Source organism: Triticum aestivum, chromosome 6A (genome assembly GCF_018294505.1).
Source record: "Triticum aestivum cultivar Chinese Spring chromosome 6A, IWGSC CS RefSeq v2.1, whole genome shotgun sequence".
NCBI lineage: Eukaryota > Viridiplantae > Streptophyta > Magnoliopsida > Poales > Poaceae > Triticum > Triticum aestivum.
The window spans coordinates 244,980,535-245,052,623 of NC_057809.1; positions in this window are offsets into that span (position 1 = coordinate 244,980,535).

The following is a 72,089-nucleotide window of genomic DNA, read 5'->3' on the forward strand; positions in this document are numbered from 1 at the left end:
TGTCATTGAAGCCAGGTTTAGGGACTACTAAGGGAGTCCTGGACTAAGGGGTCCTCGGGCGTCCGGCCTGTTATCTGTGAGACAGACTGATGGGCTGTGAAGATACGAAGACCGAAGACTACACCCGTGTCCGGATGGGACTCTCCTTGGCATGGAAGGCAAGCTTGGCGACGGAATATGTATATTCCCTTCTTTGTAAGCGACCTTGTGTAACCCTAGATGCTACCGGTGTTTATATAAACCGGAGGACATAGTCCATATAGGAGATACTCAATACCATAGTCATACAGGCTAGACTTCGAGGGCATAGCTATTATGATCTCGTGGTAGATCAACTCTTGTAATACTCATATTCATCAAGATCAATCAAGCAGGAAGTAGGGTATTACCTCCATAGAGAGGGCCCGAACCTGGGTAAACATAGTGTCCCCTATCTCCTGTTACCATCAACCTTAGACACACAGTTCAGGACCCCCTACCCGAGATCCGCCGGTTTTGACACCGACACCCGCCTGCGGCCCGACCTCAGGAGCGCGCTGATGTCTACTACAAAACCTTCTTCTTGTAGACGTTGTTGGGCCTACAAGTGCAGAGGTTTGTAGGAGAGTAGCAAATTTCCCTCAAGTGGATGACCTAAGGTTTATCAATATGTAGGAGGCATAGTATGAAGATGGTCTCTCTCAAGCAACCCTGCAACCAAATAACAAAGAGTCTCTTGTGTCCCCAACACACCCAATACAATGGTAAATTGTATAGGTGCACTAGTTCGGTGAAGAGATGGTGATACAAGTGCAATATGGATAGTAGATAAAGGTTTTGCAATCTGAAAAAATATAAAAACAGCAAGGTAACTAATGACAAAAGTGAGCACAAACGGTATTGAAATGCTAGGAAACAAGGCCTAGGGTTCATACTTTCACTAGTGCAAGTCCTCTCAACAATAATAACATAATTAGATCACATAACTATCCCTCAACATGCAACAAAGAGTCACTCCAAAGTCACTAATAGCAGAGAACGAACGAAGACATTATGGTAGGGTACGAAACCACCTCCAAGTTATTCTTTCCAATCAATCCGTTGGGCTATTCCTATAAGTATCACAAACAGCCCTAGAGTTCGTACTAGAATAACACCTTAAGACACATATCAACCAAAACCCTAAGGTCACCTAGATACTCCAATGTCACCTCAAGTATCCGTGGGCATGATTATACGATATGCATCACACAATCTCAGATTCATCTATTCAACCAACACATAGGACCTCAAAGAGTGCCCCAAAGTTTCTACCGGAGAATCACGACGAAAACGTGTGCCAATCCCTATGCATAGGTTCATGGGCTGAACCCGCAAGTTGATCACAAAAACATACATCAAGTGAATCACGTGGTATCCCATTGTCACAACAGATACGCATGGCAAGACATACATCAAGGGTTCTGAAATCTTTGAAGACTCAATCCGATAAGATAACTTCAAGGGGGAAACTCAATTCATTACAAGATAGTAGAGGGGGAGAAACATCATATGATCCAACTACAATATCAAAGCTCGCGATACATCAAGATCGTATCACCTCAAGAACACGAGAGAGAGAGAGAGATCAAACACATAACTACTGTTACATTCCCTCAGCCCCGAGGGAGAACTACTCCCTCCTCATCATGGAGAGCACCGGGATGATGAAGATGGCCATCGGAGAAGGATTCCCCCTCTGGCAGGGTGCCGTAACGGGTCTAGATTGGCTTTCGGTGGCTACAGAGGCTTCTGGCGGCGGAACTCCCGATCTATTGTGCTCCTCGATAGTTTTAGGGTACGTGGGTATAAATGGGTGAAAGAGATATGTCAAGGGAGCCATGAGGGGCCCACGAGGGTGGAGGGTGCGCCCTAGGGGGGTGTGCGTGCCCCCTACCTCATGGCTCCCTCGTTCCTTTCCTGACGTGCACTCCAAGTTTTTCTGGTAGCTTTCCTTCCAAAAATAACTTCTCCAGTTGGTTTCATTCTGTTTCGACTCTGTTTGATATTCCTTTTCTTCGAAGCACTGAAATAGGCAAAAAACAACAATTCTGGGCTGGGCCTCCGGTTAATAGTTTAGTCCCCAAAATAATATAAAAGTGGATAATAAAGCCCAATATTGTCCAAAACAGTAGATAATATAGCATGGAGCAATCAAAAATTATAGATACGTTGGAGACATATCAAGCATCCCCAAGCTTAATTCCTGCTCGTCCTCGAGTAGGTAAATGATAAAAACACAATTTTTGATGCGGAGTGCTACTTGGAATAATTTCAAAGTAATTCTTCTTAATTGTGGCATGAATATTCAGATCCATAAGATTCAAGACAAAAGTTCATATTGACATAAAAATAATAATACTTCAAGCATACTAACTAAGAAATTATGTCCTCTCAAAATAACATGGCCAAAGAAAGTTCATCCCTACAGAATCATATAGTTTAGTCATGCTCCATTTTCATCACACAAGAAAGCTCTCATCATGCACAACCCCGATGACAAGCCAAACAATTGTTTCACACTTTAGTAATCTCAAACCTATAAACTTTCACGCAATATATGAGCACGAGCCATGGACATAGCACTATGGGTAGAATAGAATATAATGAGGGGGGTTATGTGGAGAAGACAAAAAAGGAGAAAGTCTCACATCATCAAGGCTAATCAATGGGCTATGGAGATGCCCACCGATTGATGTTAATGCAAGGAGTAGGGATTGCCATGCAACGGATGCACTAGAGCTATAAATGTATGAAAGCTCAGCAAAAGAAACTAAGTGGGTGTGCATCCAAACTTGCTTGCTCACGAAGACCTAGGGCACTTGAGGAGGCCCATTGTTGGAATATACAAGCCAAGTTCTATAATGAAAATTCCTACTAGTATATGAAAGTGACAAAACAAAAGATTCTCTATCATGAAGATTATGGTGCTACTTTGAAGCACAAGTGTGGCAAAGGATAGTAGCATTATCCCTTCTCTCTTTTTCTCTCATTTTTGGGCCTTCTCTTTTTTATGGCCTTTCTCTATTTTTTGGGCCTTCTCTTTTTTTATGGCCTTTCTCTTCCTTTTTCTTTCTTTTTTATTCCTCACTTGGGACAATGCTCTAGAAAATGATGATCATCACACTTCTATTTATTTATAACTCAATGATTACAACTCGTTACTAGAACAAAAGATGACTCTATATGAATGCCTCCGGCGGTGTACCGGGATATGCATTGACTCATGAGTGATATGTATGAAAGAATTATGAACGGTGGCTTTGCCACAAATACGATGTCAACTACATGATCATGCAAAGCAATATGACAATGATGATGTGTCATAATAAACGGAACGGAGGAAAGTTGCATGGCAATATATCTCGGAATCGCTATGGAAATGCCATAATAGGTAGGTATAGTGGCTATCTTGAGGAAGATATAAGGATGTTTATGTGTGATAGAGTGTATCATATCACGGGGATTGGATGCACCGGCGAAGTTTGCACCAACTCTCAATATGAGAAAGGGCAATGCACGGTACCGAAGAGGCTAGCAATGATGGAAGGGTAAGAGTGCGTATAATCCATGGACTCAACATTAGTCATAAAGAACTCACATACTCATTGCAAAAATCTACAAGTCATCAAAAACCTCGGCACTACGCGCATGCTCCTTGGGGGATAGATTGGTAGGAAAAGACCATCGCTCGTCCCCGACCGCCACTCATAATGAGGACAATCAAATAACACCTCATGTTTCAAATTTTTTACACAACGTTTACCATACGTGCATGCTACGGGACATGCAAACTTCAACACAAGCATTTCTCAAATTCACAACTACTCACTAGCACGACTTTGATATTATTACCTCCATATCTCAAAACAATCATCAAGCATCAAACTTCTCTTAGTATTCAAAACACTCATAAGAATTTTTTTACTAATCTTGAATACCTAGGATATTAGGATTATTTAAGAAAATTACCATGCTATTTAAGACCCTCAAAATAATATAAGTTAATCATGAGAGTTCATCTATTTCTATAAAATAAAACCACCACCGTGCTCTAAAAAGATATAAGTGAAGCAGTAGAGCAAATGACAAACTACTCCAAATGATATAATTATGCAACTATGTGAAGACTCTCCAACGTTTAATAATTTCAGATCTTGGTATTTTATTCAAACAGCAAGCAAAACATAACAAAATAAAATGATGCTCCGTGCAAAACACATATCATGTGGCGAATAAAAATATAGCTCCAAGTAAAGTTATCGATGAACGAAGACGAAAAAGGGGATGCCTTCCGGGGCATCCCCAAGCTTAGGCTTCTAGTTGTCCTTGAATATTACCTTGGGGTGCCTTGGGCATCCCTAAGCTTAGGCTCTTGCCACTCCTCATTCCATAGTCCATCGAATCTTTTAACCAAAACTTGAAAACTTCACAACACAAAACTTAAGGTAGAAAAACTTGTGAGCTCTATTAGTGAAAGAAAATAAAAGACCACTTCAAGGTACTGTAATTAACTCAGTCTTTATTTATATTGGTGTTATAACTACTGTATTCCAACTTCTATATGGTTTATAAACTATTTTACTAGCCATAGATTCATCAAAATAAGCAAACAACACACGAAAAACAGAATCTGTCAAAAACAGAACAGTCTGTAGTAATCTGTATATAGCGCAAGATCTGGAACCCCAAAAATTCTAAAATAAATTTATGGACGTGAGGAATTTATCTATTAATCATCTTAAAAAAGAATTAACTAAATATCACTCCCCAAATAAAAATGTCAGCAATTCTCGTGAGCGCTAAAGTTTCTGTTTTTTACAGCATGATCAACAAGACTTTCCCCAAGTCTTCCCAAAGGTTCTACTTGGCACAAACAGTAATTAAAACATAAAAACTCAATCATATCAGAGTCTAGAAATTTTACTACTCTCCACATAAGCAAAATTCTTCTCATTCGGAATAGTGGGAGTATCATAAGAGACTCGAATACTATAAATTGTTTCCATATTCAAAGAGTAATGTTCAGAAAAGGGGTAATCATAATCATGACAAGTTTTTTAAATATAATCACTACTTTTTATAGCAAAAGTATCATCACAATAATCATCATAGGTAGGAGGCATGTTATCATCATTATAAATTTGCATATCAAAACTTCGGAGACTAAAAATATCATCTTCATTAAGCGTAGCATCCCCAAGCTTGGGACAAACATTAATTGCAGCAAATATATTCTCAAAAAAATCATCTTCATCAAACATAGCATCCCTAAGCTTGGGCCTTTTCAAATCATAACAATAATCCCTCTCATCATTAATAGTATAGATAGCACCAATAGTATAGCAATTATCATATTCTTCCAAGCAAGTGCCAAAAAGATTTTCAAGATCATAAGAAGTATCATTATCTTCCACAATTATATTTTCATGAGGCACAATAGTAATAGGAGCACCATTATTTGGGAGGGATACCTTTTTACCTCTCTTCCTTTTTCTTTTCTTCTTCTCCACCACATCATGTGTGGGTTCAATCCTCTTTTTGGAGCTCCTTATTAATGAGATTGGTTGAATAGGAGGATCCTCCTCGTTACCTGATTCATCATAAGAAATAATAGGAGGGTATTGGGAAGTCTCTTCCCTTTCATTAGTATTCTCTTCATCTTCTATTTTTTTTCTTTTCTTTATGTAGTTGGCAATATAAGGATTTTCAATACAATTCACCGCACAATACATATAAATTTCCTCTAGATAAAAATGGAGAACTCTATCAAGGGCAAATTTTGGAATATCCTTAGTTATACATTTCATTTCTTCGTAGCCCATAAGCAAACCAAGTTCATTATAATGTGCAAGGGAAACCAAGTCATCACAATTTTTGGACACGATTAGATCATGAAACAATTTGCATCGGATAGTTAAATGACCACGTTCATTACAAAGCTCACAAGTATGGCCAAGAAAATTTAAATCTTCAGCACAAACATCTAGCCTTTCTTGCAACAATTTAGATTCCAAGTACTTATGCCTCTTGCAATATCTATCTTCCCCATTTGGTGCGTACTTGCAAACCCAATGCACTCCACAAAAATTGAGATGTTTATAGGAGACATTTTCATCATAACTAGTGCAGTCATCATTAGTATCATGGATATTCAAAGAATTCATACTAACAACATTGCAATCATGCTGATCATTCACATATTTTATGCCAAGCATTCTATGTAATTCTTCTTCTAGCATTTGAGCACAATTTTCCTTTCCATCATACTCACGAAAGATATTAAAAAGGTGAAGAGTATGAGGTAGACTCAATTCCATTTTTATATAATTTTCTTTTATAGACTAACTAGTGATAAAACATGACACTAAAAGACTCGATTGCAAGATCTAAAGATATACCTTCAAGCGCTAACCTCCCCGGCAACGGCGCCAGAAAAGAGCTTGATGTCTACTACACAACCTTCTTCTTGTAGACGTTGTTGGGCCTCCAAGTGCAGAGGTTTGTAGGATAGTAGAAAACTTCCCTCAAGTGGATGACCTAAAGTTTATCAATCCGTAGGAGGCATAGGATGAATATGGTCTCTCTCAAGCAACCCTACAACCAAATAACAAAGAGTCTCTTGTGTCCCCAACACACCCAATACGTTGGTAAATTGTATAGGTGCACTAGTTCGGCGAAGAGATGGTGATACAAGTGCAATATGAATAGTAGATAAATGTTTTTGTAATCTGAAAATATAAAAACAGCAAGGTAACTAATGATAAAAGTGAGAACAAATGGTATTGCAATGCTAGGAAACAAGGCCTAGGGTTCATACTTTCACTAGTGCAAGTCCTCTCAACAATAATAACATAATTGGATCACATAACTATCCCTCAACATGCAACAAAGAGTTACTCCAAAGTCACTAATAGTGGAGAACGAACGAAGAGATTATGGTAGGGTATGAAACCACCTCAAAGTTATTATTTCCAATCAATCCGTTGGGCTATTCCTATAAGTGTCACAAACAGCCCTAGAATTTGTACTAGAATAACACCTTAAGACACAAATCAACCAAAACCCTAATGTCACCTAGATACTCCAATGTCACCTCAAGTATCCATGGGCATGATTATACGATATGCATCACACAATCTCAGATTCATCTATTCAACCAACACATAGAACCTCAAAGAGTGCCCCAAAGTTTCTACCGGAGAATCACGATGAAAACGTGTGCCAGCCCCTATGCATAGGTTCATGGGCGGAACCCGCAAGTTGATCACCAAAACATACATCAAGCGAATCACGTGGTATCCCATTGTCACCACAGATACGCAAGGCAAGACATACATCAAATGTTCTCAAATCTTTAAAGACTCAATCCAATAAGATAACTTCAAAGGGGAAACTCAATTCATTACAAGAGAGTAGAGGGGGGAGAAACATCATAAGATCCAACTATAATAGCAAAGCTCGCGATACATCAAGATCGTATCACCTCAAGAACACGAGAGAGAGAGATCAAACACGTAGCTACTGGTACATACCCTCGGCCCCGAGGGAGGACTACTCCCTCCTCGTCATGGAGAGCATCGGGATGATGAAGATGGCCACCGGAGAAGGATTCCCCCTATGGAAGGGTGCCGGAACAGGTCTAGATTGGCTTTCGGTGGCTACGGAGGCTTCTGGCGGCGGAACTCCTGATCTATTGTGCTCCTCGATAGTTTTATGGTATGTGGGTATATATGGGTGAAAGAGATACGTAAGAGGAGCCATGAGGGGCCCACGAGGGTGGAGGGCGCGCCCCCTGCCTTGTGTCTCCCTTGTTCCTTTCCTGACGTGCACTCCAAGTTTTTCCGGTAGCTTTCCTTCCAAAAATAACTTCTCCAGTTGGTTTCATTCCGTTTCGACTCTGTTTGATATTCCTTTTCTTCGAAACACTGAAATAGGCAAAAAACAGCAATTCTGGGCTGGGCCTCCGGTTAATAGGTTAGTCCCAAAAATAATACAAAAGTGGATAATAAAGCCCAATATTGTCAAAAATAGTAGATAATATAGCATGGAGCAATCAAAAAGTATAGATACGTTGGAGACGTATCACGCGCCTCCTCTTAGCACTCGCGCCTCAGGAGGGGAGCTGGATCGAAGAGTTCAAGGCATACCTGACACAAGGCACGCTGCCGGAGAAGGAGGAAGGCACGGAACGTGTGGCCCGACAGGCTATGGTGTACTGCATTCAGGACTGTTTGCCATATAGGAAGCGGCCAAATGATGTTTTCTCTATGATGCATTTCCAGCGAACATGGGAAGGAGTTGTTGGATGACATACATGGCGGAAACTGTGGGCACCACTCGTCGTCACGCACCCTGGTCGGCAAGGATTTCCGCAGCGGGTTCTACTGGCCCACAGTCGCTCAACGACGCAGCCGAGCTAGTGAAGTCCTGTGAGGCTTGCCAATTCCACGCCAAGCTGTAGGATCGAAAGTATGTCTAGGGGGGTGATTAGACTACTTGACCAAATAAAAATCTAGCCTTTTCCCAATTTTAAGTCTTGGCAGATTTTAGCAACTTAACACAATTCAAGTAATCAGCCTACACATGCAATTCTAAGAGTATAGCAGCGGAATGTAAAACAATTGCATATGAAGGTAAAGGGAGGAGTTTGGAGGGAGTGAACGCAATGTAGACACGGAGATTTTTGGCGTGGGTCCAATAGGTGGTGCTATCGTACATCCACGTTGATGGAGACTTTAACCCACAAAGGGTAACGGTTGCGCGAGTCCACGGAGGGATCCGCCCATGAAGGGTCCACGAAGAAGCAACCTTGTCTATCCCACCATGGCCATCGCCCACGAAGAACTTGCCTCACTAGGGTAGATCGTCATGAAGTAGGCGATCTCCTTGCCCACACAAACTCCTTGGTACAACTCCACAATCTTCATGGAGGCTCCCAAGTGACACCTAACCAATCTAGGAGAAACCACTCTCCAAAAGGTAATAGATGGTGTGTTGATGATGAACTCCTAGCTCTTGTGCTTCAAATGATACTCTCCCCAACACTCAACTCTCTCTGATAGGATTGCATTTGGTAAAAAGCTGATTTGAGTGGAAAGCAACTAGGGAAAGCTAGAGATCAAGATTTATGTGGTTGGAATGGAATATCTTGACCTCAACACAAGTGTATGTGGTTCTTTTTTAGAAAATGTATGTTGGAAGTGTAGGCATGTTATAATGGCTCTCTCCATGAATGAAGAGTGGGCGGAGGGGTATATATAGCCTCCACACAAAATCTATCTGTTACACACAAATCACCAAACTCAGTGGGACCGAATTATAAAACTCGGTCAAGCCGATTTAGTTCAAAATGTGAACGTTAGGATTTTTGGTGGGACCGGCATGTCAACTCGGTGGGACCGATTCCATTAGGGTTAGGGCATAACGTAATCTCGGTGAGACCGATTACACAAACTCGGTGGGACCGATTTTGGTAATAGACAAACACAGAGTTGGTCAGGCAAACTCGGTGGGACCGATTCGCTCATCTCGGTTAGACCGAAATGTTACGAAGGGGAAACAGAGAGTTTGCATTGCAATCTCGGTGGGACCGATCGCTCATCTCGGTTGGACAAAAATGTTACAAAGGGAAACAGAGAGGTTGCAATCCCATCTCAGTGAGACCGAGATCCCTATCGGTCAGACCGAAGTGACTAGGGTTTGTGATAGTGGCTATGTCAAGTGAACTCGGTGGCGCCGGATAGAAGATTTTGGTGGGGCCGAGTTTGACTTTTGGTTTGGGACATATGCGGATATGAGAAAGTAGTTGAGGGTTTTTGGAGCATGTCACTAAGCATTTTGAGCAACTAACTCATTAAGCAACACCTCACCCCCTTTTAATAGTATTGACTTTTCCAATGGATTCAATGTGATCTTGGATAACTAAAAGTAAAATGTAGAGTCTTGTGCTTTGAGCTTGAGCCAATCTTTTGTCCTTGGCATTTTGAGGGGTCCACTTTCTAATCCATGACATGCCAATCATTGAGCTTTCCTGAAATATTTATCTTAAAATGGCATTAGCTCAATGAGCTATATGTTGTTAGGAATTACCAAAACCACCGAGGGATAGTTGGACTTTCACAAGCAGATCCACCAGCCGGCTCACGGCCTCCAGACTATCCCGCTCTCATGGCTGTTCGCGGTCTAGGGGCTGGATATCCTGGGTCCATTCCCTCGAGCGCCTAGAGGTTACTTCGGTGTCAAAACCTATGGATCTCAGGTAGGGGGTCCCGAACTGTGCGTCTAAGGTCGATGGTAACATGAGACAAGGGAGACGATGTTTACCCAGGTTCGGGCCCTGCTTGATTGATATTGATGAATATGAGTATTACAAGAGTTGATCTACCTCGAGGTCGTAAAGGCTAAAACCTAGAGGTCTAGCTTGTATGGCTATGATAATGAAAATCCTATCCGGACTAAGTCCTCCGGTTTATATAGATACCGGGAGGATCTAGGGTTACACAAGGCCGGTTACAAAGAAGGGAATCTACATATCCAGTCGCCAAGCTTGCCTTCCATGCCAAGGAGAGTCCTATCCGTAAACGGGTGTAGTCTTTGGTCTTCGTATCTTCATAGACCATCTGTCCGGCCCATGGCTAGTAGGCCGGACGCCCGAGGACCCCTTATTCCAGGACTCCCTCAGTAGCCCCTGAACCTGGCTTCAATGACAAGGTATCCGGGGTGTAGTGCTGTCTTCGGCATTGCAATGTGGGTTCCTCCTTCTGAACTCCAAAATAGTCTTCGGATGTATTGATCGTGTCCGAACCTGTAACACACACCACACACAACCGTAGAGAGAATATCATAATACACGAGTCCAATCTGCTGACAACTTTCACAACATGACATCACGTCCATCCGGTCATAATTTCGAACCATTTTTTCCTTGCCGCTCCATGTTTCAAGATGCGGTTGCCATTGACACGTCTTGTCAAAGCAGAGATCATGTCCCCTTATCGTGGGATTCTCATCAATACGAGAGTGGGTAACCCAACCGTGCTGTTTATACAGCCCTTGGGAGCAGGCGAATTTTGAGGTGAGTGGGGTGGCGTTCAATATTACTTCCCTTATAAGTAGATAAGATTCCTCCTTCTTCCCCCATGCCTTCTTCCTGCCTTTCCACTCTTGAGTTCCAGCGCCCAAGTTCTCATCTATTCCCCACTCGAGAAAGCACTCAACCATGTCCGGATCCAGAGGTCAAGGCAAGTGGATGGCTTCCTCCGTCAAGGAGGAGGACAAAGCCGAGCTTCGCGTGGCTGGGTACCTGGCGAAGGAAATCGCCTACCATCTTCCAGCTCAAGGGAAAATCATTCCCACACCAAAGCCCGGCGAGAGGGTAGTGTTCCTCCCCCATTTCCTCTGTGGGCTAGGGTTTCCTCTCCACCCCTTCGTTCGCGGGATAGTGTTCTACTACGCGATAGACTTCCATGATCTATCCCCGAACTCCTTCCTCAATATCTTGGCGTTCATCGTCGTGTGCGAGGCCTTCCTATGCATCCAACCTCACTTCGGGTTGTGGCTCAAAACCTTTAACATGAAGCCCAAGGTGGTGGATGGACAGCACATAAAGTGCAGGGGCGCCATGGTGAGCAAGATCACCAATGTCCCTTGGCCAAAAGGCACATTCGTGGAGTCTGTCAAGGAATGGCAGAAACAATGGTTCTACATCACTGAACCCCGCGGCGCCACCTGGGCCACGGCCACCACATTCAACTCCAGCGCTCTCGTGCGACTCACCTCCTGGGTCGAGAAGAGCCCGAACTGGTGTTCGTCAGATGAGCTGATTGCGCTGCAAACACACATTCAAATCATGCTTGATAGGGACATCAAGCTTGTCGACGTAATCCAAGTGATGCAGGTGCGCCGGATCCTCCCCTGCCAGAGCCGAAGCTACCCCCTATGGGATTTCAACCCGAAAAAGCACCACACCTTGGAGAGGCTCTTCGAAATAACTCACGAAGATGCCTGGAAGTTGCTCTTCAAGGGCAACGAGATACTGCCAACCACAGATTCGGACCGTGGTCATGACATAAATCACCTACCCAATGAGGTATATTATTTTCAACACATCCCCTACTTGCTTGTTCCAAGGGTGATATCTAGGCTTTTATTATCATTGCTTTTTCAGTACTGGTTGAAGAAGGCGAAGCAGATCCAGTGTCCGGCTCCCCTGCCCAAAGAACTAGTCATCCCGCACTTAGCAAAGATGCTGGAGCCGGCGCCTTATAAGGTACCAGAAAAGAGGGCCATAGGAAAGGCCAAGGGGGTCCGGAATGGCCCCCGCCGCAAGGGCACTTTGGACGTGATGTCTGAAGACAAGACCCGTTCCCCTGCCGCCGAAGATGACGAGGATGAGGAGGAGGAGGAAAACGACCCTCCCCTGATGGGGGGAGGAAGAAGAGGGCAGCCTCGATAACTCTGGAGGCGAAGGCGCCCAAGAAGGGGAAGGGCTCCCTAGCGGATAACTCTGCATGGAACATCGACAATAGTCCACAGAGACGTCCCGACGCTAAGCCTCGGGTTGCATCATAAGTATTAAGACCTGCATCTACCCATAATGTTTCTCCTCCTCACTGTATTGACATGATTGGTTATGTTTATTGTAGTCCGGTCCACAGCAGCTCCCTGCGATCCTCGCCAGGAGGCTCGCTGGACTCCAAGGCGATGGCCAGCGATTCACCGCCAGCCGCTCACTCCCCCAAGCCCAAGGATGATGCGGAGGTGCTGTCCTGAAGGACTGTTCCAGGCGGGGGAGAGGCTCAAGGGGTGCCAGAAGGCGAAATCCCCGTCGCCGGACACCAGGGGGAATCAATCCCCGTGGAGACTGGTGGGGAGGGCCGGACTCAGTTCGACCCTCAGCCGGACTAAGTTCCGGAGACTGAGGCTGCTCCGGAATCCGGCATGCAACCTCCTACAGGAGAAGGGGGATGCCTGTTCCGCTGGTGACCCCTGTCCAACAAGGGGCACCGGATAATCTGCTAGAAGCACTGCGAGGCGCTTACATTGTGGATGAGCACCGTGTCCTTATGGGCACGGTAATTGAAAGGGTTCAGTCCACCAAGAGCGGACTAACCGAAGCCTGCAACAGCCTGTTAACAGGTTTTGAGGTAAGCAGCGCAAAAAGGAGATAATCCCAATATAGACAGTAGCCCCTGAGACACTGTCCGGTGTTCGAAAAGAGAACACCGGGCAGCGGATCAATCTCCTTTTGCAGGAAACTAACTAAATTTGTCTGAAAATGTATGCACAAGAGTCGCTGTTGGCCGTGGCCTCACATACTACTAAAGTCTCAGGACTGAAGCAGAAACTGGCGGAGGCCGAGGAGGAGCTAGGCCAGGTGAAGAGGCAGCTCCAATAAAAACAAGGTAAGTAATATCCTTTAATGGATTCGAAAAAGGGAAAATGATATGCAATGACCGAAGTATCAGGATGTAAACAGAGGCGACGACTGAGGTTGAGGCTCTGAAAGCGGCCCTGGTCAAAGCCGAGGGGAGGGCTGTCAAGGAGTAGGCCGCCCGTTAGAGGCTCAAGGCCCGGGTCAACTAAGTCCAACAAGAGATCCAAGACGCGGTGAAGAAGTGCGAGACCTTGGAGCACAATGTGTCGGCTCAGGAGGCCGAACTTGCCGATGATCGTAAGAGTGCGGAGGTGGCACGGATTGAAGCCCAGGGCGCCCTCCATGAGATCCAGGAGGCCAGGAAAATCGCGGCGGGTAAGGCATACAACATGCAAAGTAGGAGTGTGAAGAGGAAATTTCTTTTACTAACTCGGATTCGGAGTTCTCCAGGGGCCTTTGCTGATCTGCCACGCAGTGTGACCGACGCTGCGGAGTTCTTCCGAGCCGAAGAAGGGAGCTCTGCAGAGAAGCTGTTCTGGTCGCAATATTGCGCGCCAGAACAACCGGTGCCCTTCAATGATCAGCTGAAACAACTGGTCGAGCTGCACAGGGTGGCTGAACTGGCCATGAAGGATATGATAGTCCGATTGTGGCCAGCCGAAGCTATTCCCATCAGCTACTTCGGCCTCATGAAGAAGCTGGTGGATGCCTGTCCTCGGCTGGATGTCATCAAGCCGTCCGTCTGCATAGAGGGCGCACATCTGGCCTTCTCTTATTGCATAGTCTGGTGGGTGAAGTTGGACGCTGTCAAGCTAGCGACCGGGGGCTGCCGGAGGGCAAGGAGTACCGCACACCTGAGCGATACTTCGATGATGTCTCAGAGGGGTCCCGCATTGTTGCGGTTCATTGTGGGAAGGACACCATCTTTGAATGAATGTATTCGAGCTCCCTCTGACTTGTATGATGAAACAAAATGTTTATGCAATATAATGCTTGTTATGTTTTTAAATTTTTACTTCATGTGCGGCCGTGTTGTATAAAATCTGAGGGTTAACCAGTCATCGGCTTCTGCCCCCATGTAGGTAGTATGGGGGTGTTCGGGATGGAATCTAAACAATCTTGATCCAATTAGATGGTCCTTGAAGGAGTTGTTTAGGTGCAATGAACCAGGCAACCAGACTATGCGGCTGTAATGCCCTCACTTAGCCATAGGAGTGGGACAATAAAAACATGGGCGCAGCCCCTAGTATCCGAACTAGAGTGCTATAGGTGTCTGACCGGGAAGTACCAACCCCTCGCGTAATGCGGAAGAAATCTCCAACATTTTGCATCCTCCAAACAGCTGACGAGCTCTAGCCGCATCATGACGGTTAGTTTTCGGCTTTCTCTACTGAGGTTCTCCTTCGGATAAACCAAGGCACAGTCGCAATAGTTCTCCCTTTACTACCTTAGCCGATGTAGCGGAACGTAAGGTAGCAAGCACAAGAGCCGGGCAACCCAACTATTGACCAAAGACAAGATTCGGCGCCAATGCATATAATGCTAAATTTGGGGTGCCGAACTATACTTATAAAAGTGTTCGGACTTTTGTTGCCGTGATGTGGGGTGCTATGAAGCCCCTGGCAAGCATCGAGCATACCAAAGTGTACGGGTGCTACCTGATAGGATTATCCATAGGGGAGCTGAAAAAAAAGAAAACAGACAAGGTACAAAAAAGCTAGAGTCCTACAGCTCCTGCCGGAAACTGTTCTCATTGTATTTTAATTAGTACATCAAGATGCATTGATACAGGTAGTGCGATAAGCAAAAGGCTATTTGACATGCCAAAACCAGGGGAGAGCTACATGTGGGTCCTGAAAAACAGCTAAAGTTATCGTTAAAGGAATCACCTAAAAAGTCCCCCATATGTCTGCGTTTCTCGCCGTCTTGGTGTGTTTATCCTTCAAGAGGACCGCTGACCAGGCCATCAGATGGTGCCTGTGGGATTGAGACCTGAAAAGGAAACAAGTAAAAATAAACGTATATGTGTATCTGACGTCGGTTGAGCTGTACTATGGACCACAAGCTAGCTATGCCTCTGTCGATGCCCATGGGATTTTCAGCGCATAGTTATGTACGTGCGGCACGAATGCCACCACTTAATCGGAACTACGATGGAGGCCGAATTGCTAGTCGAGCTCCTGACGAGCCGAGCTCTCCTGCTGGAGAGTAGTTCGGACCCTCTTAACAGTGTCTGTGGGCTCGACAGCCGAGTTAAGGTTCTGCTTGAGAAGGCCGCTCTGTACTTCTGTTGCTAAGGTAGCTATGTGCTCTTCTGTACGGAGGGAGCGTTCTGTATTTCCGTTGACTTTTATGACGCTGCGTGGACCGGGCATCTTGAGCTTGAGATAAGCATAGTGTGGTACTACGTTGAATCGAGCGAACGCAGTTCGTCCAAGCAGTGCGTGATAGCCGCTGTGGAATGGGACGATATCAAAGATTAACTCCTCGCTTCGGAAGTTGTCCGGAGATCCGAAGATAACCTCGAGTGTGATTGAGCCTATATAACGGGCCTCTACGCCTGGTACGACTCCTTTAACGGTAGTCCTTGTAGGCTTGATCCTTGATGGGTTAATGTCCATTTTTCATACTGTATCCTGATAGAGCAGATTAAGGCTGCTACCTCCGTCCATAAGGACGTGAGTCAGGTGGAACCCATCAATTATTAGGTCTAAGACCAGTGCGGCCGAGGCACCGTGCCAGATACTGGTCGGATGATCCCGGCGATCAAAAGTGATCGGGCATGAAGATCATGGATTAAATTTTCGGGCGACTGGCTCTATCGAGTAGACGTCCTTGAGCGCACGCTTGCGCTCCCTCTTGGGGATGTGGGTAGCATATATCAAGTTCACCATTTTGACCTGAGGGGGAAACTTCTTCTGTCCCCTTGTGTTCGGTTGTTGGGGCTCTTCGTCATCATCCTCTCTTTGCAATCCCTTCTCCCTAATCTCGGCGTTTAATTTGCCGGCATGTTTAAAAACCCAGCAATCTCTATTTGTATGATTGGGTGGCTTGTCTAGGGTGCCATGAATCTGGCACAGACGATCGAGTATCCGGTCCAAGCTGGATGGGACAGAATTGTTCTTTTGGAACAACTTCTTCCGCTGTCCGGACTTAGGGCCCCTAAATCCGGCATTGACTGTCATGTCCTCGGTGTTATCACTGTTGTTTTGACGCTTGTATCTGTTGCGTCGAGACTTGTCTTTGCTAGTTTTAGCTTCAGGGGTGCCGACGTCGCTTGCATTGTTTTTGCTACGGGCCAACCAACTGTCCTCGCCCACACAAAAGAAGGTAATGAGTACCATGAGGGCTGCCATGGATTTTGGCTTTTCTTGGCCGAGGTGGTGAGCGAGCCATTCGTCGCGGTTGCTGTGTTTGACGGCTGCTAGGGCTTCGGCATCCGGACAATCGACGATTTGGTTAATTTTAGTTAAGAACCTAGTCCAGAATTTCCTGGCGGACTCTCCGGGTTGTTGAACTATATGGCTTAAGCCATCAGCATCCGGATGTCGAACATATGTACCTTGGAAGTTATCGAGGAAGGCCCCTTCCAAGTCCTCCCAGCTGCCAATAGAATTTGCAGGCAGATTGTTGAGCCAGTGCAGAGCTGGCCCTTTGAGTTTTAAAGGGAGGTATTTGATGGCGTGGAGGTCATCGCTGCAGGCCATATGAATGTGGAGAATGAAGTCATCGATCCACACCGCGGGGTATGTGGTTCCATCGTATGATTCTTTATTCACGGTTTGAACCCTTTTGGGAATTCGTGATCTAGGACCTAATCAGTGAAGCAATGAGGGTGTGCGGCGCCTCTATATCGGGCTGTATCGCGACGTAGCTCTGATGGAGTCCGTCTGCGGTTTTCGGCCCGCGCATGAGTAAGTTTGTCACGTCCGAATAGGTGGCCGTCGTCGCGTGTCGATGCACGCCCTCGCAATCCATGGAATTATCTAATATGTCTTGCTTTATTGTTCAGGTTTTGCCGTGGGTCATATGTATGACCGTGGGCTAATTTGCCTCTACCTATGCGCTGAGGCGGGGCTGGCTGGTGTTCGGCGTGAGTTGTCGTTTTGTCTCGACCACGTGGTGGTCGTTCGGCCGCATTGTACGATGGCGGTATGTAGTTCGGCGCCTCCTCGTCAAACTGAGGTAGCAATTTGCGCTTTGGGTAGCTTTTGTTTGGGCACTTGAGGCCGTACTCTTCGGCTGCTAGGAGATCAGTCCATTTATCATTGAGAAGATCTTGGTCAGCTTAAAGCTGCTGCTGTTTCTTTTTCAGGATCCTTGCAGTGGCAATTAGCTGGCACTTGAGCGCTCGTGCTCAAGATGTTCCTCAGGCACGATGAAATCCTCGGTGCCGAGGCTCACCTCATCCTCGGAGGGTGGAAGGTAGTTATCGTCCTCCGAATCTTCGTGCGTGGCATGTTTACCGGGGCTAACCTGCCCACCTTCCCGTTCATCTTGTTCATTTGCTGTATCGACGGGGTCTTCGTTGTCTTCGGCCCCATCTGGAGTGTTGTATTCTCCTGTGCCGGTGTTGCTGTCTTTGCTACAGCGTGACTTAGAGTGGCGCTGACGCCGGCGCTTGGACTGTATTTCAGAATGTTTATCCTCTGCTGGATCTTCCTTGTCCTCGCCGCTGTTCTCCTTTGGTGCATCCACCATTTATACATCATACGAGGAAGTGGCCGTCCAGCGTCTGGTGAACGGCGGGTTCTGGACCTCTTATTCTCCGGCATCGTCATCCATACCATCGATGTCCTCAGAGTTGTAGTCTAGTTCGTCGGTCAAATCCTCGACCATGGCTATGAAGTGGGTGGCGGATGGGGAGCAAAATTCTCCACCGTCAGCCCCTAGTTCGAGCCGGATATTGTTCGGCTATGAGTCCTCTATCAAGGACAAGTTCTTTAATGAGTTTAGCACATCTCCCAAAGGCGAGTGCTGGAAGATGTCCGTGGCGCTGAATTCGAAGATCGATAAACGATCAGGCTCGGCGTCCGCGGGCTCATGTGGTTCGGAACTTACGGCCGGACACGAGTCCGGACTTCCATTGACAGAGACATCGTGAGAGGTTAAGTCTATATGCGCCTCCAACGCCGTGGAATCTGTGGCCTCCGTGGTGGGGTTGATCCTCCCGTCCTTGGGTGGCACAGCTTGCTCCGGATCTAGGGCCAGAGTGGTTACAGGAGCAATCTCCTATATACAACCTGATGACACATTTAGGTCATGATCTTCGGGGCAACCGGGAGCAGCTACCGCGGTCTCGAATCCGATGAAGATCAAGTCTCCACGGGTGTCCGCAACGTAGTTCAAGCTCCCAAATCTGACCTGATGGCCAGGGGGCGTAGCTTTTGATCTGCTCCAGATGGCCAAGCGAATTGGCCCGTAATGCAAAGCCGCCGAACAGAAGATCTGTCCACGGAGGAAATTTTTTCCTTGGACAGCGTTATTATGGACAATTGAAGGGACCATCAAACCTTTTGGCGACAGTACAGTGGAACTCTCGATGAAAGCACCAATGTCGGTGTCAAAACTGGCGGATCTCGGGTAGGGGGTCTCGAACTATGCGGCTAAGGTCGATGGTAACAGGAGACAAGGGACACGATGTTTACCCAGGTTTGGGCCCTCTCTATGGAGGTAATACCCTACATCCTGCTTGATTGATATTGATGAATATGAGTACTACAAGAGTTGATCTACCTCGAGATCGTAATGGCTAAACACTAGAGGTCTATCTTGTATGTCTATAATAATGAAAATCCTATTCGGACTAAGTCCTCTGGTTTATATAGATACCGGGAGGATCTAGGGTTACACAAGGTCGGTTACAAAGAAGGGAATCTACATATCCAGTCGCCAAGCTTGCCTTCCATGCCAAGGAGAGTGCTATCCGGACAAGGTTGAAGTCTTCGGTCTTCGTATCTTCATAGCCCATCAGTCCGGCCCATGGCTAGCAGGCCGGACGCCCGAGGACCCCTTAGTCCAGGACTCCTCAATTAACGCTACCTCTATGTCGCCATCGACAAGTTCACCAAGTGGGCGGAAGTGGAACCCGTCCAGCCCCATCCCAGCCGGATCAGTAGTCAAGTTCATCAAGGGCATTGTGAGCCGATTTGGGGTCCCTAACCGCATCATCACCGACAACTGTTCGTAGTTCACTAACAATCTCTTCAAAACATATTGTTCTAACCTTGGAACACAGATCTGCTACGCCTCCGTGGCACACCCCAAGAGCAATGGTCAAGCCGAGCACGCCAACGCGGAAGTCCTGAGGGGTCTCGAGACTAGGACCTTTAAGAAAAATCTCGAGGCCCGCGGCAGGGACTAGCACGATGAGCTCCAGTCCGTGTTGTGGTCCATCCACACCATCACCACCAGGCCCACAGGCGAAACCCCGTTCTTCCTGGTCTATGGAGCAGAAGCGGTTCTCCCACACGAGGTCAAGCTTCGCTCCACGCGGGTCCTGGCGTTTGATGAAACGCGCCAGGACGCCATGCAGGGGATGGATCTCGTGCTGGGGGAGGAAAGCCACCGTGAAGCCTCGCTCCGAGCTATGAGGTACCAGCAGGCGCTGCTGCGGTACCACTGCCGAGGCGTCCGCTCCAGGACGCTCGAGGTGGGTGACCTTGTCCTGAGGCAGGTGCTCTCCAGGGATGGGCTACACAAGCTCTAACCCATGTGGGAGAGCTCGTTTCGGGTCGCCCACGTCTCCAGGCCTGGCCCCGCGCCCCTGGAGATGCAGGGCGGGGTCCCCATCCAGAACGCCTGGAACATCCAGCACCTCAGGAAGTTCTACCCATGAAGCAAGGCCCGGTGCCTATGAAGCAAGGCCCAGTGCCTGTGAAGAATCTCCGCTCGTGACACTCTCACCTAATAATGAGTGGGGTTGTACATGCCTTGGACTCTCAGGAGTGCCGCCCTCGATCCTCGGGGGCTCCCTCCCATGACTAGTGGCAGCACTTAGCTCTGCGCTGGTGAGAAGACAAGGAGATTAGACTGGGTGCCGGGCGCGGCTTTTCATTTGCTTTCTGCAGTTGGCTTGCCCCTCTTTAATCGAAATTTGCTTTCCGGTGTTGCTTGCCGATCTTGTTCGTTCGATTATGCCCTTGTTTCTGCCTTTGGTTCTTCGTTTGTCCTGTACCCTCTCTCGCATCCCTCGCGAGGGGGATGGACAGGTGCCCCTCTGGCCCTCATGAGCGTTTTGTCTATTTTTCGCGAGGCACCCTCGTTCGATCTGCAAGCTAGTGCATCCCCCTCGACCCGTGCCCCTTGGGTACCGCGACACGAGGCACTGGGTCGTGGCCATACGCGGGTGACGCATGCTAGCCAGTAGGTTACAACAACGTGGAGCAGGTACGGATCTCCTAGCAAATTTTCGCAGTTCTTCATCGTTAGGTGTAACACCCTCGATGCGGCTATATCTCCTACATATCGAAGCACGAGTTAGAGGCATAACCACATTGAAAGCAATGTCGCAAGTAAGGCAATCTTCACAACATTCCAAGTAATATAAATAATAAAAGGGGAAGGTACATAGTTGGCTTACACTCGCCACGTCAAACAAAGTACATAAATAGCATTACATCATCCAATCACTCATGGCCCGACTACGGTGCAAAAATAAAAGATCAACCCAACATGCGACACGGTCCCGATCGCCCCAACTTGGAACCACTACTGATCATCAGGGAAGGACACATAGTAACAGCGTGAGTCCTTGTCGAACTCCCACTTGAGCTCAAGCGCATCATCTGGAACGGAGTTGTCTGGCCCTGCATCTGGTTTGGAAGTAATCTGTGAGCCAGAGGGACTCAGCAATCTCGCACCCTCGCGATCAAGACTATTTAAGCTTATAGGTGAGGTAAGGTAAAAATGTGGAGCTGCAGCAAGCGACTAGCATATATGGTGGCTAACATGTTCGCAAAAGAGAGCGAGAAGAGAAGGCAAAGTGCGAATGAATAACTAGAGAACAACCTGCGGCAAGCATTACTCCAACACCGTGTTCACTTCCTGGACTCCGCCGAGAAGAGACCATCACGGTTACTCACACAGTTGATTCATTTTAATTAAGTTAAGGTTCAAGTTATCTACAACCGGACATTAACAAATTCCCATCTGCCCATAACCGCGGGCATGACTTTCGAAAGTTCAAATCCCTGCAGGGGAGTCCCAACTTAGTCCATGACAAGCTCTCACGGTCAACGAAGGATATACCTTGTCCCGAGACATTCCGATGAGACTCGGCATCCCGGTTCTACAAGACAACTCTGACAATGGTAAAACAAGTCCAGCAACACCACCCGCTGTGCCGACAAATCCCGATAGGAGCTGCACATATCTCGTTCTCAGGGCACACCAGATAAGCTAAGCGTACGGGAGCCAACGTAACCCAAGTTGCCAAGGGACGACCCCGCATGGTGCTCTAGGTTGGACCAACGCTCAGAGGAGCACTGGCCCAGGGGTTTAAAATAAAGATGACCCTTGAGTCCGCGAAACCCAAGGGAAAAGGCTAGGTGGCAAAAGGTAAAACCAAGGTTGGGCATTGCTGGAGGAGTTTTATTCAAGGCGGACTATCAAGGGGTTCCCATTATCACCCAACCACGTAAGGAACGCAAAATCCGGGAACATAACACCGATATGACGGAAACTAGGGCGGCAAGAGTGGAACAAAACACTAGGCGAGAGGGTGAGCCTTCCACCCTTTACCAAGTATATAGATGCATTAAGATAACAAGATAATATAATGATATCCCAATAAGAAAATAATGTTCCAACAAGGAACGGTCTCCAATATTCACCTGCAACTAGCAACGCTATAAGAGGGGCTGAGCAAAGCGGTAACATAGCCAATCAACGGTTTGCTAGGACATGGTGGGCTAGAGGTTTGACATGGTAATTTGGGAGGCATGATAAGCAATTGGTAGGCATCATAGCATAGGCATAGAAAAAGAGCGAGCATCTAGCAAAGCAAAGATAGAAGTGATTTCGAGGGTATGATCATCTTGCCTGCAAAGTTGTCACAGTTGGCTGGATCCTTGAAAGCAAACTCAACGGGCTCCTCGTTAGCGAACTCGTCTCCCGGCTCTAACCAAACAAGACAAAGAAGCAACAAGGACACAATCAACCACGTGCAAAGCTCAAACAACATGATGCAAACATGGTATGCTATGCGGGATGCGATATGTGATGCATATGAAAGATTTGACAAGGGATGAATGAACCTGGCCTCAACATGGAAATCCAAGTGTGCCACTGGAAAGGTGAGGTGATTCCGCTTGAAAACAATATAAATACTGACGGAATCGGAGACACGGTTTGGAAATGGCAAGCAATTCAAATATGGCACCGGTCTGCGATAAACAGCAAGTAGCCATCTAAATGCAACAAGATAATCATGCTACAGCACCCAAACATGGAAACAAAATACATGGCAGGGATCCGTTCATGAAGCTTAACAAAAGATGAACACTAGGCTACGGCCAATTCATCCATTAACAGGTTCAAACAAGCATGGCAAAAATGCAATTGGTAAACAGGTTTCAGACTTAGTGAAATTAACACCTGTCTGGAATTTCAGATCAGGTAGCACACTTTCGAGCAATAAAATAATATGCTACAGCATTTCGGGCATCAAGATGAACTCAAATAAAAATAATGCAATGAGATGAAATGATGTGCTCTCTGAGACGAACATTTTGATATGCTATATGCCAAAAACGGATCTACGGATGCAAAGTTACGGCATGTTGAAACATGCTTAAAAGAAAGAACAGGGACGAGGACTTAGACAAAAACAACCTTCGAAACCGATCCGGATCTAGGGTTTGCTGGGTCCGCGAACCGAGGTAGCGGCACATGCACTCCGGTGAGGCGGTGGTGGCCGGGGCCGGCGAGGAAAGGCCGGATCCGGCCGGCTCCTCACCGAATCTGGTTGGAGGGGCCGCCGGAGAGGTCGGGGAGTGGCGGCGGAGGTCTTCGGTGGCTCGGGCGACGTGGAAGGCAAAGCCGGCGAGGTGCGGCCGGCCGGAGCTCGCCGGCGATGGCGCCTGCGGCGGCCGGGCACGAGCCGCCAAGGAGGGCGGTTTGCCGCGCGGGAGGGCGATGACGGTGGCGCGGGCGAGGCTGCGGGCCGGGAGGGCCTGCCCCGGGCCCGAGCAGGCTGCGGCGGCGGGCGGAGCTCGCCACGTGGCGCTCTGTCAGTGGCCGTGGGCGGCGGCGGATGAAGTGTCCGGCGCGTAGGACATGTCCGGTGGCGGCGGATCTGGATCTTTAGGGTTTCGGGGGGAAGAAGAACGCTCTAGATGATGGAGAGGCTTTTGGTGGGTTTTGGGCCAAATGGGAAGGGTGTTGGGCTGCAACACACACGAGGCCTTTTCGGTCCCTCAGTTAACCGTTGGAGCATCAAACGAAGTCCAAATGGTACGAAACTTGACAGGCGGTCTACCGGTAGTAAATCAAGGCCGCCTGGCAAGTCTCGGTCCAATCCGGAAATGTTTAATCCCCACACTTGAAAGAAAGGTAGAAATGAACACCAGAGGAGAATGGAGCGCCGGAATGCAAAACGGACAACGGGGAAAATGCTCGGATGCGTGAGACGAACACGTATGCAAATGCAATGCACATGATGACATGATATGAGATGCATGACAACGACAACAACACATGGAGACAAAAACCCGAAGCCGAGAAAATAAAATAACTTAACATCGGAAAGGGCAAGAGTTGGATTACATATTAGGTAAATCATATCCGGGGTGTTAGAACACTCCACCACTACGAAAGGATCTCGTCCCTAGATCTAGGACTGGAAGAACGCCGGGTACTCAGAACGGAGGTGATCCTCGCGTTCCCAGGTGGGTTCACGGTCGAAATGGTGTGACCACTTGACTTTGAGGAATTTGATTGACTTATTGCGAGTCTTGCGTTCAGTCTCTTCAAGAATAGCAACAGGGTGGTCACGATAAGAGAGATCTTCTTGGAGCTCAATGTCTTCGAAGTTGACGGTGCGGTCAGGAGTCTTGAAGCACTTGCGGAGCTGAGAGACATGGAACACGTCATGCACATTTGCAAAGTTTGAAGGAAGCTCGAGTTGATAGGCGAGATCGCCTCTCTTGCTGACGATCTTGAAAGGTCCCACATATCTAGGGGCAAGCTTCACATTGATACCGAAGTGACGAGTACCTTTCATTGGAGAGACGCGTAGGTAAACATGATCTCCGATCTCGAAAGCCAAATCACGGTGCTTACTATCATAGTAGCTCTTCTGGCGCGATTGCGCTGCTTTGAGGTTATCTCGAATGACTTTGCACATTTCCTCTGCCTCTGTGATTAAGTCATTTCCTAGAAGTTGACGTTCACCGATTTGCGACCAGTTGAGAGGGGTACGGCACTTCCTGCCATACAGAATTTCGAATGGGGCCTTGCCCGAACTTGCTTGAAAACTGTTGTTGTAGGAGAATTCAACATATGGAAGACAATCCTCCCACTTCATGACGAAGGAGATCACACAAGCCCTGAGCATATCTTCAAGAATCTGGTTGACACGCTTGACTTGACCGCTAGTTTGAGGATGGAAAGCTGTGCTGAAGCGGATGTTGGTGCCCATGGCCTTCTGAAAAGAATCCCAAAACTTGGAGGTAAAGATGCTGCCACGGTCTGAAGAGATCACCTGTGGAATGCCGTGCAGCAAGACAATCCGAGAGGTATAGAGCTCCGCCAATTGAGCTGCAGTGATAGACTCTTTGATAGGCAGAAAGTAACCACTTTAGTGAGTTTGTCGATGACAACGAATATAGCATCATTTCCACGCTTGGACTTTGGAAATCCAGTCACGAAGTCCATCTCAATGTGGTCAAACTTCCATTCTGGAATGACAAGAGGTTGGAGGAGACCAGCTGGCCTTTGGTGTTCTGCCTTCACTCTTCTGCAGACATCACACTCATTCACGAACTGAGCAATCTCGCGCTTCATTCGAGTCCACCAATAAGCCTGCTTGAGGTCCTGATACATCTTCATGCTCCCAGGGTGGATGGAGAGGGGTGCTTGTGAGCCTCGTTCATGATAACTTTACGAAGATCACCTTTGGGCACAACAATACGATCCTCGAAGAAGAGAGTATCCTTGTCATCAAGGCGGTAGAACTTGTACTTGGGTTGGCTCTTGGCAATCCCAATCTTCACCTTCTTCACCATAGCATCAAGAAGTTGAGCCTCACGAATTTGGTCTTCCAAGGTAGGAGAGACTTGAAGGTTGGCGAGGAAACCTTGAGGAACAACTTGTAGATTGAGTTTGCGGAAAGCTTCACAAAGCTCGGGTTGATAAGGCTTGAGAATCAGACTGTTGCAATAAGCCTTCCTGCTCAATGCGTCAGCAATCACATTGGCCTTGCCTGGAGTATACTCAATACTCGGATTATACTCTTGAATCATTTCGACCCATCGAGTCTGCCTGAGGTTGAGATTAGGCTGAGTGAAGATGTACTTGAGACTCTTGTGGTCAGTGAAGATGTCCACTTTTCTTCCCAATAAGAGATGTCTCCAAGTCAAAAGAGCATGCACAACTGCCGCCAACTCGAGGTCATGAGTGGGGTAGTTCTTCTCGTTGGGCTTCAACTGGCGAGAGGTATAAGCCACAACTTTCTTCTCTTGCATCAACACTGCACCGAGACCTTGGAGAGAGGCATCGCAAAAGACCTCGAACGGTTTGGATTCATCAGGAGGAGTCAGAACTGGAGCAATGACCAATTTCTCTTTCAAAGTGTTGAAAGCGATGTCACATTCCGGAGAGCAAACATACTTGACGTGCTTCTGGAGAAGATTTGAGAGAGGCTTCGCGATCTTAGAAAAGTTCTCAATGAACCTTCGACAGTATCTTGCGAGACCGAGGAAGCTACGGAGTTGCTTCACGTTCTGAGGCGGTTCCCAATTCACAATTGCATACACCTTCTCGGGATTCACCGCAATGCCCTTGGCAGAGATGATATGCCCAAGATAAAGAACCTCATCAAGCTAAAATTCGCACTTTGAGAACTTGGCGTAGAACTGGTGTTCCCTAAGCTTATCAAGCACCAAACGCAAGTGCTTGGCATGATCTTCCTTGTTCTTCGAAAAGACCAGAATGTCGTCGAGATAGACCAAAATGAATTCGCTGGTGTAGGCGTTGAAGATGAAGTTCATCATGCGAGAGAAAGTCGGAGGAGCGTTGACGAGGCCAAAAGACATGACAGTGTATTCATATGAACCATAGCTTGTCCTAAAAGCCGTCTTGGGAATATCTTGCTCACGGATTCGAATCTGATGATAACCCATGCGGAGATCAAGCTTGGAGAATACTTGGGCACCTTTGAGTTGTTCGAATAGCTCATTGATGTTGGGAAGTGGGTATTTGTTCTTGATAGTCTTCTTGTTCAATGGACGGTAATCAACACAAAGTCAGTCCGTTCCATCCTTCTTCTTCACAAAAAGAACTCCACAACCCCACGGAGAAGAACTAGGTCGGATGAGACCCATTCGCTCTTGAATATCGAGTTGCTTGTTCAGCTCCTTCAACTCTTCAGGTCCAAGCTTGTAGGGACGCTTGCAAACCGGTTCCTTGCCAGGCTCAAGATCGATGATGAATTCAACTGGCCGGTGCGGAGGCATTCCTAGAAGCTCTTCTGGAAAGACATCTTGATATTCACAAATGACTGGAATTTGCGAGATGGCATCCAGTTCACCCTTCTCATTGAGAGAAAACAGACGGATTGTATCATCATTAGCGGCAAAGAAAATTACATCCTCAGACGAATGAGTCAATTGAATCTGCCTGGCAGCACAATCAAGCTGAGCCTTGTGCTTAGAATGCCAATCCATTCCGAGAATAAGATCAATATCCGAGTTACCAAGGACAATTGGAGAAGCCAGAAACTTGAAATCGCCCATCATGATAGAGACATCTGGGACTATTGAAGTAGCCCTCATAGACTTAGCCGGAGAAACCACTCCCATAGGTTTACCCAACATTTGCGAAACGAAGTCATGCTTGGAAACAAATGATCTTGACATGAAACAATGCGATGCACCGGTGTCAAAAAGAACTTTTGCGGGAAAAGAGTTAACTGGAAAGTTACCCATGATGACATCTGACGAGTCCTCTGCCTGAGCTTCATTTAGCAAGTTGACCTTGGTGTGCTTGGGGTTATGCTTGACCACAGTTGTACTTGCCGATCTCACAGGAGGAGGAGGAGGGAGACGCCTCTGATTGAAGCATTTGTTGGCATAGTGACCCTTCTGTTGGCACTTGTTGCACGTGACCTCTGAAAGCGGACGGTGATACGGAGCACTCGATCTTCGAGCTTGAGACAAAGTCTTGTTCTGAAAGCCAGGGTTGGGTGGGTGGGAAGATCCACTGCCACCTTTTCTCTTCTGTTGAAACGGCTGACGAAACGGAGGAGGAGGAAGCCAATGCTTCTGCTGCTTGGCCACTTGAGTAGAGGAAGAAGGAGTAGCATCTCTGACTCGCTTCTTGGAAGCATCACACCTCAGTTGAGCAGCCTCTTGCTTCAATGCCATGTTGTAGAACTCATCATACCTCAAGGGCTCAAAGAGAACAAGAGCTAGCTGGATTTCTTCTCTGAGACCACCCTTGAACTGGTATATCATGCTCTTCTCATCAGGGACGTCCTGCTTAGCAAAGCGGGCGAGCTTCTGAAACAACTTGTTGTAGTCATAGACAGACATAGAGCCTTGCTTCAGGTTGCGGAATTCCTCACGCTTGCTTTCAACCATGATATGAGGAATATGATGAGCTTTGAAGTCTTGACGGAATTCATCCCAGCTAATCACACGGCCTCCTCTGGAATCCTTGTACTGCTAGAACCATTCTGCAGCTTGGTCTTTGCGTTGGAAGGAAGCGAACTTGACAAAGTCCTCAGGCCTCACGTTACTGCACTCGAAATGCTTGCACAAGTCCACGAGCCAATCGTCAACATCAGTTTCCTCAACAAAATTGCTGAAGGTCTTTGGCTGGTTAGCAAGGAACTGGTTGAGTGTAGCAAAGTGATTCTGATTGTTGCCTTGGTTGCCTTGGTTCGCTTGATTGCGATCTTGAAGAATTTGCATGATCAACTGCGTGTTTGCATTGGTTGCGGCCATCACAGCTTGCCATGCCTCCGGAGGAGGGGGAGGTGGTGGCGGATCCTGATTCTGATTCTGATTGCTGCTCTTAGCGGGAGCCATCCTGAAGAGGGTGACATCCGTTAGCATATTGACAGATAAAATTGAAGCTAAATCAAGCGGGTTGAAATTGCAACATATAGTCTTCACATCCGAACATAAGAACGAATGCATTCCACCTGAAATGGTCACACATCCATAAATTTAGAAGCCACTTAGAATTTAGGTAGAGGAATAAATCAACAAGGTACGGATCAAGAACGAATACTCGGTAAGAAATCCCAATCTCAAACCAAATATCCGTGGAAGAAGAACTAGAGCTACAAGAATTCCCACCTATGAAACTCCCGAACCTTTCCGGTTATGCTATCAGGTGTTGGGGATACAGGGGAAGCATAATATCTCACCCAAATCTAGCAAATCCTACATCCAGCTGTATCCATCCTTCAACACATAACCGAGAAAAACTTCGGAAACCATCTACCTCAACCTTCGAAAAGCATCTGTTATACAAGTTATGGCAATACTCCCGAACTCCCGCCCCAGTACTGGGTGGCGTCGAGGTTATCTCACCAACAACTGCATAAAAGAGATTTTCGATGACGGCGTACTAAACTCAGGTATTCCAGAACTGCAACGATAAAATTGTGACGACAACACCTCGGAGCTCAACTCCCCGGGACACTGCCACAACCCCTAAATGACAGGAGGCACCAAGAACAATGTTCTCATCACAAATCCATCGGAACGATTCCAAGATACCCGCGTGATCCTAAATTTTTTTTAGTGAAATTTGAGAAGAGAAGAGTCAAAACTCTACGTCGGGATGCCTTACCAGAGCGATGAAGGGACTGGGGAATAAAAAGAATTCCTAAACTCTCCGATATATAATTCCTAAATGACTCAAAACATTTTTCTAGACTCAACAACGGCTGCTAAAAATGATCAAGTAGTGGGGTCTCCTAAGGTCGGGGAAGGCTCTGATTACCAACTTGTAACGCCCTCGATGCGGCTATATCTCCTACGTGTCGAAGCACGACTTAGAGGCATAACCGCATTGAAAGCAATGTCGCAAGTAAGGCAATCTTCACAACATCCCATGTAATATAAATAATAAAAGGGAAGGTACATAGTTGGCTTACACTCGCCACGTCAAACAAAGTACATAAATAACATTACACATCCAATCACTCATGGCCCGACTACGGTGCCAAAATAAAAGATCAACCCAACATGTGACACGGTCCCGATCGCCCCAACTGGGCACCACTACTGATCATCAGGGAAGGACACATAGTAACGGCGTGACTCCTCGTCGAACTCCCAGATGAGCTCAAGCACGTCATCTGGAATGAAGTTGTCTGGCCCTGCATCTGGTTTGGAAGTAATCTGTGAGCCACAGGGACTCAGAAATCTCGCACCCTCGTGATCAAGACTATTTAAGCTTATAGGTGAGGTAAGGTAAAAATGTGGAGCTGCAGCAAGAGACTAGCATATATGGTGGCTGACCTGTTCGCAAAAGAGAGCGACAAGAGAAGGCAAAGCGCGAACGAATAACTAGAGAACAACCTGCGGCAAGCTTTACTCCAACACCGTGTTCACTTCCCGGACTCCTCCGAGAAGAGACCATCACGGTTACTCACACAATTGATTCATTTTAATTAAGTTAAGGTTCAAGTTATCTACAACCGGACATTAACAAATTCCCATCTTCCCATAACCGCGGGCACGGCTTTCGAAAGTTCAAATCCCTGCAGGGGAGTCCCAACTTAGCCCATGACATGCTCTCACGGTCAATGAAGGATATACGTTCTCCTGAGACATTCCGATCAGACTCGGCATCCCGGTTCTACAAGACAACTCCGACAATGGTACAACAAGTCCAGCAACACCACCTGCTGTGCCGAAAAATCCCGATAGGAGCTGCACATATCTCGTTCTTAGTACACACCGGATAAGCTAAGCGTACGGGAGCCAACGTAACCCAAGTTGCCAAGGGACGACCCCGCATGGTGCTCTAGGTTGGACCAACGCTCAGAGGAGCACTAGACCGGGGGTTTAAAATAAAGATGACCCTTGAGTCCGCGAAACCCAAGGGAAAACGCTAGGTGGCAAAAGGTAAAACCAAGGTTGGGCATTGCTGGAGGAGTTTTATTCAAGGCGGACTATCAAGGGGTTCCCATTATCACCCAACCGCGTAAGGAACGCAAAATCCGGGAACATAACACCGATATGACGGAAACTAGGGCGGCAAGAGTGGATCAAAACACTAGGCAAGAGGGCGAGCCTTCCACCCTTTACCAAGTATATAGATGCATTAAGATAACAAGATAATATAATGATATCCCAACAAGAAAATAATGTTCCAACAAGGAACGATCTCCAATATTCACCTGCAGCTAGCAACGCTATAAGAGGGGCTGAGCAAAGCGGTAACATAGCCAATCAACGGTTTTCTACGACATGGTGGGTTAGAGGTTTGACATCGCAATTTGGGAGGCATGATAAGCAATTGGTAGGCATCGTAGCATAGGCATAGAAAAAGAGCGAGCATCTAGCAAAGCAAAGATAGAAGTGATTTCGAGGGTATGATCATCTTGCTTGCAAAGTTGTCAGAGTTGGCTGGATCCTCGAAAGCAAACTCAACGGGCTCCTCGTTAGCGAACTCGTCTCCCGGCTCTAACCAAACAAGACAAAGAAGCAACAAGGACACAATCAACCACGTGCAAAGCTCAAACAACATGATGCAAACATGGTATGCTATGCGGGATGCGATATGTGATGCATATGAAAGATTTGACAAGGGATTAATGAACCTGGCCTCAACATGGAAATCCAAGTGTGCCACTGGAAAGGTGAGGTGATTTCGCTTGAAAACGATATAAATAATGCCGGAATCGGAGACACGGTTTGGAAATGGCAAGCAATTCAAATATGGCACCGGTCTGCGATAAACAGCAAGTAGCCATCTAAATGCAACAAGATAATCATGCTACAACACCCAAACATGGAAACAAAATACATGGCAGGGATCCGTTCATGAAGCTTAACAAAAGATGAACACCGGGCTACGGCCAATTCATCCATTAACAGGTTCAAATAAGCATGGCAAAAATGCAATTGGTAAACAGGTTTCAGACTTAGTGAAATTAACACTTGTCTGGAATTTCAGATCAGGTAGCACACTTTCGAGAAATAAAATAATATGCTACAGGAACTTAACATGGCAAAGCAAGGCATGGCATGGAGCTACTCAAAGAGCCTTACAAAAGATCCTTAGTGACCTTGAGCCAAAAGGGATCAGAAAATACATTTGCAAGCATGTGAACATGGCAAAAACTTAAACAGATCACAGACTTGGTGAAAAACTGGAACATGCAAATCAGATATCAAGTAGGCATGTTTACGAGCTCGATGCACTCTCTACAGAGCAAGGCATGACAAACTAAGCATACACCCATCAAGAATACACATTATACAAGCTAGACATGGCAAGAACAACAACATAGCATGCACGGATCAACTAGAACATCCTCGGCAAAATCGCTAACAAGTAGACAATCTTCCCAGATTCACGAAATAGCAAAAGTAGAGCTCGATTGACTCAAGCTAGGATGCTCCATAATTGCAAACAAAGACATGGATGGATAGAGCACTACAAGACTAACAAATCATCCTTACTGATCATCCTCAAAAGAGGCACGGATCACTAGGAAACAACATGAACATATGGCATATTGATAAAAACAGATCAAGGACTTGGTGGAATTGCTAAGTCCCTGAAATCAGCATTAACGAATGCACCACTTTGCAAGCTTGTGCTAGTCACCACACATATCACAAAAATACATGGGTGGAACCTCTGTAAATATGGCAAAGAATATGACAAAACACATGTAGAGCTCCTGGGCATATCATGCACACATTAATCATGGCAAAAATAACAAATAGCTATTTGGAGCAGCACATCTGACTATTAACTCAAATAGCACTCTTCCAACAGCATTTCGGGCATCAAGATGAACTCAAATGAAAATAATGCAATGAGATGAAATGATGTGCTCTCTGAGATGAACATTTTCATATGCTATATGCCAAAAACGGATCTACGGATGCAAAGTTACGGCACGTTGAAACATGCTTAAAAGAAAGAACAGGGACGAGGACTTAGACAAAAACAACCTCCGAAACCGATCCGGATCTAGGGTTTGCTGGGTCCGCAAACTGAGGCAGCGGCGCACGCACTCCGATGAGGTGGTGGTGGCCGGGGCCGGCGAGGAAAGGCCGGATCCGGCGGCTCCTGCCCGGATCCGGTTGGAGGGGCCGCCGGCGAGGTCGGGGAGTGGCGGCGGAGGTCTTCGGCGGCTCGGGCGACGCGGAAGGCAAAGCCCGGCGAGGTGCAGCTGGCCGGAGCTCGCTGGCGATGGCGCCTGCGGCGGCTGGGTGCGGGCCGCCGAGGAGGGCGGTTTGCCGCGCGGGAGGGCGATGGCGGCGCGCGGAGGAAGCGGCGCGGGCGAGGCTGCGGGCCGGGAGGGCCTGCCCCAGGCCCGAGCGGGCTGCGGCGGCGGCGGGCGGAGCTCACCACGTGGCGCTCTGTCAGTGCCCGCGGGCGGCGGTGGACGAAGTGTCCAGCACGGCGGACATGTCCGGTGGCGGCGGATCTGGATGTTTAGGGTTTCGGGGGGAAGAAGAACCAAAATTTCGGAAGGGTGGTGTATTTATAGGCATAGAGGGAGCTAGGAGTGTCTAAATGAGGTGCGGTTTTCGGCCACGTGATCGTGATCGAATGCTCTAGATGATGGAGAGGGTTTTGGTGGGTTTTGGGCGAAATGGGAAGGGTGTTGGGCTGCAACACACACGAGGCCTTTTCGGTCCCTCGGTTAACCGTTGGAGCATCAAACAAAGTCCAAATGGTACGAAACTTGACAGGCGGTCTACCGGTAGTAAACCAAGGCCGCCTGGCAAGTCTCGGTCCAATCCAGAAATGTTTAATCCCCACACACAAAAGAAAGATAGAAATGACCACCGGAGGAGAACGGAGCGCCGGAATGCAAAACGGACAACGGGGAAAATGCTCGGATGCGTGAGACGAACACGTATGCAAATGCAATGCACATGATGACATGATATGAGATGCATGACAATGACAACAACACACGGAGACAAAAACCCGAACCCGAGAAAATAAAATAACTTAATGCCGGAAACGGCAAGAGTTGGATTACATATTAGGTAAATCATATCCGGGGTGTTACATTAGGTACGGAGAAACACACGTCTCACGAAGCGGGATCTACTTCAGGTGCATCGAGCTAAGTCCTTCTACGTGCGCATGCATAAATCATGACGTCGCAACATAGAACAGGAATGATAAACACATCATAACAACCCGGAAATCATAGTTTGCTGCATGCCCCCACGGGGCCCCATACTTGTCTTTCTCTAATGCAGGAAGGAAAGGAAAAACGAAACAAAAGCAAGACGTGCTCCTATGGCGGGTCGCGAGGACAGGCTCGTGGCGCTCTACTGAGCTCAGTCGGATCCCTCCTCACGCTTCACTGGACCGCCGCGACGAGCCGACCCACTGCCACCTTCGAAGCAGGCGCGACGGCGTGGAGGCTAGTCATAGCCGCCGCTGCTGGAGATTCCACCGGAGGAAGAGTCGCCGTAGCTGGACGAGAAATGGACGGGCCCGCCTCCCTCCTCGTCACGACCATCGCCAAGGCCAAGCACCTCGTCGCCGTCATTGTCCCTGAGGCAGCACCAGGCACGGTGACCATCTTCTCTGAACACCCTCACGAAGAGTGTCGCGTCACCGTCATACTTGAAGTGGAGGGCACACCGCCTGCCCAGCCCACGCGCGCGGACGAACGTCTGCCAGCTGTGGGCTAGGACCGCATTGCCCGCGACGGAGATCTCCACCACGACCCATGAAGCCCTGCTGCAGCAACCGTTCGCCTGCAGCCAGAGACCGCCTGGACTTGCGGACGGCAATTCGCTGATGAAGAACCGCGGGAGCTGAAGGCAGGTGCCAGACGGGTTCTCCCACCACACGATGAACTCCCGCATCACCTCCGCCGAGTGGAAGCGCGACCGGGGAGGGTGCGCAACCACGGCGCGCCTCACCTCATTAACAGGGCTTCCACAAACTAGGCGGTCGCCACTGCGAGAAGAGGCACCACCATGGCTCCAAGGGGCCGAGGCGGTGGTCGCAACATGCTTGCGTGGGCGACGGTGCCCCCTCTTGCGCGGCAGTGAGCTAGGCCGCTCCTGGCGAGCTTTCCCCTTCTCTGCGGCTGAGAGCCTCTTCACAGGCGCCATGAGCGTCGCTGCAAGGAGTGGACCAAGGAAGAAGAAGAAGCGGGAGAAGCGAGGAAGAGACGGGTGATGGGGGCTCCGCCCCCACTTCCCATTTATAGCCAAGGGGAGGCCATCCGCCGTCCTCAACGATCTAAGGTAATAATGATCTTTTGCCTGCATGCAGGAAGGGCTAGTCAAATCGGGCAGTTGCCGAGGTTGCATGGGGAAGCGGAGACACCCATGTCCAATCAATCGCCACATGTCGACCAAGGCCGCAGGCTGTTGGGGCCTGCGGCACTCCGCACTTGCTGTCGGTGTCAAAACCGGCAGATCTTGGGTAGGGGGTCCCAAACTGTGCGTCTAAGGCGGATGGTAACATGAGGTAGGGGCCATGATGTTTTACCCAGGTTCGGACCCTCTTGATGGAGGTAAAACCCTACGACTTGCTTGATTTATTCTTGATGATATGAGTATTACAAGAGTTGATCTACCACGAGATCGGAGAGGCTAAACCCTAGAAGCTAGCCTATGATATGATTGTATGTTGTCCTACGGACTAAAACCCTCCGGTTTATATAGACACCAGGAGGGGCTAGGGTTACACAAGGTCGGTTACAAAGGAGGAGATATACATATCTACATTGCCTAGTTTGCCTTCCACACCAAGTAGAGTCCCATCCGGACACGAGACGGAATCTTCAATCTTCTATCTTCATAGTCCAACAGTCCAGCCAAAGAATATAGTCCGGCTGTCCGGAGACCCCCTAATCCAGGACTCCCTCAGTAGCCCCTGAACTAGGCTTCAATGACGATGAATCCGGCGCGCAGTGTTGTCTTCGGCATTGCAAGGCGGGTTCCTCCTCCGGATACACCACAGAAGAGTTTGAATAAAAGGATAGTGTCTGACCTTGCAAAATAAGTTCCACATACCACCGTAGAGAGAATAATATTTCCACAAATCTAAGATGCTGACACGTTTTGGCAACATGACATCATGCCATGGCTGGGTGTTTATTCGAACCGTTTTTCTTTAACTAGCCCCGCACATAACGCGAGGCAGTTTCTTGACACGTCTTGTCATAGCAGAGACCGTGTCCCCCTTATTACGGGATTCTCATCAATACGGTCGTGGGTAACCCAACCGTTCCTAGGACTCCTAGATTTTAGGCAAGTCCCAAACGGCCACGAGGAGGACGCTTGATATTCACCCTCTTTATAAAGGGTCAAGGCTTTTACCTTTTTCCTCCCGTGCTCAACCGAATCCTTCCCCCGCCTCGAGTTCTAACACCCAAAGCCCAGGTCAGGTGCTTCGGACCTTCAATCATGTCTGGATCCAGCCTCCAGGGCCGGTGGATGTCCTCCTTCGTCACGGAAGAGGATATCAAGAAGTTGAGGGAGGCAAGATACTTGACCGCTGAAGTCTCGCATCGGCTGCCTGCCCGAGGGCAGGTCGTCCCTACTCCTGAACTCAATGAAGACGTCGTGTTTATCTCCCACTTCCTCCGAGGACAAGGCCTCACTCTGGATCCCTTCTTAAGGGGTTTGATGTTCTATAACGGGCTTGATTTCCACGATCTAGCCCCGGATTCCTTTCTCCACATCTCGGCATTTATTGTCGTATGTGAGGCCTTCCTCCGCATTACCCCTCACTTCGGCCTGTGGCTCAAGACCTTTGATGTAAAGCCGAAGACAGTTGAGGGGCAGTATGCAGCGTGCAGAGGGGCATTAATAAGATAGATCGCTGGAGCTCCGTGGCCAAAGGGTTCCTTTCCAGAGGTGTCCGGATTATGGCAACGGGAGTGGTTCTACATCACCGCTCCTAGAAGTGCCAAGTGGGTAGCTTCCCCCGCCTTTCGCTCGGGCCCTCCACCACAACTGATGTCATGGATCAGCAGGGGGCTGAGCTGGGGTCTAGCCAAGGATGTGCCCATACTACAGAGCCGCATCCGGGATCTCTTCGAGGGAGATTTTAGTTTGGTTATGGTAGTGCAAGTCATGCTGGTTCGTCAAGTCCAGCCTTGCAAACGCCGACCCCTCCGCTTGTGGGAATTCAACCCAGAAGGACCGCGCGCTATTCAGAATTTCCTTGTCCTGACGCATGAGGAGATGTACAAGTTGTTCTTCGGACCCAAAATAGAGTTTCCGGACACTACCAAGGATGTGGGTCTGAGTAGCAACCGCACCGCTGACCAAGTAAGTAATCCTCTAGCCGAACACATCGTCTTTCATTTATTATGACGTCATTATGATAAATCCCTCTTTGACCAGGACTGGCTAACAAAGGCGAAGATGATTCAGTGTTCGGCCCCCCTTCCCGAGGGTTTGGACAATCCGGTACTGGAAAAGATGCTCGAGCTAGCACCTTGCCTGGCGCCCTCAAAGGAAGATGAAGGGGGGAATAATGAGGGCGAAAGTGCGCCCCCACCGCTACCAATTCCAACCGAGGGAATGAGCGCCTCCATGAAGGAGGATAACCAAGGGGAAGAATCTGACATTCTCTCGCCCCTTGGAAGGAAGAGGACTGCCTCTGATGATCCGGAAACCAAGGCTTCCAAACAGGAGAAGAGGTCTCCACCAGAGGGTCCTGCCTCGGATGGTACTCTTGCCGCACAAAGTCCGCACAAGGATCAGCCATCTAACGAGCCGTAAGTGATCAAAAAATGCTAAATAGTAAATATATTCTACCTTTCTTCCGAGGAAAATAACCTAAGCGTTTATCTTTCAGTTCGGATCTTAGCCCTTCTCAACAGAGATCGTCTTTAGGGGATCTTCTTCCGAAGATGATGGAGAGCGAAACGCCTCCCCCGGACTCCCCCGCTCAAGAAGCGGGCGACCTTGAAGTGTCGTCATAGAGGGCCTCCCCGGGTCCGGTGAGGCCAGAAGATAATCCTATGGTCACCCGAAGTCCCCAGTATCTGGCTCTTGAAGAGGGGAAACAAAAGAGTCCGGCATCGTCTGGTATGCGGTCGGACGCACTGAGGGATCTGCTGAAGCGAGCGACCATCTCGGAAGAACATCATACGTTGATGGGTAAGGTGATGGAAAGGATTTCGTCTGCCGAAAGCGGGTTGCATGACGCCTTTATGAGTCTACTAACGGGCTTTGAGGTACGTAAAATGATATACATTTGTGATAGTACCACACATTTTTAGGTGTGCCCTGTGTAGATAGTAGCACCTGAGACTCTGGTTGTCGCCGAGAACGGCGGCAAACAGAGGATCGTATTCCCAAGTAATAACCATACCGCTTTTATGTGCAGGTGGTGGAAGCTCTGGTGGCTAGCCGGACTAATGAGTTTGCTGAACTAAAGCAGCAACTGGATGCGGCAAATGCCGACATCGAGCTTGTTAACAAGCGGCTTGACGAGGCATAGGGTAAGTGATGTTTTCTGGTGAATGTCACATAGTAAGAGCAGTGTGATGCCAGTATCTTTAATATGTTGTGACTGCAGATGGAGCTGCCACCTTGGAGACCCTTCAGGCGGAACTTGCCCGGGCCAAAGAACAAGCAAGGAGTAGTAATGCGGTTGCTTTGAAGTCGGCCGAAGAGTTAAGAGCCGAGAAGACCGCGCATTGCAAGAGCAAAGAGAAAATGGCCAAGATGGCTGTAAAGTTAAAAGACACTGCCGACCGTTGCCAGTTCCTTGAAGAAGAAAACCGAGCGAAGGCGACGTACCTTGAAAAGGCCACGATGGCGACCAAAGACACGCGCTCTGCCATGAGAGCGAAGAAGGTGGAGCTGCGTGAAGCCGGTGATATTGTGGCTGGGAAGCCCTTTATGCCATGGAGGAAGTTCAGAGATCCGTGGTATGCCCCTCTGGATCGGCTGTGGAGTTCGGCAGACGCATATCTGGACTTGACGGCGAGCGCTGTCGATGCGGCCGAATACTTCCGAGATCAAACAGATTGTGAAGTGGAGAAGCTATTCTGGTTGCAATTTAACTTTCCAGAGCGTCCGCTTCCACTGACTGATCAGCTTGCCAAATGGGACAAACTCAATAGGTTGTCCGGACTCGCAATGATGTCTGTTGTGGATCATCTGTGGCTGGAGAGGCCGAAGCCGAACAACTATTTTAGATTGGTGCAGCAGTTCCTTGGTGCGGTGCTACACATTAATGCAATGAAGAGGTTGGCGTGCATAGAAGCTCGCGGATGGCCCTTGCCCGTGTCAAAGCATACTGGGCGGAGATGGATGCCACCACTGTTGCGGCGCAGGGTTCGGCCATAGGCCGAGTGGCTGCCGAGAACTATTTTGAAGAAGTTCTTGAGGGTGCTTGTTTGATAGTGGCCCAGTGCTCAAAGAATATTATGTTTGAGTGACATGTATTCCCATTGTAAAAACAATGTTTTATTAAATTTATCAAGGCTATATTTATACTTTTGTCCGAAAGTAATATGATGCCTCCTGTGCGGCCATTTATGTATATATGTATATAACCTGAAATATTGTAGTCGTCGGCTTCAGCCCCCATGCATATAATGCGGGGGTGTTCGTAGAAGACGCGTGTTCACACTTAATCCAACGTCTTGGTCCTATTAAGGAGGTGATAGCGCAACAAACTAGGCAACCGGACTATAATGCTTTAACACTTTCACTTAGCCAGAGGAGTTTGACAGTGGGGCTACTATATAGCCCCTGGTGGCTCCGCACTCACCCGAATTCGGGGTGCATACATGCCTGGCCGGGAAACGGTCCTTCGTTAAGGCGGAGGAATTCTAAGATTCCGATAGGTCATCGAGTGGTTGACCAGTCTCACGCTATATCATGACTGTCAGTTTTCGGCTTTCTCTACTGAGGTGCTCGTCCGGATGAACCAAGGCACAATCACAGTAGTTCTCCTAGTGCCGCCTTAGCCGATAGAGCGGAACGTAAGGCAGCAAAACACAGGAGCCAGGCAAACCCAACATTTGACCAAAGGCATGATTCGGAGCTGATGCATATAAGGTGAAACTCGCGACGCCGAACACTCCCTAAGGTATTCGGGCTTTATGGTGTAAACCGGGCCTAAACAGTGCCCTTTGTAAGAAGCCCCTAGTGTCCAGGTACGTGCATTATTCTAACATGGCCACATGCCAAGATGTCAGCATCCTTCTCAATTATATTGAGAATCCGAGATATGTGTATCAACAAGAGACAGTAAAAAAGGTTGACGCAGGGTCTTAATCTAAAAAGAATCCTTGGAACGGGTCCCTGCTGCACGTCTGCGCCTGTGTCTCCTTTGTGCCGTATCCTGGACGGGTGTAGCACGATGGTCATCTGTAAAAGAGAGGAACTTAGGTGAAAAGTTGTGGTGCAAAAAGGTAGGTTTAAAGAAACCATGTACAATTCAAGATGAGTGAAAATTGCCACTTGTCTGCGCGCGTTGAGCCCCTTCTATTTGTAATAGGGGTGTGGCCATCAAACCTGTATGAATTACGTATAGCTGCACCGGACTCGTCTAACCGTGTCCGTGGTCTTGACGACCTATCGAATGCTTTAGTTGGCGAGGCCATTTTAGTGTGCAGCTGCCAAGGCAGCCGCACTCTCTTCGGCGCGCAGGGATCGCTCAATATTTCCATTTACTATAATGATGCCACGTGGGCTGGGCATCTTAAGCATGAGGGAAGCGTAATGCGGTATTGCAATTAAGCGAGCGGAAGCTTCACATCCAAGTAGTGCTTGATAGCCACTTTGGAACGAAGCAATTTGGAAGGTTAAATTTTCGCTATGGAAGTTACCGGGGAAGCCGAATATAACCTCTAGTAGCAGGGAGCCCGTGCAATGAGCCCCTGGGCCTGGCGTTACTCCTTTAAAGGTAGTATTGCTTTGTCAAATTTTCGTTGGGTCTATCCCCATTTTGCGGACTGTGTCCTGATATATCAGGTTTAGACTCCTGCCACCGTCCATCAGGACTGGTGTGAAGTGGTATCCGTCAATTATTGGATCTAATACCAAGGCAGCCCATCCTGCGTGCCGGATACTTGCCGAGTAATCCTGATGGTCGAAGGTGATCGGTTGAGATGGCCAGTGGCAGAACTCCGCGGTGATATGCCCTTGTGCATATTTATCTGGGAGTGCCGCTTTGTTTCTCCCCTTTATCATGTGTAACACGTTTACTGTTTTGACTTCTGGTGGAAATTTCTTCTGTTCCCCACTGCTTTGCTTGCGAGGCTCATCCTCGTCTTCGCTTGGTGTATCCTGCCCCTTACGTTCGGCGTTGAGCTTGCCAGACTGCTTGAAGACCCAACATTCTCTATGGGTATGATTTGCAGGTTTATCGGGGGTGCTATGGATCTGACATATTTGGTCCAGAATTTTGTTTAGGCTGGACAGTTCATCTCTGGCGCCTTTAGAGTGCGGCTTTTGCTGACCTGGCCGAGAGCTTCTGAATCCGGCGTTTACCGCCGTGCTCTTTAGGATGTCTTCTTTATTTCAGCGCTTATTATTTTTGCTGCGTCGTGATTCCCTGTTTCCATCTCTAACTTCGGATGTACTTGGGTCCTTGGTGCTGCAACGGGCTAGCCAGCTGTCCTCGCCCGCGCAAAAGCAGGTCATGAGGCTTGTTAATGCTGCCATTGTTCTCGGCTTTTCTTGGCCGAGGTGTCTGGCAAGCCATTTGTCTCAGACGCTGTGCTTAAAAGCTGCCAGGGCTTCGGCGTCCGGACAATCGACTATTTGGTTCTTTTTAGTAAGAAACATGTTCCAAAGCTTTCGGGCTGACTCTCTGGGCTGTTGAGTTATATGACTCAAATCGTCTGCATCCGTAGGTCGGTCATAAGTCCCTTGAAAATTTGCCCGAAAAGCATCTTCAGGCTCTTCCCAGCTTCCAATGGAGCTTTCGGGGAGGCTTTTAATCCAGTGCCGAGCTGGCCCTTTGAGCTTGATGGGTAAGTACTTGATGGCGTGGAGATCATCTCCTCGAGCCATATGGATATGGAGGATATAGTCCTCAATCCAGACCCCAGGGTCTGTTGTCCCGTCGTATGCCTCTATGTTTACGGGTTTGAATCCCTCTAGAAATTCATGGTCCAGCACCTCGTCGGTGAAACATAGGGGGTGTGTGGCACCCCTGTATCTGGGTGTATCGTGGTGTTCGGATGTTTGTTGTGTTGCATCGTATGCTGGAGCGCGCTTGCGTGGTCCATAGATGGATCTGGTTGCGCCGTCCTTTTGATGCGAGCCCTCGCATGGATCGCGTATTGACTTATGTGCGGCGTTGTTTGCCGCACTATGTTGGTCGTGAGGTCGTTTATCCGGCCAGAGGGCCGTTTGAATTTTTGGTTGCAAAGGATCTAAGGCCTCCTCATCGAATTCAGGTAGCAACTTCCGCTTCAGGTAGCTCTTGGTGTGGCGATTACCGCCGTACTTTGCTGCCGTGTTGACTACTTTACTCCATCTGATTCTGAGTGTGTCTTGCGCAGCCTTGAGCCTTTGCTTCTGCTTTTTTAGACTCCTCGCGGTGGCAACAAGCCTTTGATGGGCATTTTATTGCTCTGGGTGTCTGTCCGGTGTTATGTCATCCGGATTATTATCTTTGACAGAGTCGGGTTGTTCGGTTTGATTCTCCGTGTTGCCGTGGTCCGGCGATGGTTCACCCTACTCTAACGCTGGGTCTATATGAACGTTGTTTCTGCCAAGGCGGGATTTGGAGCGGCGCTTACACCGCCGCTTTGACTACTTCTCGAGGGGACAACCCTTTGTTGCGTCCTTCCGTTCCTCGTCGTCGTTTTCTTTTGGTGTGTCCACCATGTATACATCATGTGATGAAGTGGGTGTCTGGTGCCCTGTGGGCAGTGGTTCCTGTTCATCTCTTGCATCACGTCCATACCGTCGATGTCTTTGGAGTCGAAGTCGAGCATGTCGGTTAAATCATCAACAGTGGCTACTAAGTGGGTGGTGGGTGGGCGACGAATTTCTTCATCATCCGTATCCCAGTCCTGCTGGACATGGTTCGGCCAGGACTCTCCTGATAAGGAGAGAGACCTTAGTGAATTTAGTATGTCACCGAAGGGTGAGTGTTGAAAAATATCCACGGAGGTAAACTCCATGATCGCCGCCCAATCAGATTTGATAGGAATGGGCGCAGGCGGTTCGGAGTCCGTGGCTAGAAAAGGATCCGGCAATTTGACAACACGGCTCTCATGAGGGGTAAGGTCGATATTTGGATCGATCTCCACTGAGGGTACGGCCTCCGTGGCGGGGTCTATCCACCCGTCCATGGATGGCGCGATTGGCTCCGAATTGAGGGTCGGAGCAGTTGTCGGTGCGATCTCCTAAACACTGTATGATGGTAGAGCTAAATCATACTCATCAAGACCGTGCGGCGCACAAGACAGGGGCTCGAAACTGTCGAAGATCAAGTCTCCGCAGATATCGCTCGTGTAATTTAAGCTTCCAAACCTAACCTGGTGGCCAGGGGCGTAACTTTCGATCTGCTCCAGATGGCCAAGCGAGTTGGCCCGCAGTGCGAAGCCGCCGAACACAAAGATCTGTCCGGGGAGAAAAGTCTCACCCTGGACTGCATCGCCATCGATGATAGTAGGAGCCATCAAGCCTAACGGTGACGACACAGAGGAACTCTCAATGAAAGCACCAATGTCGGTGTCAAAACCGGCGGATCTCGGGTAGGGGGTCCCAAACTGTGCATCTAAGGCGGATGGTAACAGGAGGCAGGGGACACGATGTTTTACCCAGGTTCGTGCCCTCTTGATGGAGGTAAAATCCTACGCCCTGCTTGATTTATTCTTGATGATATGAGTATTACAAGAGTTGATCTACCACGAGATCGGAGAGGCTAAACCCTAGAAGCTAGCCTATGGTATGATTGTATGTTGTCCTACGGACTAAAACTCTCCGCTTTATATAGACACCGGGAGGGGCTAGGGTTACACAAGGTCGGTTACAAAGGAGGAGATATACATATCTCCATTGCCTAGCTTTCCTTCCACGCCAAGTAGAGTCCCATCCGGACACAAGACGAAGTCTTCAATCTTGTATCTTCATAGTCCAACAGCCCGGCCAAAGAATATAGTCCGGCTGTCCGGAGACCCCCAAATCCAGGACTCCCTCACTTGCCCTTTGGCTTCACCTTGAAGCCAAGCCCGAGCGTGCCTTGGGCCCAGGGGCTACTGTCGGTGTTCTGGGAACGGGGGTCCCCAGACTTTCCTGCCTGCAACCCGCGGCATGGCTCCTCCAGCGGCCCCGTATGGCCCATCTTCACCAGCAAACACCCAAAATCCTCGCGAGGGGCCAAGCCTCGCGAGGCGGACGACACAAGACATCCTCAGGGGCGGCCTCACCAGGCTGGCTCACGAGGGGTGGAGAGACCAAGTCAAGGCAAACCTGGCGAGGTTCCAATGACGTAAGCCATGACGGTCAAGATCAAGTGGGCGCCAGGCGGGTGCCAGCAAGCGCAGTGTCCTCGCTTCCTCTTTGGTGCTAAGGAGGCAAGCACATGTGAGGAGTTCCAAGGCATCAGGAAAAGTTTTCCATATCGGTGCAACAAGACCAAGACCAGCAGGATGGCAGGACGGAGGTCACCGTGGAGCCCAAGACGGCGTCACCACCATAGCCTTTGGCAGGCGAAGACTACTTTTGTTAGGATAACTTTTACTAGTTGTCTTCCTTCGAATTTGGCCGTTGTGGGATCCCTTCCCGCTCAATATTTTTGAAGAGGACCAGGTCCTCTATAAATAGGACTAGCCACCACCATAGTAGGGGAGACGGGTCTGGAAGAGAGAGGATCTAGATCTTCCTCAAACACACAAGTTCACCAAGCACAAGAACACCTCTCCTTAGGAGGCTGTTCTTCCCTTGTAACTGTTCGTCCTCAGCCCAAGAGGCAATCCACCACACCACACTAGAGTAGGGTATTACACCACAACAGTGGCCCACACCAGTATAAATTTTGTGTCTCGTGTTCTTTTGGTCCAAAAAGCTAGGCCGTGAGATTGTTGAGTGTTCGAGCTAGAGAGGGGGGAGATATTCGTGCGCACCCTAGTGTTCGAACCTCAAGGGTTTTGCCGGAACCCGAAATCCGACATAAACCTAGCTAGTTCTCTGTCAAATCCCTAACAAATTTTTGCACTAACCTAGATAATTAACCTAATTAAACTAGTTAACCTAACTAGTTCTCTCTCAAAGCCCTAACTAATTTTTTGCACTAAACTAGATAATTAACCTAATTAAACTAGTTAACCTAGCTAGCTAGTTCTCTGTCCAATGTTTGTGCTATGCATGAGAGAGAGGAGGTGTGGGGGCTTACGGAGGATGGCTCCGGTGGTGGCGAGAGAGGCAGGGCATTTCCGGTGACGACGAGGGAGGCAGTTGTGGCGAGGGAGGCAGGTGCATCGAGGGTGGCTCCAGTGTGGCCGAGGGCGTCTCCGGTGGCGTTGGGGGTGGCTCCGGTGGTGTTGATGGCGCGCGGCTCTGGTGGCTCCATGGGCGTCGACATTGGCAGGAGACGGCGGTAAAGTGGGGTGACGGCAAAGTGGGGAGACGGCGGCGAAGTGGGGCGAGGGATTTCGGGGAGAGGTGGTGGTCGGGGGTGGGAAACCGTGTGGGGGTTAAGTCAAACGTAGCGGTAGCACTAGAAGTACAAACGCGCTATAGCTAAGTTAGCTATAACGCTTTTTACAAAACGCGCTAATGGTATAGCTATATATTTTCCTTTTCTTTTCTTATTTCCTTTCCCTTTATATAGCGGGGGTCTAAAAAATGCGATGCTCCTATATTATCTATACCGCCTCTTATGAACAGACGCTACAGCCTTTCTCCTTTTTTTCTTTTTCATTTATTTTTCTTTACATTTTCTTTTTTCCTTTTCCTTATCTATTTCTTTCATTTTCATTTACTTTTATATTTGTTTTTCATTTTATTTTATTTTCATTAGTAATAGCGCTTTTCACCGTGAACGCGCTGCTACAATAATCTTAGCGGTAGCGCCGTTTCTCTAAGACCGCTACTACTATTGTGGCCTATCGGCTTAGTAGTGGGAATTTTAGTAGTGGTGCTTTTCCATGGATATGCGCTACTTCTACATTCATATCTGTAGTGCCGTTAACCTGCACGCGCTTCTGCTATATAGCACTAGCGCCATTTTTTAACAAGCGCTACTGCTTCTGTGTATAAGGTACACGTATGACCTTTGTCACGACACGTTAAGCACGTAGAGTGGGTATCCTTGATTTTCCGAGGCGATGATGCTTTTCTCTCTCCACAGAACATCATCATGAAGTCTCCTTAGATCGCCGTGTGTGGCCTCTACTGCTGCCTTATGTAGGATTTGTTCATTGGGGATATGCCATTTTGCCGCACCGGGGATATGTATACGGTCTTGAACCCGAGGCAGCTGAGGTGGCTAGATCATAGAAGAAGCTTTGTTACCTTTCCTCGATCTCTTCCTATGCTTCTTTGCTACCGGGAGGTCGTCTATAATAGGTTCAGCCTCCGGAAGCGGCAATTCAGGCACCGACTCATGACGCTCAAACCCTAAGTACTAATACTGTTGAGCCATCAATCCTCCATCATCATAGGTGCCAGTATTGAGATACCGTTGAGTATCATCGTCATCCTCACTTATGGCGATGTCATCAGTGACTAATGGAGCCTCTTCCTCACCCCCTCCTCTATCACCTAGCACGACAGGCATCGCTAATTGGGTAGGTGGGGTGTTGATGTTCATACCTTGCTAAGGCTGCATGGTCGTGGGTGTGCTCCCGGCCACCTCCAGACGAAGCAGACCCTCTGGCCACAATAGGACCCACCCCTTGCAATCGCCAAGCTACCACGGGGTCTCGCCGTCATCCCCCTAGTACCGGAGGAGCCAAATTCTCATGGCCCGGTTTGACACTGGCCACGAAAACCTTGAAGACTTCAGGGGGTTGGCCGGCTATGGAACAATTTTTTCCTTCGGCTTCATTATCGTCGCCTTCCCCGCGTCCACCTTCTGGTCGTTGATGGTGTACAATATGGTGCACGGGGTTACGTCGGCCTGCAAAGACATGTTTGTGATGTGATACATCCGAAAGGCAACAGAAATGGGAGATTATACATTTATTGAAGAGGGCCGGTATGCCAGGTACCGTGAGGGCATCGAGCTCAGCCAAAGATGAAGCACTGCCAAGCACATCCGAGACGGAGGACGGGCAGCTATGAGCAGGTGTGGGAGCCAGTGCAGGAGTAGGTGCTGGTGCAGGTAATGGCGCAACGCTAGTCGAGCTACTCCCGAAGAAGTCGGCAAGGGGAAAGTCCGCTACATTTTTATTTGGATTTGCCTGCTCCAACTAACGACGGCAGGAACCAAGACACCATACGAATTTGCAATCTCCTATTTTGCGGCACCTACCGCAGATGCGACAGTCTTAGCTGATTTCTACTCAACCGCAATCTCAACCTTCTTGTCGAAGTTTTCTTCAGTTATACTCCGTCTTTCCTTTCTCTCCTCCATGCTTTCATGATAGTACTTCTTCCACATGGCGCCATCTGCGACACCGTGCACGTGTCCATACGGCGGCCGAATGTCCACCGGGAGTCGTTTCAATATGTTCAAGGCCTAATGGAATGGGGTGTCCCACTTGGGCCTCGCCAACGCCTCAGATGGCGAGTCGCTTTCAGCCCCATTCCTGTGCTGCTCTCTCTACAAAAGGAACAAGGGTCGTTTACAAATATGACTAAACGTGTAGTCGAATAGATCAGAAACTAAAATTAATAGTAGTCTCATGAACTCCGTCATGACCGGGTCCGTCTCGAAAACCTTCTTAACTGGGTCCCAATGGTACCAGTCCCTGAGGAGGTCGCGCTCCTACAGGACGGTGAAATCTGCCAACGGGTCTGGGATGCCCAGAATTTCGCGTTTCGCGTCCTCCTTGTCCCATATGGACCTCTTCGCCGCGTAACCAAGGCTTCCAATGTGGTGGCACCCCATGTTCCTCTTTTGTAGCCCCTTCATGTACTTTGACTTTTCTTTGGCAGCTTCGACATCGCAAGCCACCTTGAATATTTCAAACTACTCTTTCATGATTGTCGGATTATCCTTTAAAATCTCGGAGTAGGTTTCCTTTTTGTTGATGATCCTTGCTTTCACCCTTACTTTCCAGGCAGCCAATATCGCTAAAGTTCCTCATGGCGCATTTTTTTATCTTCTTCATTGCCGGGTCTTTATCTGGATCAGTATATTTCTTTTCATCCCGGCCCAGGAACAAGAATACCTGGTGCAGCTTCTTTAGGAGGGAGGGCCTCATATTTTCTATCTTCTTTATTTTCTCATCATTAATGGTGGCGGTTGCCTGTATGATGCAGCCTATTTCATTGTCGTAGCATGATGGCGCTTCCTCATGCTTTGTTGGCTCAAAATTACTATGGTCCACCTCCGTGACCACCACTCTAGTAGTGATGAGCTGGTTTAGGCATCATTGCCTCTTTGGTTTCGGTTCTATACCGGCTCCGCCAATCTCGGTGCCAGTCTCCGCGCCGGTCTCAGTCTCAGCGCCAGTCTCGATGTTGGTCTCAGTCTCCGATGCGATAGGTGGGCCCAGCAACAACAACCGTTGATCATCCGCAAGGTTCAAAAATCCGTCTGCCGCCAGGTAGACGTCGTCGCAATCACCTCCTATCCTTCATCGTTGCTAGCCATTTTTCCTACGATTAAATCTAGTCAATTAACTCTAGACCTAATAAAATGAATAATGACATAAGAAAGGCCTATGGTTTACAGGAACGGTGATTCCTTCTCGGAAATTCATGGAAAATTTCGGCATGACCTTTGCTAAAAAGTGGACAAATCGAGCACCTGAAATTTGCCGGAATGGAAATGAATCAACATTCCGGCAAAACATAGGCCACTCGGCTTCATTCCCTGGAAACAACAAAAGGCCAGTTGATTACAATCGAACCACTTCAATGAAAAGATATAACATGACCACTTCAACGAAAAGATATAATCAACAATAAAATTCTAGGAAGGGATCATCTTTAAAATTAAAACTTGCCTAAATTCTTTTCCTTGAAAAATAGTAGTCTTTTCAAAAATCAAAACCTTTGCGAAATGACCTCACTAAACACTTCTCTGCCTAGGGCAGAACCCAAATTCTGTTATAGCTATTCCTCTCTCTCTCTCACACACACACATTATTTTCTCTAACCCTTCACTGCCTAGGACAGAACCCAATTAAATTGCAAAGGAACTCAATTTCCCTAACCCTTCTGACCTAATGCTGTAAAATATTTTTTTGCTCGAACCTATCCAACCTAGTTAACCTAGCTTCTTAACCTAACGAACCTAATTAACCTAGCTAGTTAACCTAGTTTACCCAGATAATTAACCTAATTAAACTAGTAAACTATTGGCGTTCTGGGAACGGGGTCCCTAGACTTGCCTGCCTGCGGCCCGCAGCGTGGCTCCTCCAGTGGCATCGTATGGCCCATCTTCACCAGCAAACACCCAAGACCCTCATGAGGGGCTAAGCCTCGCGAGGCGGACGACACAAGAACTCCTCAGGGGTGGCCTCACCAGGCTGGCTCACGAGGGGCAGAGAGATCAAGGCAAGGCAAACCTCGTGAGGTTCCAATGACGTATGCCATGACGATCAAGACCAGGTAGGCGCCAGGCGGGTGCCAGCAAGCGCAGTGTTCTCGCTTCTTCTTTGGTGCTAAGGAGGCAAGCGCAGGCGAGGAGTTCCAAGCCATCAGGCAAAGGTTTCCATATCGTTGCAACAAGACCAAGACTAGTAGGACGGCAGGACAGAGATCACCATGGAGCCCAAGACGGCGTCAGCACCAGAGCCTTTGCCAGGCGAGGACTACTTTTGTCAGGATAACTTGTACTAGTTGTCTCCCTTCAAATTTGGCCGTTGTGGACCAGGGCCTCTATAAATAGGACTAGCCACCACCATAGTAGGGGAGACGGGTCTGGAAGAGAGAGGATCCAGATCTTCCTCAAACACACATATTCACCAAGCGCAAGAACACCTCTGCTCAGGAGGCTTTTCTTCCGTTGTAACTATTCATCCTCAGCCCAAGAGGCAATCCACCACACCACACTGGAGTAGGGTATTACACCACAACAGTGGCCCGAACCAGTATAAATCTTGTGTCTCGTGTTCTTTGGGTCCGAAAAGCTAGGCCGTGAGATCGTTGAGTGTGCGAGCTAGAGAGGGGGGAGATCTTCGTGCGCACCCCAGTGTTCGAACCTCAAGGGTTTTGCCGGAACCCGAAATCTGACGTTTGGCGCGCCAGGTAGGGGTGCACCAAAGCTTGGCCCCTCGACGGCCTCGCCTCTCCGGTCGACTCTCATGGACGCCGCCTCTTCCTCGACTGGGTCGATAGGCGCCCTCCGTGGCGCCGGGGGACTCCGGGCCTTCACCCCCGCCTTGTTGCGGGTGCAGTGGCCGCACAAATTCAAGCCGGAGATGCCGCCCCGTTACGATGGTGTGGCGGATCCGGCTTCCTTTTTGCTGGTGTACGAAGAGGTTGTCCTAGAGGCCGGAGGCGACGACAAGATCGTGGCCAACTGGCTCCCGGTGACCCTAGTTGCCGTGGCGTGCGCCTAGCTATTCCATCTGCTAGAATCTTCCGTGGCCTCTTGGGAGGAGCTGCGCGACCTCTTCATCGCACGCTTCGGGGTACAAGCACCCCCGGTCGTCACGGCTCTCCTCGGTGGCTCGCAGGCGCTACCCTCGGACCATCACATCAATCCATTCATTTACCATATCAGCGCCGCCTCCACGTGGCATGGTGTTCCCCCGGGGTGGGCGGCGCCCAAGGCCGACATGATCTTTGACTTGGGAGATCTGTAACGCCCTCGATGCGGGTATATCTCCCACGTGTCGAAGCATGACTTAGATGCATAACCGCATTGAAAGCAATGTCGCAAGTGAGGTAATCTTCACAACAACCCATTTAATACAATAAGGGAAAAGGATACATAGTTGGCTTACACTCGCCACGTCACACAAATGCATAAATAACAATACATTCATCCAAATACACTCAAGGTCCGACTACGGAACCAAAATGAAGATAAACCCCAAATGCAACATAGTTCCCAATCGCCCCAACTGGGCACCACTACCGATCATCTGGGAAAGACACATAGTAACGACAAGAGTCTTCATTGAACTCCCACTTGAGCTCGGTCATATCATCTGGAGCGGTATCATCGGTCCCTGCATCTGGTTTTAGAAGTACTCTGTGAGTCACGGGGACTCAGAAATCTCACACCCTCAGGATCAAGACTATTTAAGCTTATAGGAAAGGTAAAGGTATGATGTGGAGCTGCAGCAAGCGACTAGCATATATGGTGGCTAACATGCGGAAATGAGAGCGAGAAGAGAAGGCAAAAGCACGGTCGAACAAATATGATAAAGAAGTGATCCTAGAACAACCTACGTCAAGCATTACTCCAACATCGTGTTCACTTCCCGGACTCCGCCGAGAAGAGACCATCACGGTTACACACGCGGTTGGTGCATTTTAATTAAGCTAAGTTTCATGTTATCTACAACCGGACATTAACAAATTCCCATCTACCCATAACCGCTGGCACGGCTTTCAGAAGTTCAAATCCCTGCAGGGGAGTCCCAACTTAGCCCATCACAAGCTCTCACGGTCAACGAAGGATATTCCTTCTCCCAAGACAATCCGATCAGACTCGGCATCCCGGTTACAAGACATCCTCGACAATGGTAAAACAGGTCCAGGAACACCGCCCGAATGTGCCGAAAAATCCCGATAGGAGCTGCACATATCTTGTTCTAAGGGCACACTCAGATTGTCCAAACTTCCGGTAGGCCAGCCCAGAGTTGCCCCTGGTGGCCACCGGTGGCTGACAAGGTGGACCAACACTCACAGGAGCACTGGCCCGGGGGGTTTAATAAAGATGACCCTTGGGCTCCGAAAACCCAAGGGAAAAAGAGGCTAGGTGGCGAATGGTAAAACCAAGGTTGGGCATTGCTGCAGGAGTTTTATTCAAGACGAACTGTCAAGGGGTTCCCATTATAACCCAACCGTGTAAGGAATGCAAAATTCGGGAACATAACCCCGATATGACGGAAACTAGGGCGGCAAGAGTGGAACAAAACACTAGGCATAAGGCCGAGCCTTCCACCCTTTACCAAGTATATAGGTGCATTAAGATAAACAAGATAATATTGTGATATCCCAACAATAAACAAGTTCCAACAAGGAACGATCTCCAATCTTCACCTGCGACTAGCAACGCTATAAGAGGGGCTGAGCAAAGCGGTAACATAGCCAAACAACGGTTTTGCTAGGACATGGTGGGTTAGAGGTTTGACATGGCTATATGGGAGGCATGATAAGAAAGTGGTAGGTTTCGTAGCATAGGCATAGCAAAAGAGCGAGCATCTAGCAAACACAGATAGAGGTTATTTCGAGGGTATGGTTATCTTGCCTACAAAGTTCTTAGAGTTGCCTTGATCCTCGTAGGCGTACTCAACGGGCTCCTTGTTCACGTACTCGTCTCCCGTGTCAGGACCCCGACTCGATGTCACATCGATCTAGCTGGTAACACCTCATATCACTTTACGGCCTCACGCACGGTATCCCCACGGGTGTCGTCTTACCTTTTCCCGGGACCGTTTGCGCCTTTTGGCTCACGTATATGATAGCGTCGCTAGCATCCATATGATAAAGAGCCCGGGCTGACATGACTAGTCGTAAACCCAAAGTGGCACAGACTTACAGGGACAGGCATCCATGACCCAGCTTCGAACGTGTCGGTCATCAGCAAGTGGGTCCGGGCTGTAGCACTGGGCTAGCAGGACTCCGGTAAACCGGGCTGTAGCGGGCTAACAGGACTCCGGTACTCAAAGCGTGACATTTCCCCGGAGGGACAGACACAGGAACGAAGAAGGACACATGCCGGCCAGCCTAAGTGTTCCAGAGCAGTAGCAAGCTACCATGGCTCAGCGGTAACACTAGGAGACATTTCCCGGTAAGAGAGGCTACTAAAGATAAACAACTAGATAGTCAGATCCCACACATACCAAGCATTTCAATCATACACACAATATGCTCGATATGTGCAAATACAACGAAGCATCACAACATGACTCTATGACACAAGTACTTTATTTAAGGCTCAGGGAGCCATACATAACATACACAAAGGTACGGGTCTCACGACCCCACATACAAGTCATACAGTCATACAAACCAGCAGCGGAAGTAACTTGTCTGAGTACAGACAACTAGTAAAATAAAAGAGGCTTGGAAAGCCTAGCTATACTACGTGGTCCTTCACAAGCTCAGGGTCACCACCTGGGTCTTTAGCCTACTCGTTGATGTCAACGTCTACATAGAACCCATCAGAAGGGGTTGCAGCGTCTTCTGTAAAAATGTAGATTATAGCAACATGAGTACAAAGGTACTCAGCAAGACTTACATCAGATCCTACATACATGCATAGTATCAAGAAGGGTTGGTGGAGTTATTGCAGCAAGCCAGCTTTGACTCTTGGCTAGGCTATCCTACGATACTCCAACTTGAAATGGTTTTGCGCACACGAGTCCACTACTCACCACTTCAATACACTACCGAGGATCCACCTCCGTCTTCCTACGGAAGAGCCATCCTCGGCACTCACACTTATCTTGAGGCTTTTAGTAGTTTCCATTTACTTGTCTATGAACTGTATAGGCAACCAAGTAGTCCTTTACCGCGGACGCGGCTATTCGAATAGATCATGTTAACCCTGCAGGGGTGTACTTCTTCATACACGCTCTCACCACTTACCGTCGCTTACACGACATGTACTCGGCAACCTTCAAGCGGAAGCCCAACGTGGGTGTCGGCCACGACCTACCTAATCACCTAAGCCTCCAGTCCAGGTTTATCGCCTATTCAGGTTCCATCCGCAGGGAGTCCGGCCGAGGTTTCCCATACGGCCCCGAACGATGTGAACAGGGTTCCCGAGATACCTAACGGGTATTCGGTACACCGTGCCACGTACCTACCGCATCACAGCCCACCCCTACGGTCAGCGCTGTCCACGGCCTCCAGTAGGCTACAAACACCAGAAACTACTTGCAACTCCTGGACGGAGAACTAGGGTGAATAAGAAGCCGAGAGGGTCCATTGGTTTCGGGCCCAATGCATGGTAGTAGCTGATTCTTAAATCACACATACAGATCTCAGTGCTTAAGGTCGGCTTCAATGAAACAACCCACCATGTACTCCTACATGGCCTCTCATCGATACCTTTACCAAATCGTGTTCACCACACCACTCTCATTACCGACATAATCATTTCACTCTAGCCCATCACCCAGATGAACCAGACCTGACACGACTCTAAGCATAGCAGGCATAGCAAGGTAGGAACAACACATACATAGGGCTCAATCAACTCCTACACATGCTAGTGGGTTTCATCTAGTTACTGTGGCAATGACAGGTCATGCAGAGGAAATGGGTTCAACTACCGTAGCACACAGCAGTTTGAATCGCGTTGTCTTAATGCAGTAAAAGAGAGCAGGAGCGAGAACATGGGATTGTATCGATATGATCAAATGGTTGGTTGCTTGCCTGATGGTTCGATGCACTGATATGGTTCTTCGTTAGGGTAATCACGGTACTCCTCGGGGGCAGAACCTGTCGCAAAGGACACCGATACACAACCATCACCAAACAATGTGCAACAATATGATGCATGCATGAAACATGGCAATATGAGTGTGTTGGGCTAATGCAACTAAAACCAGAAGGGTTTGAACAAATTTGAATCAAGGATTCAAATTTCAAATTCAAATATGGCCTTTTAAAGTGCTTTTCCTTGTTCTGCTTAAAACATCAATTTAACTTGTTTGATCATGCATGAAAATAGTACAGATGGATAGATTGGATTTTTCTGATCATTTTTCATATATAATTTGTCCAATTTGGAGTTACAGAATAAAAGTTATGAATTTTTGAAGTTTAAATAATATTCTGGAATTTCCTGATTTAAATTAAATCCAGAAATTAATTACTGCGTCAGCCTGACGTCAGTGTGACGTCAGCAGGTCAACGGAACAGGTCTGGGTCAAACCTGACAGTGGGTCCCGCATGTCAGGGTGATTATTTTAATTAAGATTTGATTAAAACTAATCCTGTATAATTAGCAGGGCTGGGCCCCACCTGTCATTGACTCAGGGGAGTCAACCAGGGCCCACCCGTGGTCAAAGTCAAAGCCGGCGACGCCGGCGTTTAGCCGCCGGCGAGCCAGACGCGGCGGCGGGAGTGGTTTTGGCCATTTCGGCCACCAAAGGGCCGCGGAGACCACCGGAGTGGAGCTGAGGACAAACCGCAGCTCTTGGCGGAGTCCGTTGGGGTCGGGGTGGCCGGAGTTGGCGCCGGCGACGACTTTGGCGGCCACCGGGGTTCGGTCGAGGATGAACTTGGCGCTAGAGGGGTCGGTGAGGCTCGTGGAGTGGCTAGCTAGGTGCTGTGGGACTCGGTGAGTAAGATGGACACCATCTTGTGGCCGGAGTGTGGCCGGAAGCACGTCGGCGACGAGGTCCGCGACGGCGCGTGCGGGTGAGCTTGGTGCGCTCGCTGTGGTGCTCGAGAGAGAGAAAGAGAGGAAGGGGAAGTTAGCCCAGCTCACTGCGGTCTTGATGGAAAGGACGGCGTGGTCGGGGACGAGCTGCTGCGGCGGCGACGGCGAAGGGGATCTCCGGCGATGGCGGTTCGGGCGAGGTTGGTGCGGCGGCTTCGAGGCACGCGAGCGCTCGGGGCTCGGCTAGCTCGAAGGAGTAGAGGACGGCGGAGCTTCTGGACAGGGTGGCGCGGCGTGGAGACGACGGGGAGCACGGCTACGGCGGTGGTGCGGCGACGGTGGCGTCGGCCATGGCGTGGGAGCGCGAGGGAGAGGAACTGGGGGCGAATGGAGGTGTCCAGGAGGGTCGGGGCGCGACGTGGAGCTCGTCCAGGCCATCAGGGCGGCGAGAGGGGGAGGCCGGGCGGCGTGCAGCTGCGTGGCGAGCTGCGGTGCCGCCGCCGAGCACCTTGGCTGCCTGCCTGGCAAGCCAAGCAGCTCGCTGGAGCGGTGGCCGGGCTGGGCCGGCCAGGTGGGCTGGCTGGTGGGCCTGCGGTGGCGCCAGGTAAGTTTTCCCCTTTTTTCTGTTTCTGTTTTATTTAATATATATCTGCAACTTTGTTGAATTTAATAAAATACCTAGGCAACTTCAAAAATCACCAAACTATTCCTGGCCCATAGTTGGATTATTTCCAACATGAAACATTTTAGTTTGGAGATATTTGAGCATTTAAATATTTTATATTATTTTAAATGCCCAAATTCAAATATTTATGATTTAATTCAAAAACCCTAGGATGGCCTAGGAAAATGTGCACCACTTTTGGCAGAGGTTCTGAACCAAGACAAAAATGATGGGCATTTTAGAAGGGCATTTCAGGTTCATTGAAAAATTATTTTAGTAACCCTAGTTGGTTTCAGAGGGGACTGGGGGTTCTGTCATCCCCATTTCAAGTTTCTGATGAAAGAGTAAACATGATGCAACACTCTAATGCATGACTAGCTAGGGTGTGACAACTCACCCCCACTCAAAAGAATCTCGTCCCGAGATTTGGGTTCCTCCAGGAAGAAGGCGGGATATTCAAGTCGAAGACGATCCTCCCTTTCCCAAGTTGCTTCATCCTCAGAATGGTGCGACCATTGTACTTTGAGAAACTTGATATTATGACGTCGGGTGGTACGTTCGGCCTGATCGAGGATACGAACGGGGTACTCTCGATATGTAAGATTATCTTGGAGATCAAGCGTTTCGTGGTCCACTTCACGGATAGGATCCGAGAAGCAACGCCTGAGTTGAGAAACGTGGAAGACATCGTGAACTCTGGAGAGGTGCGGAGGTAGTTCCAACTGGTAGGCAACTTCTCCTCGTTTGGCAAGAATGCGAAAAGGTCCAATGTAACGAGGAGCCAATTTGCCTTTGATACCGAAACGATGGGTTCCCTTCAGAGGGGTGACCCGAAGATAAGCCTTCTCGTCAACCTCGAAAGTCATAGCCTTATGTTTTCGGTCATATTGACTCTTTTGACGAGATTGGGCTGTTTTCAACTTTTCACGAACGATACGAACTTGTTCTTCTGCTTCCTGAATCATATCCGGGCCAAAGAATTGTCTTTCCCCGGTCTCTGACCAGTTAAGGGGTGTTCGACATCGTCGTCCATAGAGAACTTCAAAAGGGGCTTTACCCAAGCTAGATTGATAGCTGTTGTTGTAAGCGAATTCGGCAAATGGAAGGCACTTCTCCCAGTCCATTCCGAATGAGATAACAGAGGCTCGAAGCATGTCTTCTAGAATCTGATTGACGCGTTCCACTTGACCACTCGACTGAGGGTGGAAAGCGGTGCTAAAGGAGAGACGAGTTCCCATAGCATTTTGGAAACTTTCCCAAAATCGAGAGGTGAAAAGACTTCCTCGATCCGAGTTAATTTCCAAAGGAACACCATGGAGGGACACTATTCGGGAGATGTACAAATCTGCCAGCTGACTAGCGGTTATACTCTCACGAACAGGTAAGAAATGGGCTACTTTGGAAAGACGATCGACCACGACGAAAATAGCATTATTCCCTCTCTTGGTCCTGGGAAAACCGGTAATGAAATCCATACCAATTTTATCCCATTTCCATTCAGGAATAGCTAAGGGTTGAAGGGTGCCAGCAGGCCGTTGGTGCTCTGCTTTTACACGACGACAGACGTCGCAATTTGCAATATACTGAGCAATTTCTCTCTTCATCCTAGTCCACCAGAACCTCTGGCGTAGGTCCTGATACATTTTAGTGCTACCGGGATGAATGGTGAGAGGAGATTCATGAGCTTCCTTAAGGATTAATCGCCTTAGGTTGCGCACTTTGGGAACCACTAGTCGATTCCCGAAGTATACGACTCCTTGATCATTAATGGAGAAACAATTCGCAATTCCTTTCTGAATGTTCCTCTTGATGCGGGAGATTCCCGGATCTACCTTCTGTGCTTTGATAATTTGATCCGTAAGGGTAGGTTTTGCCACCAAGGTGGAAAGAAAACCTTGAGGTACAATGTGAAGGTTAAGCTTCCGAAATTCCTCATGGAGAAGCGGTTGACTTTGTTGTAACATCAGGTTGTTACAATAAGATTTACGACTTAGCGCATCAGCCATGACGTTGGCTTTCCCTGGGGTGTAGGTTATTCCTAAGTCGAAGTCTGTGATCAATTCAACCCAACGTCTCTGCCTGAGATTCAAATCCGGTTGGGTGAAAATGTACTTCAGACTTTGGTGATCAGTGAATATTTCGCAACGATTACCGAGGAGGTAATGTCGCCAGGTCTTAAGTGCATAGACTACGGCTGCAAGCTCTAGATCATGAGTAGGATAATTCTCCTCATGTGGGTGCAATTGCCGTGAAGCGTAAGCAATTACGTGTCGATCTTGCATGAGAATGCAACCTAGTCCTTGTCGCGAGGCGTCGCAGTAGATAACAAAGTCCTTGGAGAAGTCTGGCGGTACCAGCACGGGAGCAGAGGTCAGGCGTCTTTTCAGTTCCTGAAAGCTGTGCTCACATTGTGGAGTCCATTCGAACTTCTTATCTTTCTTGAGGAGTTCGGTTAGAGGTTTAGCAACCTTGGAGAAGTTCTCGACAAAGCGACGGCAATAGCTCGCTAAGCCCAGAAAACTCCGAACTTGCTTGACCGATTCAGGTGGAGTCCAATTAAGGACGGCTTGAACTCGCTCAGGGTTAACAGCAATACCTTTACCAGATATTACATGACCCAGATAGGTCACTTCTGACAACCAGAATTCACATTTAGAAAATTTGGCATAAAGGCGATGCTCTCGAAGTTTCTTCAACACTAGCCTTAAATGTTCGGCATGTTCTTCCTCGTTCTTGGAGTAGATGAGTATATCATCGAGATAAACTACGACGAATTTATCCAAATACTCCATGAAGATTGAGTTCATTAACCGAGAAAAGGTGGCTGGAGCGTTGGTTAAACCGAAGGACATGACGGTGTACTCGTATTGGCCATAACGAGTAACAAAGGCCGTTTTAGGAATGTCCCCGTTTCTGATTTTTATTTGATGGTAGCCCAACCTCAAATCCATCTTGGAGAAGACTGAGGATCCAGCGAGCTGATCGTACAGGTCGTTGATCCTGGGAAGTGGATATTTGTTCTTGATTGTGACCAAATTGACAGGTCGGTAATCTACAACCATCCGGTCCGTACCATCCTTCTTCTTAACGAACAGGACGGGGCAAGCCCACGGAGATGAACTAGGGCGGATGAAACCCTTTTTCAAGGACTCATCGAGTTGTTTCTTAAGCTCGGCTAGTTCTAGTGGTGCCATCTTATAGGGTCTTCTAGCAATCGGAACGGTTCCAGGGATGAGGTCGATTACGAACTCAACATCCCTGTCAGGTGGAACACCTAGCAATTCCTCTGGAAAGACATCCGGGAAGTCACAGACTACCGGCACGTCCTCAAGGTCTGGCAAAGGGCTGGCGTTAAGAGAACATAATTGTCGCTTGGCTATTCGGGTCAAGACATTGACTATCTTCCCCGAAGGATGGGTGAGTTGAACAGTCCTAGAGAAGCAATCAATTTTGGCTTGATGAGCTGACATCCAGTCCATACCCAAAATGATATTAATATCTGAAGATTTAAGGGCTATCAAAGATGCGAGAAAAACAAGTCTGTCGACTTGGATTTCATTTCCATGGCTTACTCTAGAAGTTTGCCATTTGGATCCCGGAGTTTGAATTACCATAGAGGTTGGCATATCACCGAATGCGACGTTATGCAAGCGAGCATAGTTTTCAGATATAAAAGAATGAGAGGCTCCTGTATCGAAAAGAACAGATGCCGGGTGGCAATTAACAAGAAGCGTACCGAGAACGACGTTGGGATCCTCTTGAGCTTCTTCGGCAGAGATACAGTTGACATGGCCACGTGAAGCGGTGACCGGCTTGGCGTGGAATATTTTCCTGTCGGCTTGCCACGGCCAACAGCTTTAGCAGATTGGTTGGGGTTGGTCTGGGGACACTCACGCATATAGTGACCAGATTCCCCACATTTGAAACAAGTCACGGAACTGGTACGTGGAGGAGCATTATTGGTTGGACCCCCATAGGGCTTGGCTGGTGCAGACTGTTGAACGGGGCGAGGCGCCTGGAAAGATGGCCTCGGTGTGAACCTGGGTGGCAGGGCGGTGTTGGGCACCCACACGCGGCGCTTCTGAGGACCAGCACCGGATGAGGAACCCATGTCACGGCCATGCTTGCGTGTTGCGTCATAGTCAGTCTGACCAGTTTCAGCACTGATGGCTTTGTTGACAAGTTTCTGAAAAGATGTGCACTCATGCAGACGGAGGTCGCGGCGAAGCTCAGGACTAAGTCCCTTACGGAACCTTGCTTGCTTCTTGGCGTCAGTAGACACTTCCTCAGTTGCATATCGGGCGAGATTACCGAACTCCCTGCTATAGGCATCCACAGAAAGTCGGCCTTGGGTGAAACTGCAAAATTCCTTCACGTTTACGGTCCATGAGACCCTCCGGAATGTGATGTTCACGGAAAGCCTCGCTGAACTCAGCCCAAGTAGTGACATGGCCCGCTGGGCGCATAGCTCCATAATTCTCCCACCATAGACTGGCGGGGCCTTCAAGATGATATGCAGCAAAGGTGACCTTGTCAGCCTCCGCTACCAGCGCGGAACGCAGTTTGTGAGAGATACTGCGAAGCCAGTCATCAGCGTCGAGAGGCTCGACGGAGTGGTGGAACGTGGGTGGATGCAATTTGATAAAATCACTGAGTGACACCACGTTAGCCCTCTGATGGTGTGCTGTATTCTGTTCAATACGCTCCAACAAACGGTTGGTCTCCCGCTTGTTTCTCTCAGCTTCCATCATAACCTCGGCTAGTGAAGGAGGATGAGGCAGATTTGCATCCCTGACTTCACTGCCTTCGGCCTGCTCTTGAGAAGCAGGGTTAGCGCGCGTGTTGACCATCCTAGGTAAACAAGACAATGATTTAGTCAGGATGATAAAATTCCAACATGGGATACAAAATGTAAGGAATAACTCGGAATGCAAGATGATCATCCGTATGACATGGTAGATACAGAAACTGCTTCTTTTATTCCATCGTCATACACACCATACAGGGTTTAGTACAAGACCAAACAAAGTACTATTACGGTGAAAAGAGGATTACATCTCATCGGAGGCATTCCAAGCTCCTATACATTATTTTTCTACTCCTCCGGAAAGAGTACAAACTAGGTCATATCCCACGAGTCACGCGGGACGATAGAAGACACAGCTAGTGCGAACTAGTGATACTACCACTAACTCAGACCGATCCGTAGTAGTCCTCGTAGAAGTCGCCTCCATAGCCTGGAAGTTCAACATGATCATCCGGAAACAGACGGTCTCGCGGAGCTTGTGGACCATAGGGGCTAGGATGAGGCCTTGGACCAACAAACGGTGGCCTACGGGGACCGCGAGGTGGGGTGATGCCTCCTACATCACGCCAAACCATCACGTCCGGCAGAGCAGATCTCACAGGATAGAGATCGCGCATATCTGAATATCCAGCTTGCACCGCCGGTGCGAACCGAGTCAAAGTAGCCCAGTGGTCAGCACGGGTATTGAAGAGCTCTAACCTTAAGGCCCGATTTTCACGGTCCTTATCCTCGAGCATCTCAGCAGTGGTGCGAGTCCGTGAATCCTCCTGAGTGGGGTCAGCATAGATAGCCTGGAGATACCCTTGTGCTCCCGGAAGTGATCCTGGCATATACCGGAAGTCAGAGTCCCGAAATAGACCAGATCTGACTCGCATAATGGTCATCATAGAGTAGGCGGCGTCCTGCACAGCCATCTCAATAGTAACCCCGAGTCCATAGGAGCAGTGAAGAGGCTCGGTGGATCCAGGATAAGATGGAAATATCCTGACAGTGCAGAGATACTGGCTTTGATTGAAGTCCCGGAATTGCTCTTCGACCGTGTACTCAGGATACCAGCGGTATCCAGCCTCAGTCATTACCCTGACCAACTTAGCAGTATGGCCGGGTACATCTAGGCATCGAGTCAGGCGAACCACTTGATTGAGGTCGCGAGTGGCCATCTGAAAGCATAATCATAATGCAAAGGCATTAGAATTTCTAGCAAAATTTCGGCAGCATAACAGCTGTAAATGCTCAAAAAGGATTTTGAGACATTTGACAAAGGATTTCGTACATACTCAACATCATCATATCAAAGTTCTGAAACCATTCTGGCAACATAATGTGGTAGTAGAACTGAACTAGGCTTGTAACCATCAAACTTATAAGGTACTACTGATTAGTAACACGTGATCCTGATAGAGAGAATAGATCCTAATTCCTTATCCCCGGTGGAAGAATGGACTGACTCAGATCAGAAAGTCATAAGGTATAAGGAGTAAAAAGAGCCTTACGTTCCAACCCACAAACAATTCCCCTACATATAACTAAAGAATTTCTAGACTCAACATCGACCAGTTTGGCTTGGAGAACCTACAGGCAGTCCGGCTCTGATGCCAACGCTGTCAGGACCCCGACTCGATGTCACATCGATCTAGCCGGTAACACCTCATATCACTTTGCGGCCTCACGCACGGTATCCCCACGGGTGTCGTCTTACCTTTTCCCGGGACCGTTTGCGCCTTTTGGCTCACGTATATGATAGTGTCGCTAGCATCCATATGATAAAGAGCCCGGGCTGACATGACTAGTCGTAAACCCAAAGTGGCACAGACTTACAGGGACAGGCATCCATGACCCAGCTTCGAACGTGTCGGTCATCAGCAAGTGGGTCCGGGCTGTAGCACTGGGCTAGCAGGACTCCGGTAAACCGGGCTGTAGCGGGCTAACAGGACTCCGGTACTCAAAGCGTGACATTTCCCCGAAGGGACAGACACAGGAACGAAGAAGGACACATGCCGGCCAGCCTAAGTGTTCCAGAGCAGTAGCAAGCTACCATGGCTCAGCGGTAACACTAGGAGACATTTCCCGGTAAGAGAGGCTACTAAAGATAAACAACTAGATAGTCAGATCCCACACATACCAAGCATTTCAATCATACACACAATATGCTCGATATGTGCAAATACAACGAAGCATCACAACATGACTCTATGACACAAGTACTTTATTTAAGGCTCAGGGAGCCATACATAACATACACAAAGGTACGGGTCTCACGACCCCACATACAAGTCATACAGTCATACAAACCAGCAGCGGAAGTAACTTGTCTGAGTACAGACAACTAGTAAAATAAAAGAGGCTTGGAAAGCCTAGCTATACTACGTGGTCCTTCACAAGCTCAGGGTCACCACCTGGGTCTTTAGCCTACTCGTTGATGTCAACGTCTACATAGAACCCATCAGAAGGGGTTGCAGCGTCTTCTGTAAAAATGTAGATTATAGCAACATGAGTACAAAGGTACTCAGCAAGACTTACATCAGATCCTACATACATGCATAGTATCAAGAAGGGTTGGTGGAGTTATTGCAGCAAGCCAGCTTTGACTCTTGGCTAGGCTATCCTACGATACTCCAACTTGAAATGGTTTTGCGCACACGAGTCCACTACTCACCACTTCAATACACTACCGAGGATCCACCTCCGTCTTCCTACGGAAGAGCCATCCTCGGCACTCACACTTATCTTGAGGCTTTTAGTAGTTTCCATTTACTTGTCTATGAACTGTATAGGCAACCAAGTAGTCCTTTACCGCGGACGCGGCTATTCGAATAGATCATGTTAACCCTGCAGGGGTGTACTTCTTCATACACGCTCTCACCACTTACCGTCGCTTACACGACATGTACTCGGCAACCTTCAAGCGGAAGCCCAACGTGGGTGTCGGCCACGACCTACCTAATCACCTAAGCCTCCAGTCCAGGTTTATCGCCTATTCGGGTTCCATCCGCAGGGAGTCCGGCCGAGGTTTCCCATACGGCCCCGAACGATGTGAACAGGGTTCCCGAGATACCTAACGGGTATTCGGTACACCGTGCCACGTACCTACCGCATCACAGCCCACCCCTACGGTCAGCGCTGTCCACGGCCTCCAGTAGGCTACAAACACCAGAAACTACTTGCAACTCCTGGACGGAGAACTAGGGTGAATAAGAAGCCGAGAGGGTCCATTGGTTTCGGGCCCAATGCATGGTAGTAGCTGATTCTTAAATCACACATACAGATCTCAGTGCTTAAGGTCGGCTTCAATGAAACAACCCACCATGTACTCCTACATGGCCTCTCATCGATACCTTTACCAAATCGTGTTCACCACACCACTCTCATTACCGACATAATCATTTCACTCTAGCCCATCACCCAGATGAACCAGACCTGACACGACTCTAAGCATAGCAGGCATAGCAAGGTAGGAACAACACATACATAGGGCTCAATCAACTCCTACACATGCTAGTGGGTTTCATCTAGTTACTGTGGCAATGACAGGTCATGCAGAGGAAATGGGTTCAACTACCGTAGCACACAGCAGTTTGAATCGCGTTGTCTTAATGCAGTAAAAGAGAGCAGGAGCGGGAACATGGGATTGTATCGATATGATCAAATGGTTGGTTGCTTGCCTGATGGTTCGATGCACTGATATGGTTCTTCGTTAGGGTAATCACGGTACTCCTCGGGGCAGAACCTGTCGCAAAGGACACCGATACACAACCATCACCAAACAATGTGCAGCAATATGATGCATGCATGAAACATGGCAATATGAGTGTGTTGGGCTAATGCAACTAAAACCAGAAGGGTTTGAACAAATTTGAATCAAGGATTCAAATTTCAAATTCAAATATGGCCTTTTAAAGTGCTTTTCCTTGTTCTGCTTAAAACATCAATTTAACTTGTTTGATCATGCATGAAAATAGTACAGATGGATAGATTGGATTTTTCTGATCATTTTTCATATATAATTTGTCCAATTTGGAGTTACAGAATAAAAGTTATGAATTTTTGAAGTTTAAATAATATTCTGGAATTTCCTGATTTAAATTAAATCCAGAAATTAATTACTGCGTCAGCCTGACGTCAGTGTGACGTCAGCAGGTCAACGGAACAGGTCTGGGTCAAACCTGACAGTGGGTCCCGCATGTCAGGGTGATTATTTTAATTAAGATTTGATTAAAACTAATCCTGTATAATTAGCAGGGCTGGGCCCCACCTGTCATTGACTCAGGGGAGTCAACCAGGGCCCACCCGTGGTCAAAGTCAAAGCCGGCGACGCCGGCGTTTAGCCGCCGGCGAGCCAGACGCGGCGGCGGGAGTGGTTTTGGCCATTTCGGCCACCAAAGGGGCCGCGGAGACCACCGGAGTGGAGCTGAGGACAAACCGCAGCTCTTGGCGGAGTCCGTTGGGGTCGGGGTGGCCGGAGTTGGCGCCGGCGACGACTTTGGCGGCCACCGGGGTTCGGTCGAGGATGAACTTGGCGCTAGAGGGGTCGGTGAGGCTCGTGGAGTGGCTAGCTAGGTGCTGTGGGACTCGGTGAGTAAGATGGACACCATCTTGTGGCCGGAGTGTGGCCGGAAGCACGTCGGCGACGAGGTCCGCGACGGCGCGTGCGGGTGAGCTTGGTGCGCTCGCTGTGGTGCTCGAGAGAGAGAAAGAGAGGAAGGGGAAGTTAGCCCAGCTCACTGCGGTCTTGATGGAAAGGACGGCGTGGTCGGGGACGAGCTGCTGCGGCGGCGACGGCGAAGGGGATCTCCGGCGATGGCGGTTCGGGCGAGGTTGGTGCGGCGGCTTCGAGGCACGCGAGCGCTCGGGGCTCGGCTAGCTCGAAGGAGTAGAGGACGGCGGAGCTTCTGGACAGGGTGGCGCGGCGTGGAGACGACGGGGAGCACGGCTACGGCGGTGGTGCGGCGACGGTGGCGTCGGCCATGGCGTGGGAGCGCGAGGGAGAGGAACTGGGGGCGAATGGAGGTGTCCAGGAGGGTCGGGGCGCGACGTGGAGCTCGTCCAGGCCATCAGGGCGGCGAGAGGGGGAGGCCGGGCGGCGTGCAGCTGCGTGGCGAGCTGCGGTGCCGCCGCCGAGCACCTTGGCTGCCTGCCTGGCAAGCCAAGCAGCTCGCTGGAGCGGTGGCCGGGCTGGGCCGGCCAGGTGGGCTGGCTGGTGGGCCTGCGGTGGCGCCAGGTAAGTTTTCCCCTTTTTTTCTGTTTCTGTTTTATTTAATATATATCTGCAACTTTGTTGAATTTAATAAAATACCTAGGCAACTTCAAAAATCACCAAACTATTCCTGGCCCATAGTTGGATTATTTCCAACATGAAACATTTTAGTTTGGAGATATTTGAGCATTTAAATATTTTATATTATTTTAAATGCCCAAATTCAAATATTTATGATTTAATTCAAAAACCCTAGGATGGCCTAGGAAAATGTGCACCATTTTTGGCAGAGGTTCTGAACCAAGACAAAAATGATGGGCATTTTAGAAGGGCATTTCAGGTTCATTGAAAAATTATTTTAGTAACCCTAGTTGGTTTCAGAGGGGACTGGGGGTTCTGTCATCCCCATTTCAAGTTTCTGATGAAAGAGTAAACATGATGCAACACTCTAATGCATGACTAGCTAGGGTGTGACATCCCGGCTCTACCCAAACAAGAACAACATGCAAAAAGGGAACACAATCAACCACGTGCAATGCTCAAGCAACATGATGCAAACATAGTATGATATGTGGGATGCGATGTGTGATGCATATGCATGATTTGCAAAGGAATGATTGAACCTGGCCTCAACTTGGAAATCCAAGAGTGCCACTGGAAAGGTGATTTGATTTCAGTCAAAATCAATATAAAGATCACCGGAATCGGATGCACGGTTTGGAAATGGCAAGCAAAACAAATATGGCACCGGTCTGCGATAATCAACACGAGACCATCTAAATGTATCAAGATAAATAAGCAACTGCACTCAAACATGGCAACAAAATACATGGCAGGGATCCACTCATAATGCTTGACAAAAGATGAACACTGAGCTACGGCTAATTCACTCATTAACAGGTTCAAACAAGCATGGCAAAAGTGCAAAAGATAACAGGTTACAGACTTACTGAAATTAACAGCATGTTAGGAATTTATCATCAGGAAGAAATGTTTAGAGCACAATAACTACATGCTACAGGAACATATCATGGTAAAGCAAGGCATGGTAAGAAGCTACTCTAACCATAAAACAAAAGTCCCTTAGTGACCATGAGCCAAAATGGATCAGAAAATACAATTGCAAGCATGTGAACATAGCAAAAACATAAACAGATTCAGACTTGGTGAAAAACTGGAGCATGGCAAAAACAGTTAACAAGTAGGCATGTTTACGAGCTCGATGCACTCACTATGAGGCATTGACTGACAAGCTAAGAATACACCCAGAAAATAGACATGGCATAGAAGCTAGACATGGCAAGAACAACAACATAGAATGCACGGATCAACAACAACAAGCTTGGCAAAATTGCAAAACATGTTAACAATCTGCCAGCAACATTTTATAGCAAAAGTAGACCTCGAGTGACTCAAGCTAGGGTGCTCCATAATTGCAAACAAAGACATGGATCGATAGATCACAACATTATCTACAAAACATCCTTACTGATCATGCTCAAAAGAGGCACGGATCACTAGGAAACAACATGAACATATGGCATAAAAATAATAATAGGGCAAGGACTTAGTGAAATTCTAAGTCCCAGAAATGATGATCTTCCAACAGAATTTCGGGCATCAAGATGAGCTCGAATGAAAATGATGCAATGCTATGAAATGATGTACTCGTCGAGACGAACATTTTTATATGCTACACGCACGAATCGGAGCTACAATGAGGAAGTTATGGCATGTCAAAGATTGCAAAATATTAGGGTTTAGGGACGAAAAAGTCAACCCCGAGATGATCCAGATCCAGCGCGGGTTACGAGGTTCGCCGGCCGGAGTTCGTCGGGGGTGGGGGCGCCGGAGTCGAGGGAGAGAGGCGACCGGGGTGCGCCGGTGACGAGGAGGACCCGGGCGGCGGTAGAGCTCGTCGGCGAAGCGGCGGGGTGGAGCGGCGACCAGATCGGCGGGGCGGCGGTCACCGGCGATGGCCGGAGGCAGCGCCGGGCGCCGGTCGGCGGGAAGAAGGCTGGCGAGGCTTGAGGCGGCGCGGGGCGCACGGGGTTCCTTGGCCCGGGGCGGCGGCGCGTGAGGGCCCTCCCTGGGCCTCGCGGGCTGGCGGCGGAGGAGGGCCGACGCGGGGTAGGTGGCGGGATCCTATTGGCTCGGGGCAGCAGCGCGTCTCGTCCAGCGAGAAATGAACATTGTCCGGCGGCGGCGGGGTAGATTTTTAGGGTTTCGGGGAAGGAGACCCAAAATTTGTAAAGGGGGGGTCTATTTATAGAGGTAGAGGGAGCTAGGAAGCTCCAAATGAGGTGCGGCTTGTGGCCACACGATCGTGATCGAACGCTCTAGATGATGGAGGAGGTTTAGGTGGGTTTTGGGCAACTTTGGAGGGGTGTTGGGCTGCAACACACACGAGGCCTTTTCGGTCCCTCGGTTAACCGTTGGAGTATCAAACGAAGTCCAAATGGTACGAAACTTGATGGGCGGTCTACCGGTAGTAAACCAAGGCTGCATGACAAGTCTCGATCCAATCCGAAAACATTTAACAACCGCACATGAAAAGAGGTAGAAAGGGACACAGGAGGACATAGGACCGTCGGAATGCAAAATGGACAATAGGGAAAATGCTCGGATGCATGAGACGAACACTTATGCAAATGCAATGCACATGATGACATGATATGAGATGCATGACAAAAACAAAACACACGGAGAGAAAAATCCGACAATGATGAAATAACATAACTTAGTGCCGGAAACGGCAAGAGTTGGAGTACAAATAAGGTAAATTACATCTGGGGTGTTACAAGATCACCCAGTCAACATCGTCGGTTCGGGTGTGCTTGCGATGCTTTGCACGCCGACCATATGTAGTGTAGTCGTCACCAAGACCCTCATCGACGGTGGAGCTGGCCTCAACATGCTCTCTGTGGAGGCCTTTAGTCTCCTTCACGTCCCGCTCGAGCGGCTCCACCCCAGACGGTTCTTCTCCGGAGTCGGTGGCGGCTCCTCCAACCCCCTGGGGCAGATCCGCCTACCCATGACTTTCGACACGCGCGAGAACTAATGCACCGAGCTAATTGACTTCGACATCGCCCGCATCGGTTTGCCGTATAACGCCATCCTTGGGTACCTAGCGCTGGCCTAGTTCATGGTGGCGACCCACCCCGCCAACAACCTCGTGAAGGTGCTAGGAAGCAATGGCCTCCTTACCGTGGCCAGGGACCCCAAGGAAGCTATGGAGGACCTGAAGCTAGCCTTCAGGGCCATGGCGTCAGCTTGCCCGTCTGACAAGGCCATGCCCAAGGCCAATGGGACTACGCCAAACAAGAAGAAGCAGTTGTTCACTCAAGGTCAAGCCAAGAAGAAGCAGATACCAGTCGACGTGGACGGGGCCTCTAGCGCTACCTTAATCATAGGCGCCGACCTTGCCCGAGCTCAAGGGAAGGAGTTGGTGCACTTCCTACGAGCGAACAAGGAAGTATTCGCCTGGGACCCTAAGCAGCTAGTTGGGGTCCCGAGAGGAGTAATCGAACATCATCTGAGGGTGTGCCCCAATGTGCGCCTTGTGAAGCAGAAGGCGAGGCGACAATCCACAGAGAAGAAGTCTTTCATCGTTTAGGAAACCTGTAAGCTGGAGGCAACAGTTGTCATTCGCGAGGTTCGGTACCCGGAGTGGATGGAAAATCCAGTCGGTGTGCCGAAGAAAGGAGGAAAGGAACACATGTGTGTCAAGTTCACCAACATCAACAAGGCCTGCCCTCAGGACCCGTTTCCGCTGTCGCGCATCGACCAGATTGTTGACTCCTCCGCGGAGTGTGACCTGCTATGCTTCCTGGATGCGTTCTCAGGATACCACCAAATCAAGATGGCAGTGGAAGATGTGGAAAAGACAGTTTTCTTAACCCCATGCGGGGTAATACTGCTACACTTGCATGCCGTTCGGACTGCGCAATGTAGGAGCAACCTTCCAGCGACTGATGCACATCGCCTTGGGGAAGAAGCTTGGGAGGAACGCTGAGGCCTACGTCGACGACATCGTGGTAAAGTCTCCGGAAGCAAGAACTTTGATTCAGGACCTGGAGGAGACCTTCGAGAGCCTGCGCCAGGTGGAACTGCGGCTCAATCCAGAGAAGTGCGTGTTTGGTGTCCCTTCCGGCAAGCTGCTAGGCTTCCTCATATCCGAAAGAGGGATCAAGGCCAACCCGGAGAAGGTCAAGGCAATCGAAGGCATGATTCCACCACATAACCTCAGGGAGATGCAGAAGCTTGCATGCTGCGTGACTTCGCTGGGGCGCTTCATCTCCAAGTTGGGGGAGCGCGCCCTGCCGTTCTTCAAGCTGATGAAGAAAAAGGGTCCATTCGAGGGGACCCCCGAGGCCGACCTAGCATTTTAAGACCTCAAGAGATACTTGACCAGCCCACCGGTGATGGTGGCGCCATGTCCTCGCGATCCCTTGGTACTCTACCTGTCTGCCACACCCCATTCCACTAGCGCGACGTTCGTGGCTCTCAGAGAGGAGCCCCAAGTCAAGGGCTCGCCAAACGAAGCTTCCAAGCCGGATAAGGCTGCACAATGCCAAGCGATGTTTCTGAGGCAGCGGCTGCACCGGCTAGTTGTCCAACCATAGGAGCTGGAGATCCACAGGAAACATCTCAGTCCCCGGGACCCAAAAACTTTGTCAGCTCTCCCACCCTTGTTGAGCACCCGGTATACTTCGCCAGCACAGTGCTGCGAGATGCGAGGGCGCGATACCCCATGCCTCAGAAGTTCTTGCTCGTGCTCCTGGTGGCCTCGCGTAAGCTGTGCCACTACTTCCAGGGTCACCCCATTAAGGTCGTGTCAGCCTACCCGTTGGAGAGAGTGCTCAGGAGTCCCAATGCCGCGGGGAGAGTCGCCGAGTGGAACATCGAGCTGCAAGCGTTTGACTTGGAGTTCAGCACAACCAGGGTCATCAAGGGGGTTGCGCTCACCGATTTTGTGGCAGAATGGACCGGTACACTGGAGCTCGAAGCAGGCAAAAACTGATCCCTCTCACCAGGGAATGAAGCGCCAGACGACTAGGTCATGTACTTCGATGGCGCGTTCACGCGCCAGGGTATGGGGGCTCGAGCCGTACTCATCTCGCCCACTCAAGACAAGCTTTACTACGTCGTGCAGTTCTACTTCCAGCGAGGTGAGATGGTCTCCAACAACATCGAAGAGTACGAGGGCCTCATTGCCGACCTCAAGGTGATGGCAGCCCTGGGAGTGAAGCGCCTCACTATCAAGGGAGACTCGCAGCTCCTTGTCAAATTCTCCAACAAGGTGTACGAGCCAAAGGACGAGAACATGGACTCATATCTCGCGGAGGTACGCAAAATGGAGAAGCAGTTCTTGGGCCTGGAGCTTCAGCATGTGCCACGTGGCACCAACCAAGAGGCCGATGACATAACCAGAAGAGACCCCAAGCGGCTGCCCCAAGAGCCTGGCGTCTTCGAGGAATGACTCTTCAAGCCTTCAGCAGTACCTCAACCTGTGGAGCCAGCGCCACCTCAGGAGGAGCTCCCTTAACCGCCCGTATCGGGAGCCCCCGCCTGCGGCCCTACCTAAGGAGTGTGCCTCCTCTCAGCACCCAAGCCTCAGGAGGGGAGCTAGATCGAAGAGTTCAAGGCATATCTGACACAAGGCACGCTGCCGGAGAAGGCGGAAGATGTGAAACGTGTGGTCCGGCAGGCTACGGCGTACTGCATTCAGGACGGTGAGCTATACAGGAAGCGGCCAAATGATGTTTCTCTATGATGCATTTCCCGGGAACAAGGGAAGGAGTTACTGGCTGGCATACATGGCGGAGACTATGGCCACCACTCGTCGTCACGCACCCTGGTCGGCAAGGCTTTCCGCAGCGGGTTCTACTAGCCCACAACGCTCAACGACGCAGCCGAGCGGGTGAAGTCCTGCGAGGCTTGCCAATTCCATGACAAGCTGTAGGATCGAAAGTATGTCTAGAGGGGGGTGATTAGACTACTTGACCAAATAAAAATCTAGCCTTTTCCCAATTTTAGGTCTTGGCAGATTTTAGCAACTTAG